Here is a 51,727-nt window from a genome sequence, read left to right as displayed (position 1 = left end):
AAGGCAAGACTGAACGATAAATGAAACAGGAAAGAGGGATATAGAAAGGAAGAAGGAAAGAAAGATTGAAAGAAAGGAGTGTGGAGTATGTAAATGATGAGACAAGAGACGGAGATGGGTCGAGTCAGCTTTACTCTCCACTTCCAAACAAACGAGTGATACTCGCACATGAGTTCAAATCGAAACTGACGTAAACCGGAACTGTTTATCTTAAAGGTACAGTCCCTTGAATGTGAATGTCTCACACAGTAATTGTGGGTCACCACACAGGCCCCCCCAGAATTCACCCAAACGAACAGGGCCAGACCGAACAGGTAACACACAGAGAACATCGGACACCCACTAGCGTTAAACAGAATACACTAGTACAAAACAGTCCCTAGAAAAATCAACGCCTAGGGGGGCGGACCAGGCGGCCAGAACGGCTGCGCCTAACAGGAGAAGGGCAAGAGGCAGGAGCAGGTGTCGAGGCCGCCGCAGGATCAGGGGTAGAGGCTGCCGCAGGCGGGCGCCCCCGCCGCGGGGGCTGAGCCAGCTGGAGCGGTTCGCCAACATCCACATGAGCAGGCTTGAGCCGGTCTATAGCCACCCGCTCAGGCCTGCCCCCCATATCCACAACAAAGTTCTTAGGCCCACCCTCCAAGACACGGAAGGGCCCATCGTAGGGGGGCCGCAGCGGGGTACGGTGGCCATCGTGGCGGATGAAGACGTACTTGGCCGACGGTAAATCCCTGGGAACGTAGGACCGGGGGAGGCCATGGCGAGACGTCGGAACGGGAATGAAAGCGTCCGCAATGTCCCGGGACGCAGCACGATGGGAGGCAGCCGACCACGGGGCCGTGGCGTCCGGAAGAAACTCCCCAGGGACGCGCAGGGGCTGGCCGTACACCAGCTCTGCCGACGAGGCCTGAAGATCGTCCTTGGGGGCGGAGCGAAGGCCCAGCATAACCCACGGGAGGCGGTCAGCCCAGTCGCCGCCCGTAAGGCTGGCCCTGAGCGCGGCCTTCATGTCCCGATGAAACCGCTCGCAAAGCCCGTTGCTCTGTGGGTTATAGGCTGTGGTGCGGTGGACCTTCACCCCCAGGACCCCGGCGACCGCAGTCCAAAGCTCCGACGTGAACTGCGGCCCCCGGTCTGAGGAAATGTCTGACGGTGTGCCGAAACGGGCCACCCAAGCCATAACGAACGCCCGGGCCACCTCAGCTGCTGTAGTGGAGGACAGGGGAACCACTTCTGGCCACCTGGTGGTCCGGTCCACCATGGTGAGGAGGTAGGTGTAACCACGGGAGGGTGAAAGCGGGCCCACCAGGTCCACATTCACGTGGTCGAAACGCCTCTCCGGCACTTTGAAGAGTGCCAAGGGGGCTTTGGTATGCCGAGTCACCTTCGCACGCTGGCACGCCACACAGACAGCAGCCCAGGCCCTGACGTCCTTCCGCAGGCCCGGCCAGACGAACTTGGCCCCCACGAGCTTGGCAGAGGCCTTCACCCCAGGGTGGGAAAGGCTGTGGATCGTGTCGAACACCTTACGCCTCCAGCCAGCAGGCACCATGGGGCGCGGTTGGCCAGTAGAGACGTCGCAGAGGAGCGCAGTGTTGGCCGTGCCAAACACCACATCCTCCATTAGGAGTGCCGTGGGGGCTGTCCTGTAGGCCTGCACCTCAGAGTCAATAGCCTGATCCCCAGCCATAGCTGCGTAGTCGAGGCCCAAGTGGACGGAACCAACAACCACCCGAGAGAGGCAGTCGGCTACAAAATTGTCTTTGCCGGCCACATGCTGAACGTCGGTGGTGTACTCCGAGATGGCGGAGAGCTGATGCTGCTGTCGACCAGACCATGGCTCCGAAGATTTCGCCATGGCGAACGTCAGCGGCTTGTGGTCAACAAAAGCCGTGAACCGACGGCCCTCCAGCAGGAAGCGGAAATGACGGGTGGCGAGGAAAAGAGCCAGGAGCTCCCTGTCGAAAGCGCTGTATTTCCTCTCGTTGTCGCGGAGCTTCCTGCTGAAAAAGGCTAGCGGTTGCCAGGCTCCGCTCACCCACTGCTCACACACAGCCCCCACGGCGTAATCAGAGGCGTCCGTAGTAAGGGCAACAGGGGCGGTCGGAGACGGGTGCGCCAGCAGAGCAGCGTTGGCCAACGCGGTTTTGGCAGCATCGAAGGCAGCCGTCATTTCCGTGGACCAATCCAACACGTCTGCAGGCTCCCTGCCCCGCAAGGCGTTGTACAAGGGGCGCATGAGCTGGGCCGCATGGGGAAGGAAACGGTTATAGAAGTTCACCATGCCCAGGAACTCCTGCAGGGACTTCACAGTGCACGGACGTGGGAAACTGGCGATGGCATCCACCTTGGCCGGGAGGGGAACCGCCCCCTGCGGAGTGACGTGGTGGCCGAGGAAGGTAATGGATGACCGGCCAAACTCGCACTTGGCCGGGTTGACAATGAGACCATGCTCACTGAGCCGACCGAACAGCTGCCGTAGATGCGTCAGGTGGTCGTCCGCGGACGCACTGGCAACAAGGATGTCATCCAGATAGACGAACAGGAACGGCATGTCCCGCAGCACAGAATCCATGAGGCGCTGGAACGTCTGCGCTGCACCCTTGAGGCCGAAAGGCATTCTCAGGAATTCAAAAAGTCCAAAGGGCGTGATGACCGCCGTCTTGGGGACATCCTGCGGGCGGACGGGCACCTGATGGTAACCGCGCACCAGGTCCACCTTTGAAAAGACGGCGGCGCCAGCCAGGTGGGCGGTGAAATCGTGAATGTGCGGTACCGGGTACCGGTCGGGGGTGGTGGCGTTATTCAAGCGACGGAAATCACCACACGGACGCCAACCGCCATCAGCCTTGGTCACCATGTGCAGGGGGGAGGCCCACGGACTTTTAGAACGGCGTACGATGCCGAGGCACTCCATGGTGGCAAACTCCTCCCTGGCGATCGCGAGCTTGGCAGAGTCCAGGCGGCGGGCCCGTGCATAGACCGGGGGGCCAACCGTGGTGATGTAGTGCTCCACACCATGCTTAGCCACAGCCGATGAAAACGTTGGCGTGGTGATGTCAGGAAACTCAGCCAGCAGGCGTTGATACAGGTCCCCGGTGGCAAACGTGTTCGCAAGACAAAGCCCCCCCACCCCCCCCAGCGTGCAGGGGAACGAAGCAAAGGAGAGGGCGTCGATCAGGCGGCAGTTCGTAACATCCACCAGCAGTCTGTATGCGCAGAGGACATCCGCCCCCAGGAGTGGCGTAGACATGGCAGCCATGACGAAATCCCAACCAAAACGCCGGCCGCCAAAACACACATCCACATACCTCGTGCCGTAGGTACGAATGGGTGTGCCGTTGGCGGCGTCCATCGGGGGGCCATGGCCGCCAGCCATAGTGTCCACAGGCGTTGCCGGCAGGATGCTGCGCTGAGCCCCAGAATCAACCAGCAGCCGCCGGCCGGACAAGGTGTCAGTGACGAACAACAGCCTGCAGTCCCGACCAGCGCTCACAGCTGTTAATGAGCGCTGGCCCGGGCTTTTCCCGGGGCCCCAAAACTGCAAGGCTGGCGACACTGCTTGGCTTTGGCCCCGAACCTGGCGTGGTAGCAACAACACCCGTCGTCATTCTGTCGGCGGGCGGTCACAGCGGCTGCGGTGTCCGGGTCGTATCCCTGCGGCGGAAACGGGGCCGATGTGTGCTGGGGGGGCAACAGCGCATGAACAAACTGCTGCCTGTTGGCGAGGAAAATCCTGTCGGCCTCTACAGCCACCGCCCGGTAGTCCTTGGAGGCAAAGAGGGGTGAGCTGGCCAGTGCGGTGCGCACGGGTGCTGGAAGCTGCCGCAGGAAGATGTGGGCGAAAAGGAAGGAGGGATCCGCCGAGCCCAGCACAGCCAGCATCCTCTCCATCAACTCGGACGGCTTGCCGTCGCCCAGGCCGTTCAGGGAAAGCAGGCGGTCCGCCTTCTCCAGCTCCGACAGTTCAAAAAGGTTCACGAGGAACGCCTTGAGCGCGTCGTACTTGCCGACAGCTGGAGGAGCCTCCAACCGCGCCATACACCTGGCCGTCGTCGAGGCATCTAAGGCTGCTACCACGTGGAAATACTTAGTCACGTCCTGTGTTATTCCTCTCAGCTGGAACTGGGCTTCGATATGCTGGAACCACGACCGTGGGTTGTTCTGCCAGAAGTCCGGTAACTTGACGGTGGCAGCATAGATAGCGCCGACGTTCGCCGCGTCGATAGCCGCACCGCCAGCGGCGGCCGGCGCCGCGGCGGGCGCGTTGTTATCACCGTCGATGTGAAACATTTTACAGTCGTATCCAACTCGCGTCGGGGGTCACCAATTGTGGAGTATGTAAATGATGAGACAAGAGACGGAGATGGGTCGAGTCAGCTTTACTCTCCACTTCCAAACAAACGAGTGATACTCGCACATGAGTTCAAATCGAAACTGACGTAAACCGGAACTGTTTATCTTAAAGGTACAGTCCCTTGAATGTGAATGTCTCACACAGTAATTGTGGGTCACCACAGGAGGAAAGAAAGGAAGAATGAACGAAAGAAGGTAAGAAACAAACAACCAAAGAAAGAAAGATAGAGGAGGTAAGAAATAAAGAAAGAAGGAACAAAAGAGAGAATAAAAGGAGAGAAAGCAGCAACAAAACGAAATAAAAAAAGCAGGAAAGAATAAGGAGAGAAACCGAGAAAGAAACAACAAATGAAAGCCAAACGACATAAAGAGAGTGGAATTTATTGTTAAATATACTGTTTGGTTGTGGGATGTGCGTCACAAAAACGAAAAGAAGGGGATAAGAGGATCCGTGGCATTGAACTGTTAACTGTTACTGTGTGTTGCGGGTTTGAAAAGCAGGGTAGGTAATACAGCCACCATCTCTGCTGACCTAGTACCCAGGAGTGCTGGCTTACAACGCTTGCTCTCGATAGACCAAGACCTTGACAACAGCAATTGCATCCCATGGGAAAACGATGCGCTCAAAACAACCAGCTCTGTCTTTGCCAGCCAGCAGGCATACGTTTGCCATGTCAATGTGTCAGCTGTAGTAGCTGGTTATATCTAATACTTGAGAGCTGACCTTTCATAAACAGATGCATGCGTTATTGTCTGGCTTTATTCAGATCGGTTTCATTCTTTTCGGGTTTTAACACTGAGTGTCAGTAAACTTGTTTAACTTTTATTTAAATTGTATTCATTTACATTTAGGGCATTTAGCAGATGCTTTTATCAAAAAGCGACTTACAATAAGTACATTTGTCATAAGAAGTGCATCAATATATCGCTGTCGGTACAGAAAGGATGTTCATAGAACCAAGTGAAAGTACCACAATCGCTAGGCTAATCAATTCCCCGTGTTACAGCCATGATAGCAGATACTGCAGTTGCTACACAGATTAAGTACTATAATACAACACAATACAGTGTACAATCCCAGCTAGCATGTATATAGCGGACCACTGGTGGCGTTAGGACGGCAAGCCACCGGTGGTATGCCAACTGTGGCTCGACATCGGACCACTGACAGTTACAAAACACACATCGGGCCATCGGCGGATTTTGGTAGGTAATCCGCGATGGTGTGCGAGTACAGCTGCACTGTCAAGGCGGTGGCATGTCACCTTCGGACCGCTGGAGGCCCGCTACTGTTACCACTGAGTTAGTTCGCGCATTCAATACGGCGGCTTGCCACCCTCGGACCGCTGGAGGACCGCTAGACTCTACCCGTTTAATAACGGAAAATATATTTTCCGTTATATAACGGACGCCAGCATCAAGACTCGATCCAGACATAGAATGACTAGGTAAGTAAAACATCTCTTCTCCATATCTCCACTGTTTTAATTAAATATACCATCATTTTCACCCATATAAAAAAAATAAAAATGTAGCCTATTTAGACCGTGTCTAAATAGTCTGTTTCCTAAATGGACCGCTGGAGGCCCGCTACTGTTACCACTGAGTTAGTATCAACCCTCGCGCATTCAATATGCGCGAGGGTGGCGGCTTGCCACCCTCGGACCGCTGGAGGACCACTAGACTCTATATAACGGAAAATATATTTTCCGTTATATAACGGACGCCAGAATCAAGACTCGATGCAGACATAGAATGACTAGGTAAGTAAAACATCTCTTCTCCATATCTCCACTGTTTTAATTAAATATACCATCATTTTCATATATATATATTAGAGCTGTCAAGCGATTAAAATATTTAATCATGATTAATCGCATTAATGTCATAGTTAACTCTAATTAATCGCAAATTATTTTTCTATGCTAAATATCCCTTGATTTTTTTGTCCCATAATTCTTCTCATTTTAATTCTCTTATCAACATGGTGCATCGGCTTGCCTTGTGCAAATGATTTTTTTATTGATAACAACATTGGCATATACACTGATCAAAACAGGACGATACAAAAAAAGAGCCTATAGTGCAATTAAACGACTGCTTTGAACAAATGTCATTTGAACATAGCAGTCAGGCTACTGCTTCTTTGTTTTGAGCCAAAAAAAATATATATATTATTTTTTTTTTTTTATAAAAGAATTGCGTTAATCGCGCGATAAAAAATTTAACGCCGTTAAATTTGGTTTGCGTTAACGCGGTTAATAACGCGTTTAACTGACAGCTCTAATATATATATATATATATATATAAAAAAAAATGTAGCCTATTTAGACCGTTAGTCTGTTTCCAAAATGTTGCCTTTTTGTTGTGTGGCATCAAACACATACCGGTAGGGTAGGCCTACTGGCTTGTAGAGTTACCGTTACCTCAATCGTTTGACTAATAAATTAGGCCAGTAGGATAAACAAAGATCGTCTCGTATATAAGTGGCTGCGCTGGAATATTTTACTCACACATGATAAATGTAAACAAACAAACAAAACCAATTTGTTTTTTTTTGTTTGTAACGGTTAGTAACGATGCTATCGCGAAATGGGGTATTGATCGACAAGCAGTTTTAGATGTCGTGGGTTGATGGGGCAAAGACAAATCACAGTATGACTTTTTCGAAATTAAGACTACTGGGGCCGGTGTTGTGTCGAGATCTGTTTCCCCGTCGAGATGTGTTGCACCAACTGGGCGTAAGCCTGGTCGTAACTACGCGTTCTAAGTCCAACCTAACCGTTACGCCGGTTGCACCAACTGGGCTTAGCGTTCTTTTCACTAAGACCAGGCGTAAATCCTGCGCCTGGTCTATTAGTCCGTTCTCAACTTATAATCAGTTGTGAATGTTGTTTTAACTATGTTTATATGTTTTATATAGGCCGACACATTAAACAAATCTCTCCTACAGAACCATTCCCGTCTACATGCCTGCTCGTCGTAAACCAGACATTACAAATACATATTTTAATTATATTCGTTTGCAGTGTTTTATTGTTAGGCATTAACACAATTAATGAATGACAATGAGTGAACGAATGAATTATTTATTTCGGTGTCCAACAGCATGTCAAGTAAAATAGTAAACAGCTGTTGTCACGAGGTATCCTAGCAACGCGTTGATATGCGCATACCATGGAACATTCACATGGCCGCGCATGGCTAAAACCGGGCGTAGTTAAGACCAGGCGTAAGTCCCGTTGGTGCAACCGGCGTTAGTTCCATTCTAACGCCAGGTCGTAACTAAGACCTACTTAGCAGTTACGACCAGGCTTAGTTACGCCCAGTTGGTGCAACCGGCCCCTGGGGTTTATGGATGGCGTATGAGGTTTAACACAGGTCCTGTCACCAAAAAATGGTTAATTACAGCTCCGTTTTAGTTTCACCAATTCTGGTAGGCCACCCTCTCTCGAACAAGCCTCGGCTGTTATCATACCCATAGTGCTAGCCCCACACGTTTCTGTTTTGTGTGTGTGTGTGTGTGTGTGTGTGTGTGTGTGTGTGTGTGTGTGTGTGTGTGTGTGTGTGTGTGTGTGTGTGTGTGTGTGTGTGTGTGTGTGTGTGTGTGTGTGTGTGTGTGTGTGTGTGTGAGAGAGTGAGTTGATGCAGCCGTCTCTTGTGAAGAACAGATAGTGATGTGTTTTTTCTCTCTCTCTTTATAGGTGACCAACAACAGTCTGTAGGCATACACTGTAAGGTAATTTAGGAATTTAATTGAATAGGCAACACTCGTGGCACAATGTCCAGTTACTGGAGCAAACGTAGAAGAATAGCTAGAGGGGTGGAAATGGATTTACAGAGCCTCGCTTCCTCTTCAGCAAAGTGTGGGGGGGAAGGGGTATATGAAGTGACAAAGGGTAGTGGGGACTATGTCCTACCAGGACAAAGCAGGACAACAGTGTGTGAGCTGGCCCTTTCAGGACAGAGTAGCACTACAGTGTGTGAGCAGGCCCATGACAATGATGATGATAGTGATGGTGGATTGAGTGATGACGATGATGATGATGATGATGATGATGATGATGATGATGATAATGATAATGATGATCATCATCATGACAGAGACGACACACAAAGTCAGTTAGCACAGTGGGCAGTTAGGAGAAGGATCAGCCATGCTGCGTTAGGGGATCTACTATCCATTCTGTCTGGCAAATTTCATGGGTTGCCAAAAGACCCAAGAACATTACTGAAAACAAAAACCACTCATGATGTTAAAAGTGTTTCAGGTGGTACTTACTCTCATTTCGGTTTTAATGACGCCATTTCGTCTCATCTTTCCAAAAACAACAATCCTTTGCCTTTAACAATACAAGTGAACATTGATGGCCTGCCCCTCTACAAAAGTTCAAATGCCCAGTTCTGGCCAATTTTAGGACTAATTGAGTGTTTCAAAAATCAGGTACAAACAAATAAGGATCCTTTTGTTATAGGAATTTACTTTGGAAATCACAAACCGACAACCCTTGACTTTCTGACAGACTTTGTTAGTGACGTACGTCTTCTGGAGAGAGATGGTTTCTGTTACCAGGGTGCCTCTGTTTCAGTCGCCCTGTCTGCAGTAGTTTGTGGTGCACCTGCACGCGCGTTTGTCAGAAGTTCAAAGGGTCAAACTGGATTTTTTTGCTGTCACAAATGCCATCTAAAGGGAGTAACCTATCAGGGTAGGATGACATTTCCACAATTTGATGCACCTGCTCGACTAGACAGTGATAATTTGGAGGAATTAAATGATGATCAGCATTTCACTGGATTTAGTCCATTCAGCCTTCTGTCCGTAGGAATGGTCACACAGTTTCCCCATGACTACATGCATGTGGTTTGCTTAGGGGTAGTGCGGAAACTGTTGTACTTCTGGATGAAAAAACCATTACACACTCGCATAGGTACACCTGCTGTAAAAGAGGTGTCAACTGAACTCTTGCACTATCGTTCCCATCTTCCAAGCGAGTTCAACCGTAAGCCCCGACCTCTGTCCGAATTTGAGAGATGGAAAGCTACTGAGTTTCGCTCATTCCTACTATATACTGGGCCAGCATGCTTAAAGGGTAGAGTGCCGACACCAATTTATGACAACTTTATGTTGCTGTCTGTGGCCATGACCATCTTACTTAGTGTCACCTTAGTGGGAGATAAGGCAGACTATGCCCACACCCTACTCTTGGCATTTGTAAAGCACTGCAGCGAAGTCTATGGTAGGGAGTACGTTGGGTACAACATGCATGCATTAGTTCACCTTAGTGCACAAACAGAGAAGTATGGAGTGTTAGACAACGTATCATGCTTGCCATTTGAGAACTTCCTTGGGCAACTAAAACACATGATCAGAAAGCCAAACAAGCCCCTAGAACAGGTCATCCGCCGCTTGTCTGAGAGGAGCTTTAAGTCCAGCGAGTGTGTTACTAGTGTGACGTCCAGTCTATCCATCGAGCATTTCAGTGGCCCTGTACCACCTCACATTAGTGCAATCAAGCAGTTCAAAAAAATGACTGTTCAGGGGGCCGTCATCCAGGTTTCAGCCAGTGACCGTTGTGTGGAGCTAGCTGGGGGAAGGATAGTGGTAATTGACAACATCGTAGTTGACAACAAGGCAGACGTCCACATAGTGTTTAGGCCATTCACAAAGCTCTGCAACCTCTTCCACTGTCCCCTTGAATCCTATGAAGTTGGCATCTATCATCTATCTGCCCTGACACCCCAACTGCACCACACTCTAGCTGCCCACATAAAGAGGAAATATGTCCTCCTTCCAGTTAAGGATGGTTTTGCTGGGCTACCAATGGTACACCAGTAGGACTGCTGTTTTTGTATGTTTGCGTAAGTGTGACAGTTTTGTTCAGTTTTAACAGCTGATATGTTGTATCTGCCCATATCCTAAATCTGATGAATGGATTGAATGTTTTAGAAATTATAGTAGATCATTTTGTGTGTCCCAACTCATATGGAATTGCTGTAGCAATTGTTATTATATTATTATATAGGTATTGAGCATTAACATGTCACTATTTCTCCCTTCAACAGACATACAAGATACATCATACAAGAAAATATATTTTTATTTATTTTATTTTATTTTATTTATTTTTATTTATTAAGAAATGTATTTAGTTGTGTCCTTCCCCGAGGAGGGGTTCATTTTTACTGTTCCCAACACATGGATTGCTTCCAATAATAAATGCTACTGGCCACCTTACACATCCAAAGAAAAAGTCAAGAAGGCTGCCTTAGCAAATGAATCCCCTGACCCCCAGACATGGACCTTGTATCCAGTGGTCATACTTAAAGTTAAAGGTAGGATTTGTGTATATTTACACATCATAATGTAGTGTTTTGCTTTGGGAGAAAATGTTTCAGGTTAACTATTGGAATGTTGTTTGTTTGATTTTGTTGTTGTTTGATATAGAAACGTATAAAAAGGCCCACAATTTTTATATGAAGGCAAAAAAAGGAGAGTCATTGGATGCCACCGATGATGATGTGAAAAGAAAAAGAAAGTAAGATCATCATAATTTTTCACAATGATGTGCAATATTATATTAAAAGGGAAGAAAATCTGGTACCACACGGATGTCTTTTTTAAATAATAATAATACTTCTTATTCGGTTGGTTATTTATAGAAAGGCGGAGTATGTGTTAACATGTGTAACATTATGGCATTTATAACTAATCATCAATTCACCAATGATAATACCCTTAACTTTTTGTAATTTGTTTCATCTCAAGGCCAAATATGAAATTTTCCCTGCCGCACTACTCCAGTGAAGACGATGACAATCGGAATCTCCCCCCGCCTCCAAAAATCCCAAGAGCACCAGCAAAAAAAAAATATATTCCAAATTCAGGTTAGTGATCTCTCTGAAAAGAAATTCCATTTTCTTTATATTTATGCTTTGTCATGGTCTCTATCTCCTCTCTCTATCATGGTCTCTTTGACTTTTTGTGCACACACATTTGCCACCATGCCCTCTGCATAGCATTGCTTTGTTCATTTTATAAGTTGCTTTAAAAGTGCCAGTTAAGTGTAATTTAACACACTTTTACTTTTCCAATCTGTTCAACAGAGTTGACCACCGTTACTGCTCTGCCAGTAGCACCACTGCTCTTCCGCTCCAGCCATGCCGGTAAATACATAATACAGTGCACAACAGTTGACAGTCCACACCCCTCTCCCTCTCCAAATGCCAGCTGCTTTGTTCATTGTGGAATGAGGTGTACTTAAATGTGTTTGTGTTTTGGAAAGGTATTGCATTACCTTACTCTCCACCTTTTGCTTTGGTAGTATAAAACATCTTGTTGGTAGTAAAAAGGGAACAAATGTAGCACAAGCCATGCGGATAAATACATAATTTGCTTTATGAACTCTGGGACTTTGTCCATGCTGAAATCCGTGTCGCGTTGGAAACCATTTTTACCATAATCTTAATCTCTTTCAAACAGCATACAGTGAGCCTGGCAGAAGACATTGTGGAGGTACAATCAATTAAATCTTCACCTCTTTTTTACCTTTGGTTATCATTTGGTCATTTCACTCAACACGCCTTTACTTTTCCAATCTGTTCTACAGAATTGACAGGTCCGACCTTTATTTTGCCACCTCCACCACAGCACCCAGCAACATTTTTCAACTCCATCGATGCCGGTAAATACTCTTCAATTGCCAATTGCTTTGTTCATTGTTTTGGACAAAAGTGCCAGTTAAATGTAATGTCATACCATTGCAGTTATCATTTCACTAAACATGCCTTTACTTTTCCAATCTGTTCAACAGAGTTGACCACCGTTACTGCTCTGCCAGTAGCACCACCGCTCTTCCGCTCCAGCCATGCCGGTAAATACATAATACAGTGCACAACAGTTGACAGTCCATACCCCTCTCCCTCTCCAAATGCCAGCTGCTTTGTTCATTGTGGAATGAGGTGTAGTTAAATGTGTTTGTGTTTTGGAAAGGTATTGCATTACCTTACTCTCCACCTTTTGCTTTGGTAATCAGTAATCAGTAATTCAGTAATCATCTCACTAAGTATGCCTTTTCATTTCCAATCTGTTCAACAGAGTTAACAAGTCAGACCACCACTCCTCCGTCAACTTCGCCCACATCTCTGCCAGTACCACCCCAGCAAGGTAGAACTGCTGGGGTGGAACATTAATCTGGCGCCAATATTAAGGGAGAAACAAGCCATGAAGGCCTCATTATGTGGGAAGGACATTCATCCCTGATTAAGTCAGGCAATTTCAGTCTCAACTTCTTTACATTACATACACTTTTTGTGTCAGACCAATTCTAATATATATTTTTTTATTCAAAGATTTTTACAGACTTGTTCTGCAGCACCTCCGCACAATTGAGGAGGAGCTGAAGGAGGTGAAGCAGCAGGTGGCGGTCAACACAGCCATGATACAGAGACTAGGTGGTGGTGGTGTGGCAGATCTCGGCCTTGTGGAAGACACCAACATGCCATTGAGCAATGCCGAGGACCTGGACGAGCTGGAGAGGCGGCTTATATCTGATGTGGACCTAAAAAATCAACTGGTATGTCTTTTTAAATGTTTTGCAATATGATTATTGTAGCTATACAATTCCTAGCCTGGCTCTCGTAATGAATGTGGCTCTGCCTTGCTTTAATGTTGACTACTCAATGATTCAAAAATGCCATTCAAATACACAACATCTCACTTGCTCTTTGTTTTACTACAGGAGCCGTTCGGAGAGTGGTAACCACAGCCACTGAAGAGGAGCTTCAAAAAGAAGTCTCCCTGTATTTGAAGGGGGCGGCTGACAGGGAGGGAGGGAGAAAAGACAGGCAGAAAAGGGTGGTGAATGGGGATGGGGAGTGTTGAGCCCATGTTGGCCATATGCTTATGAAATAAACAAAATGTATTGAACCTAATAGCCTATGTGTGGTGAGTCTGTGTAATAGTTGCTGAGGATATATCTTTTTGTACTGGATTACTAAATTATAGAACACATTAAAAGGTTTCTCATCAGCAGGCTGTCTTTACCTTGGTAAATTTTGGTAACTTTGGTAAGCCCAGTAAATAATTGTAATTTTTTTGATTGAGGGCAAATGGAAAGTGTTGTAATGTATTAAATTACTATTTTAGTACATCATTTGAATTATTATGGCCATAAATAAGACCATAAAGGCCATAAATAAGGCCAATTCGAAGCTGGTGGCCCACCATCGGTTCTCTGGTGGTTCGCCGGCGGCTCAAAAGCGGCACAAGGGCGGCCCTTTATCTGCAGCCGCCTTTGAGCCGCCGACGGACCACCAGAGAACCGATGAGCAAAACTCCAGCGGGCCACCGGTGGGTACCGCCGTTGGACCGCCAACTCTGCCGCTGGTGGGCCGCCAGTGGGCCGCTAACCTAATGCTATCTGGGATGGTGGCCAGAGGGAGGTGGGTGGCTATGCAGTGTCGAGGTGGACTCTCAACAGGTGAGTCTTGAGTCTTTTTCGGAAGATAGTGAGCGACTCTGCGGTCCTGAGAGCGGCAGGGAGCTCGTTCCACCACTGAGGTCTCAAAACCGAGAAAAGTTGTGACTTTGCTGAACGGCCTTTGCTAGCTCTTAGCGATGGCGGTTCCAGACGTCCAGCTGAGGTAGTTGAGCGGAGGGCTCGAGCTGGGGTGTGTGGCTTTAGCAATGCTTGGAGGTAGGCAGGGGCAGTTCCATCGACTGCCTTGTATGCCAGTACCATCGTCTTAAATTTGATGCAAGCTACTACAGGGAGCCAGTGGAGGTTCCGGAAGAGGGGGGTCACATGGGAGAACTTCGGTAGGTTGAATACGAAGCGCGCTGCCGCATTCTGGATGCGCTGCAAAGGCTTAATCGCAGAGGCAGGAAGTCCAGCCAGGAGTGAGTTGCAGTAGTCGAAGGTGGGAGATGACCAGTGATTGGACTAGAAGCTGAGCTGCTTCCCTTGTGAGGGAATTTTGAGTGCACCAGGACAGATATCCGGTGTTTTTTTTAGAGGCAGCCTTTCTAAGATGCTCTGCCAGTGTAACATCATACCGTGCTATAAGAGATCAAGGATACCCAGAAAATTTCCATTTCTAGGATTTCCTATCTGTGCATTTTCTCCCTGAGAAAAATAGTTTCCTCGACGCACAATGTTGTTGGTAAAAACATATTTTTACTTAAAAACAGTCGAGTCACTTGCACAACTCAAGCCGCCCTCCAGTCTCGAACTCTGGCCCTCTTAAGGAGCACCAGAAAGGGTGTGGCTCAATTAATCTATGAGCCACAGCTGCAGACTATTACAGGGCTAACAGCCAGACAGGAACACGTGAATCTTTTAAAACATGTTAACACAGTGAAGATGCCATTCACATCTTCACAGTCCCCCTCAGTGGCAGGTTTCTTTCTGCAAGGAAGAGTATGCAGTCGATCACTCGAGTCAACAGGCTCTCTGCAATTCGCTATCAATAGTTTTACCTAGGCATAAGCGGGGTGCCAATTCTTTCCACATCAGATAAGCATTTATGTGGTAACCACTTGTTTCATGGTGCTTCAGTATCTTTGAAAGACACTGCCAGTTATTATACCCCACCACTCTAGTTTCACCAAAAAGCTTACATGCAAAACAATAGACTCTGTTAGAACTGTTGGAGTACAGTAACCAATAGGGGTGGGAAAAATAATCGATTCTTCGATGCATCGTAATACTGTGTAGAACGATTCAGTCTCGATTCAGATACGATAATAATCTTCTTCTTTTTTTTTGGGATTATTAATTTATTAAATTTTGGATTATTAACGGAGTTATAAAGTATAAACTTTATAACTCCGTTTTTACTGGGTCTATTGACATAAAACAAAGACTTGCATAGAGATTGAAGTAAAACAAAATAACCACAAACAAGTTCCTTTATTTTTCTTGTTATGATCCGTTATATTGTAGGCTCCATTCTGATCAGTACACAGTTGCAAGACAACAGTAACCTGTTGTTTTACTAGTAGTAGATTTAGCTAACCTGTATATTTACAAGCCTCCTCTTGATACACTGACATAAAAACGACCTTCCCAATCTTTCTTTTTCTATGTTGTGACCCCGAGGGCTTTCTTCTCTGCCTCTCCATATTGAGGTACGTGTCATCAGATGACAATACGGTTCAAATGAAGACACTCTGGCGCTCACCTCCAGGGCATAGTCGAGGGGGCGGCCACTGGAGCGCCGTGTGGGGAGGAGGGGGGGAGGGAGGCGAAGGAGCGGGGGGGCGCCTTATCAGTGACGTTCGTCTGTTACTGATCATCATATCATGTACACAAACGCTGTTAAATACAGAAAATGCCGACTGAAATAATTTTACTTCCATCGCTTCGGCGCCCCTATGCGCTGCATATAGTGCATACCCACTTTTTGCGCCACTGGGCGAGGACCATAGACACTAAAGGCCGCCTCCCCGAAGGGCCCTGTCCTCAACCGGGGAACAACTAAGAGGGCAGAGCCAGGGGAGTGGACTGATCTAGAGGGAGCACACATCAGGAGCATGTCTGACAAGTATTCGGGCACTGATCCATTGTTTTGAACACCAAAAAGAGGATTTTAAATTCGATTCTAGAACTGACAGACAACTGATGAAGGGTCCATAGGACAGGTGGAATTGATGCTCTCCTTCTGGTCTTGGTCAGTACACGTAAATGGACTGTATTTATAAAGCACTTTACAGTATTGCCTGTCGTTCACCCATTCATGCACACACCGACTGCGGAGTCAACCATGCAAGGCGTCAGCCAGCTCGCCTGGAGCAGTTAGGGTTAGGTTGGTGCCTTCCTCAGGGACACTGCAACAATTAGCTAGGAGGAGCCGGGGATTGAACTAGCAACCTTATGGTTACCAGTCAACCCACTCTACCTCCTGAGCTAATACAGTTATACGTGCTGCTGGAGGACTTGATCAACCAAGGCTCAAAGCTTTACAGTTGGGATTTGTCTTTGTTTGATTGGTCTGCTGTCGGTTTTGCACCCCTGGCCGTCATATTCTACTGACGTGCAAACAACTGCTAGTGTGATGATGCGATTATTCGTCAGGAAGATGTCAAATAAGCTAAGCTAGCTGTTTATATTTTTTCTCAACGCGGAAGGGGTGGTCAGAGGGCCAAGGTTCAAGAGTCAAAAGTGACATATTATACCAGCAGGTGTGAGTGTGATTAGCCGTTACAAGCCGTTTTCAAAATCTGCCTCTTCTGAAATCACAAGTGATTGTGTCCAACTAGATGTATATGGTATGTCTATCAGACAACCAGCCAAACCGGTGGACTGTAGCAAACATTGCTCATCTATCCTTCATACCTCTAGGTGGAAGGCCCACTTGTGATGTCAGAAGAGGCAGATTTTCAAAGCAACGGCTAATCACACTCAGACCTGGTGGTATAATATGTCACCTTAAATGCAGACCAAATCCTGTGTTGCAGAGTTCAGCGCAGACTGCTGCGGTTTGGTGGGAGTGTCACTTCCATGGCCCATTTGTGTGATGTCATGTTACGCATTATCAACACACAACGCCAAGTGGCTGCACAGCAATTCACTTCTTTTAACTTTGAGGTTGACCACTTCTTTGAAAATGTCAGAATGCTACAATGCTGACTCGAGATCCAATATTCAGCAGTCTTGTTTGTCACATACATATACAAGAAAGGCAGTTAAATGAAAAATGGCAGTGCCTGCAGAAATTGTGCAAAGAATTTTTTTTTTTTGCAAAAAACAACAAATAGAGGTATTCTGTACAGTAAAATGAATAATGCTATCTCTAAATGGAAACAAGGTTGTCCTTCCCACGGGCTCCTGCGGGATTGACCCCAGCAGCGTGATGTCGGCTTAAGTTTCTCCAAAAGTGGATTGTGTTTCTAATTCTATCTACACACCGCTGCACTTTTTGTGCCCCCCCCACGCTGCCCCCCATTGCGTAGCTTACCACGCACTACCCCCATTGAAATGAACGGTTGTACAAGGTTGCGACGCAACGCCTGATTCAGACTGACAAACAATTCAGGCATTGCATTGATAGCCACAGACTGCTGCAGTGATGGAGGGGTGTCACTTCATGGCCCATTTGTGTGACGTCATGTTAACTATTGAAGGCCATTAGGGCAAATTACGTCTTAGAAATGTCCGAGACCAAATTTTGTGTGTCCAAGGTGACATATTATACCGCCAGGTGTGAGTGTGATTAGCCGTTACAACCCTTATCACACTCACACCTTGTTGTGCAATATGTCACCTTTAACACGTAGTTTGGTCTTGTTAACAAATCATATGTTGATGTGATAATGCAACAAAAAGCTGACATGTTAGGTCTCATTTTGGCATGTTAACACACAAATGGTCTGTTTCAGCCAACGGGTTGTTCCATTCTTCCATTCTTGTTCCATTCATGTATTACTTTATATGGATGTTCAGAACACTACAGCATAAAACTAGCGCTGTATCTCACCTTGCCATGGCTACTTGGATTGCTTCCTCATCATCCGATTTTGCTAGTGTAATGCATTCCATAAATGTGCGGTTTCATAAGACAAATTGTGCAGTGACTCAGCAAAAACATCTCCTTTTAACGTGCTTTGCGTGTCAGGGTTCCTTTAGTATCATGAAGACACTCATTACTGCATAAATCTAACACCTACACCGTAAGGACCTTAGTCCTTTACATGTTACAAGGTACAAACTATTTTTTTGTCATTCTACAACGTAGCAAGATGCAGTCCCATTGGCTACTTTGTTACCCATTCGATTATGGAGGATGAATTTAAAGGTGACTATTCAGATAACGGCAAAAGTCACTAAAAATATGAAGGCATACATACTGTAAATGTATTGATAGGCAGTATGCAACTTTATGTATACTATTTCCTGTGCTTCTATGGACATAATTACTTATTGCCTAATGTCATCTTATGTTACGACGCACACATAAACATGCACACAAAGTTAACAGGGAAATGCAGAGTAACAGCTCGAGGTATTATTCAATGTACACACTATATCTAGGTTCAGTGATTGTTTAGGATGTTTCGTTAGTTAGTCAAACTGCTATGGGCATTTTTCATGCTCACTTGCGCTTTTGAGGGATTACAATCGATTTGGCTATATTCTGTTTGAGGAATAACCAAAATGATTAATTGAATACAATCCGTATTCCAAACAAGTGGAGCATGAGCTACATTTTTGTCTAAATCACTTCAGTCATTTACTTGTTTAAAAGTAAATGATTTAGCCTGCTGCCTGCCTTTACTCCAGACAATAGTGCACTTGATGACATAACAACGTTACATGTTGCAGCTGAGCTGCCCTAACCCCCCCCCCCCCCCCCCCCCCCCCATGTGTGATGCAATGAGTAGGTGACTTAGGGGTCAAGGCGACTAACAAGTGAGCTATAGACCTGGGGTCTCTTTTATATCAAAGAGGATCTCAAAGGACATATGCGATAATCAATTTGGGGGCTCCAGCCCTACAAGAAGTGACTCAGCAAATGCTCCAATGCTCGCTTGCGAGATTGTAAGCTTAAGTTCTTCCCAGACCTAACCACTATCATGTGTGCATATCATATGCACATCTGACATCAGACCTCTATTACATAACCAAAAAAACATGTGGGCAAAATGCACATTCACATCTTTTAATACAATAAGGGGCATGGTGTGGGCTCCTTTTAACCTTTGACACCAGACTTCAAAAACATGTTCACAGATGTGATTACACGCCTTAGGGCAAGGACATTTGATGGTGCTTTGTGAACCTTACCCGTAACACTAGAGCCCCCAAATGCGTATTCTAGTAGACCTTAATGAATTGATTCATATTAAAGAGAGGTCTCTATCTTATTAACAAATTTGTGTTTTTTGACATCTTAGGGAGTAATACCTCTCAGGGAGGTATTACTTATTATTATTATCACTCCCGGTTGTGCCTGGAACCACCAAATTGATAATCCTTTCATATCCAAAAGACCCCATGCCTTTAGCTCATTCCCAAGTGAACTAGACACCTGGATCCCCCATCAATTCCGTCACTTCCAGTTGGGGTAGAGCTTCTAAATCTAAACATATCATTTTAGTTTGAGTTCTAGGTTGAATCCCTCATTCATATCAAAGTTGTCAATGGGTGTACAACGCTAGGCTATAATTTGCGACCATAAAGGGGGGCCTGGCTGTCACCTGTTACCTTAGGTAACTTTAGGTTCTCTTCTGATCAATGGCTCTAGTTGCCACTATGATCAGATCTACATCTTACTGGCTGTTTGCTGGTACTTATGTTTTGGGAGTTGTCTATGTCACTCTTAAAGTACTAGAGAACTTGTTCATTTTTCCAGCATGTAACCAGTTTGTTCTTGAAACAATTGACACTTTGTGCGTTCACCACTTCTGAGGGTAGGTTGTTCCATATGTTGGTCACTCTCACACACACACTCAAGTTTTTCCTTATTGAGTTTTGGGTCTTTGGGTTGTTAGTTTGTACTGGTACCCCCTTCATCTTATGCAGTGGGTCACAGGTCTGCTACTCTCGGATAGTGGGCCACGGTAACTTGTCCTTTTGACATACACAACACATTAATGGAGTATACACACACAATTTAGGAGCTTACTAGAGACTCCCACACTCCCACACATAATAATGTGGCCTTTCATATTTCTAAGACGTTATTTCCACTTATGGCCTTCCATAGGAGAGGAAAACACAGAGGCTATCAGTCTCTCTGCCATCTTCACAGTAGCTCTGCAAACAGTGGAACGCTATAATGCTGACATTGCATGTTGAACAAGTCTGATGTAAGAACTCTTCTTCCCTTGGCCATTGTCTGTTCTGATCGCCGGCTCACGTGATTGGCCACCACTGTTTGAGGTCAGGTTATGGTTCTCCAAAGTTGATTCTGTTCCAACCTGTCACCCTAGATCACATTAACGCATATACTAGGTTACTTTTGGACTTCAGCTGAAAGACATCTCTGCTGTACCTGTTCACTGATTTGTACTGTGATGTTGTACCAATAACTTAGTATTGCAAAACAGCTCTAATACATCTCTGTACCTGTTCACTCTTCACTGTATATTACACTGTATTGTTGTTGTGATACTAAATTAATGCTGAACTCTAAGTTGCCCATACAACTTGCATAATAACTTGATTTGTATTTTCGATGTTTAACCTTTTCAGAGTATTGAAGATACGATTTTGCTACTTGGTTTTCCTTTGTTTCATTTAACTACTTTGGCAATCTAAATGTTTATTTTACAACCTTCACATATTATTCAAACGTTAACATTGGACGGGTTATCGAAGGAGGTAGAGCGGGGTGATTCTAAATCTGAAGGCTTCAAGTTTGTTCCTTTTGAATAAAAGTGTCTCAACCCTAAATGTAAATGCATCCTGGGGTAAAATAAAAAAGACGAAGTATCCTGAAGGGAGGAGCAACTGGTAGCGACCCTGCCCTCGCTATCCTCACCCAATCATGTTACTCCTTGTGTGCACGTGACCCGAGGACCAGCGCTGCTGGTCCTCGGGCGGTGTTTGAGTGTCTGATGTACATACACAGCCCGGCGTCCAGAGCGGACATGCGGCGGCTCCAAGGGGAGAAGGACTCACGCATCTCTCGGTGGGCTTTAATTGGAAGCGTCACCTCCCACACCGCGTACTGATATCGGTCCCGAATGAGTTGCAGCCATGGAGCAAGTTCAGGTGAAAGAGATAGAGAAGCTCAACCCAGCGGCGACGGCCAACTGGTTCTCAAAGATTTTCTTCTGGTGAGTCGGAAACAATGTTTCAAATTAAAACGTGCCTGGTTACATAACCACATCTTAGCGATAAGAACTGTGGCGCGGTGTCTGTTTAAGTGTGTAGACACACAGGACTTGGAAGAAATAAACCGTATACATACTGAACTTGGACTGCTTGGACCATAGAGATACAGGACGTGGTCCGCGTGGACTACTCAAACCATAGACATACAAGAATTGGACTACTTAGACTTGGACTACGAGATACACATAAACAGGACTTAGACTAAGTTACTTAGACCAGATACAGATACACAGGACTTGGACTAAGGTACTGAGACCATAGACATACAGGACTCAGGACTATCTATATGAAGAGTTACTTTCAAGTGGCTCAGCATGTCTGAGTCCTACAACTAGTTATAATAATGTATCGCCTACACGCAAATAGCATGCACACTGTCACAGTGTTAGGTGAGGTCGTGTTTAACCAGACTCTATAATAGCGGTTTCCTGGAGGTCTGACGTCACTCCTCTTCGCAACCACCTGAGCGGTGCAGTCCCAGTCAAAAGCCAAATAGTTGTTTTGATAAAGCCGTTTAAACATTTAATAGACGTAATGTATATTGCACGAAGTCTGAAATCTAATTTCTTCGAAGTAAAAAATAACTTTCAGATATCCACATACATAACTTCTCAGCTACATCCTCAACGTCCGAGCTCAAACCACGCCCCTTTTACCATGCATGTGTATTGGGTTCCAGATATCCGCAGTTGCACTAATGATATCCAGAAAGAACATTCTGGTTATCTGCAAAATAGGAAAAACTCCCCTTTCAGATATCTGACTATAATCCAAATGTTAATAGTTAGTTTCAATTTTTTATTTCAGATATCCAAAGACGGTGTTTTTTGATTGGTGATAAATACAACGTGTATAATAGCAGTATATACATTAATACATTTTTTAAATGTGAAGTTTACTAGATAGCACACTCACTGTATTGACTACTTATACTCTGCAGGCTTTGAACATTATGTCTATTTGCTCCTTAATTTCTATCTGTGGATCCCAATTTTTAATAGTGTAGAATACCCATATAATGTTGTTCTTTGCAAAAAACCAACGAGAAGATAGAAATAATTTAGAATTGCACTGCAGTAGTGGGCAGGTCTATCTCTGAGCTCACCTGCTATTTACCAGGTTCTTGAAACGATGCCCTAGGCTTGACAAACAAACACATTTAGGATGTTATTTTAATGATCACACAATTCAGTGTTTCCCCCAGGAATGTGTGTGTGTATGTGGGGGGGGGGGGTTTATCTGTTGTCTTCTGTGAGGTTTTCAGTTCGCAATAATATATACAACCACCAATTGCCGCCGTTTCAATTCCATTCGAAAAGCATTATCAGTATTACCAATGCAATGCATTATTTATCTTTCTTTTTTTTGCCCGTTGGAAAATATGTTTTCTTTCCCTACGTGTTTTGTACTTTTTAATTTTTTTTTTTAAAATGCAGAATCATTTCCAAAAAAAAAGATTATATAGCCTATATATTTTTTCAATACATTGGTAGTCATTGGTAGTCAAGGCTATTGTTGTTAAGTCAGCCACCTTAACCATACAGTGCGGCAGTCGCCTTAACCATACAGTGCTGGGGGAAACACTGCACAATTGATTAGCCCTAAACACACACACATGCACACGCACACACGTGCTAATCAATATCACACCCCCAAACGATTGCTTGTTTCAGGTGATATCATGGGTGGCACACTTTCTACAGAAGAAAGTCACCTCAAGGAAGTGTAATTTACATACTTTCGTTATGAATGCCCGTGTGCAACTGGTTTTTAACCTGTTTATGTTTACTCGCTGCTTAAGTGGTTTCCCTGACGTGTCAAACTTTTTTATTCTTTTTTAACGATTTTATTTACCCTATTTTTTATGAATACTTTTTCTTTATGATTCCCAAAGCATTTAGTGCACTGTTGTAGCCAATAGTCTACTATGATTTTAGTCACTCTAAATTCTCTTCTGTCACCAGCTGGCTGAACCCCTTGTTTCGTATCGGTTACAAACGGTCCCTGGAAGAAGAAGACTTGTACAACGTGCTGCCGGAGTTCCGCTCAAAAACACTGGGGTTGACCTTGCAAAGGTCTGTCTGTCTGTCTGTCTGTCTGTCTGTCTGTCTGTCTGTCTGTCTGTCTGTCTGTCTGTCTGTCTGTCTGTCTGTCTGTCTGTCTGTCTGTCTGTCTGTCTGTCTGTCTGTCTGTCTGTCTGTCTGTCTGTCTGTCTGTCTGTCTGTCTGTCTGTCTGTCTGTCTGTCTGTCTGTCTGTGTGTGTGTGTGTGTGTGTGTGTGTGTGTGTTTTAAATGCCTAATAATCTTCTACTCATGTTATGTTATATTTGGCACCCAACGTACAGTGACAATATATGAAAACAAAGAAGAAGTAACATTGGAAGTAGGCTTATAGCTTTTTAGCCAACAAAAGCAGTTTGTAATCGCACAAGTGAATAAGGCCCATCTAACCCCATTTAACAGCTACTGGGATGAAGAGTGCCTGAAGAGTGCCAAAGAGCTGAAGAAACCAAGCTTCTGCAAAGCCGTCATCCGTTGCTACTGGAAATCCTATTCACTACTTGGCATCTTCACATTCATTGAGGTAATTTACACATTGCAGGCTGACTCATCAGCTATTTAATCCTAATTTTGTTTAGGTTTTATTTCACCTTGAGAAACTTTTATTTCTTGTTGATGCTATCAAGTCTAGTACTTCTGACTTGCTACTTCTGCAAATTTTCCAGACGTCAGATATTTACGTTATACCCACCTTCTAACACTCATAAACACATAAATATTCAAGCGCATGTTGGGCGTCTCAAAATAGATACCAGTACTTGGACTCGGGCCCGATACTGCGCTCATGTACTCATAATTTGTGAGTCTTTTTTTTTTTTCGCTTTATCACGATTTTGGACGCGGTAAAGCGTGGGGATAATCTTCAGATGGCTTGCGTGGGGGTGGGGGGTTGCTGCGCATCGAAGGGGTGGGAGACAAAAGTCTATCCGAACTTCAGTTCCCTTTCTGTAAATTGAACATTCAGTGAGAACTCGAAGATTCGTGTTGAAAGTAACTTAACGGATCGTCTGAAAGTAACCACTCTCTGCTCTCAGGAGGCGACCAAGATTGTCCAGCCGGTGCTGCTGGGGTACCTGTTGCGCTACTTTGAGACTTATGACCCCAATGATTACCATGGTCTGGAGCTGGCCTGCTACTACGCCCTCGGCATGTCCCTGTGCCTCCTTCTGCTGGCGGTGATGCATCACATATTATTCTTCAATACCCAAAAGGCGGGCATGAAGATACGGGTGGCCATGTGTAACATGATCTTCAGGAAGGTGAGCCTATTTGATGGGCCTTGGGCTGAGTGGGTGGGGCTTGAAACGGGCTGTAGTTTACCTGCAGTTGGCTAGGGAGTGAGCTAAAGCTGCAGGGGACTTGAACGAAGGTGAGCTGTTTCGTGAGATTAATTATTATTTATTAGTATATCATGTTTTTTTATAATTTTGCGACCGGGGTTCGATTCCTGCCCGTGGTCCTTGGCTGCATGTCTTCCCCTCTATCTCCCCCATACCTCCCTGTCTTACTCTATAATATGAAGTATAAAGCCTTTACAATTTTTAAAAGTATTTGAAGAAAGAGAGCGAGTGAGAGAATTCGGGAACCACTGTGAACTGGGTGGGGAGACAGAGATACTTTATTTTCTTGTAAATGTTTCTACAGGATAAGATCTGTGTTCACAACTGGTCAGGGTCGTGGTTTGGTAACTTATTCAAGGTAAGACCCCGGAATGTGTTAAGCATTAATGCTGTTCTTCCCTCCTTCCAGGCCTTATGTCTCAGCAACTCGGCCAGAGGGAAAACGACCACGGGTCAGATTGTCAACCTCCTCTCAAACGACGTCAGCAAGTTTGACGATGTATGTGAAATCTCCACCGACCAGGATGGTTAGGCCAAGATGTTAGCCTAAAGTATAGCATTTCGATTTCTGTCTAGCTACAATAACTACTTCTATACAGTAAAACCCATCCCCCACAGCTTGAGCAATTAGGTATTTTTTAGGGGGATCAGGAAAGGGCTGGTTAAATCTTGAATCCTTCTAGCGAAATCACCCGTTTAAACCCATGGTCCCCTGTTTATTTCTTGACTAATAACTATTTCATGATGATTGACTACAATTGGTCTAATTAGTAATTTTTTTAACCAAGCTAACTTGCAGGGAATGTTGACGCACGACATTAGGAGCTGTTGGGGGTTAGGGCCTTTTGCTCAAGGTTGCCTATAGGTAGACTGGACCCTATTCACCCATAGCTCATTAAAGGTGACCTATTATAACACCAGGTGCGAGTGTGATTAGCCATCACAAGTTGTTTTGAAAATCTGCCTCTTCTGACAGAAGTTGGCGTGTCCACCTAGACGTGTGCTGGATAGATCAGTCTACCAGCCTACCCAGTGGAATGTGGCAAACGTTGCTCATCTATCAGTCTTCTAGGTTGTGGTTTCAGAAGAGGCAGATTTTCAAAATGGCTAGTAATGGCTAATCGCACTCACACCTGGTGGCATAATATGTCACCTTTTAAATCCAGGGAAAGGTTCTCTTATTCTTGATTTTTTTTTTTTTTATAAATTCTGCTTCAATCATGACGGTTGCATTCATTTTCTGGTAGACCATTCTGGCCATCAGGGGATCGAACCCAGTACTTGGCTTGGGAGTTGAGCTGAACGCCAACGGCCCACCAGTAGACTACCCCCTGAGTCTTTCACACTTGACAACACTTCCAGATATCTCTCCTCTAGGCATCGGCGTATTAATCATAATAGTTTGGAAAGTACCTAGCAAGTACCTGGCAACCACACCGTCCCACTTATTCACGTCCCGGTTTACATTATAATTAGTGAGCTTGGAAACTAGTGGAGTATTTTGGTGGCCTTTGTTCCTTTTTGATGCACGGCGGTCCTCCATCATCACAAGATGGCTGCTCCTGATTTTGTTTTTTTTACTTTTCTCTCCAGCTTACTATTTTCCTGCACTACCTGTGGGTGGGGCCTATCCAGGTAGCGGTGGTGCTCGCCCTTCTGTGGGGAGAAATCGGCCCCTCGTGTTTGGTGGGAATAGCACTCCTCATCTTTCTGATGCCCCTGCAAACCCAGTTTGGGAGGATGTTCTCAGTTTACAGGTAACTTGTATGCTCTTCACCCAGCGACGGCTCATTCAAATTAACACCGGCAAACGTGCAGTGTCGACTTGTTTGTTATGTCTTGTGTTATGACGGCATTTCGCTTCACTTCACTCTCTCAAACAGTACCCACTGTGAGGGCTGAGCAAAGCTTTGGTTTTTTATTCCTTTTTTGGTCAAAACGATTACCAACCCATGTATATTTTTGTTTGTAATATCGACATGCAATTTGTGAATGTTCACACTAGTGACTCTGTTTAGCCACAGTTAGTCAACCGCGTCTTGTAAACGATTGCCTGGCCTCACTGATGATATGCAAAAAGTTGAACTTACATTGCAACTTTTTTTCGCAGTGTTATTGACCGTTTCAATGGTGTCAAATGTTACATCACATACATTGTAACATTAGCCCAGGTGATGCTGACTCATTACATAAATAAAAGAAATCTCCCCGATTCTTTTTTTTCTCCTTTTGTAAGTGATATCGGTGTTTCTCTAAGTCTAAACATATAGAAATGGACAGAAAACTGTGGGTTCAACTTCATACCTTGAGCTTTTTATTTCATTCAATTAAGGGTATTTCATCTGCACACTAATACACATAACGTTAACGTTTTCATAACGTTTTTACCCATGATGCATTGCAGGAGCAGGACGGCGGTGCTCACAGACCAAAGGATTCGCACCATGAACGAAGTGGTTACCGGCATGCGCATCATCAAGATGTACGCCTGGGAGAAGCCCTTCGCGGCCCTTGTTTCAGAGTACAGAACGTAAGGTTTTAATGGTGTGTGTGTGTGTGTCCCAGATGCATGATGGGTGGATGTAAACTTCAACAGGGCACTATACCAACTCTAGTAAGCTCCGTCATACACTTAGCCCAACGTATAGTGTGTGCTCATACGGTCTACAGTGGAGATCAAATGAGATGCTGTCTCTACCCCCCCTGTCCCCACCATAGGGAGGAGATCGTCAACTTGATGAAGAGCTCCATGCTGCGAGCCGCAAACATGGCCACCTTCTTCTCGGCCAGCAAAATCATCGTTCTCCTCACCTTCGCTGTGTACGTGATGCTGGGCAACACCATCACGGCCAGCCGCGTGTTCGTCACCGTGTCGCTGTATGGCGCCATCCGACTCACCGTCACGCTCTTCTTCTCCAGTGCCCTCGAGAGGCTCTTTGAGAGTCTCGTGAGCATTGAACGGATCCAGGTGAGGGGGAGCCCCCATTTTTTTTTCTCAACCAGGTGTGAGGTTGATCGGCTATCAGGAGCCTGATGGGTCTAAACACCTCTGGGGGATTTTTGGGGTGCTTAAAGCATGCTCCCATGTAATCAAGAGGGGTGGCAGTGGCTAAGGAAGTTGGCTGGTAACCAGTTTTCAGTTTATCTCTATCTATCTATAAAATAGCTATCTATCTTCAAAAAAGAAAAGTTACCACAGCCAGTCTTATTTATTCTCAGTGAATCAGAAAAGACTGTCATCGTCTGTGTAACAGGTTAGGCTTACCAATAATGTTTAATGATAGAATGTCTATGGCTTGCTCGACCCACTTGCTATAAAGGAAACCGTGCGAGTGCATTTTAGGGCTTGGGTCATAAGCTGGGACCAAGGTTCTCTTCATAAAATAACCAAAAAGCTGAGCAAAGGGGAAGATTAACTTAAGTTTGTTTGGAGGCAGGCCTCTCCTAAACCGCAGATTCACTTGTGTAGGCGACTGTTTTTAAACCACTATTAGTTGTAGTGTATAAAACGAGTGCAATTTCAATGGAGGAGCAGAAAAGTAAATATAATTACATCATTCATTTTTCAACAGAGATCAAAGTCTGCGTTCAAAGTCTGTGATCAAAGTCTGCTGGTCTGTGTTCGTTTGGTGAATTACATTGGATGTGATGCTCTGTAATTATGTATGAATGAACACAGAGAGGCATGTCCACTTAAACCCGACCCCAGACACGCACATTTGTGAAGGCAAACAAACTGCGTGGCCATGAGTGACGCTACACCTCCCTGTAGCTGCATATCTCCCTAACTCTCTTGCCCTCTCCCCCATGCATCCCTTTGTTGTGATACTATTTGTTGAGTCATCTAAACTCAAGTATATTTGAGTTTTTAAAGAAGGCCATGATTAGGGAATGGCATCTTGGTCGCTGGCTAGGATAGAGGCTCTGCTCAGCTGGAAAAACAAAGTGAATTGGAATGAACCAGAGTCGCCGGCTAGTGGTAGCTCCAGAGCAATACATATTGTAGGAGCTAATATGATTTATATTTGAAATCGTAATATTTAGACGGCAGAAGAAAATTGCTGTTTGTTGGCAGCAGAAAACAAATATTCCTGAATTAACCAAAATTTCACCTCACCTATAATTATTTTCCAATAGTTTTGCTCTCTGACATATCATCACAGTTTGGCTTGTATATGAGGGGGTGGGGGGGGGGGGGGGAGTCATGTTGCATTACAGAAGTCAGGATGTGTGATGTTTTTTTAGACTTATGCTTTAAGTGAGTAAATGATTTGTCCATTGTGCATATTATGTACGTCTGTGTCTATGAATGGTTCTAAGTCGCTTTCAATAAAAGTCAACTAAATGTACATTTATTTGTAATGTACACACAATACATTTATTCATCAATTTAATATTTAATAATTTGACTGTGTTCCTTTGTTTTTTGTCTGTTTTATTTTGGTGAATTGCAGACCTTCCTGAATCTAGAGGAATTGCCCAAGAACACCAATGTGTTCTGCCAGCCAAAGGATGCCTCTGTGATCATCCAGGAACTCGTCTGCTACTGGGACAAGGTCAGCAAAACCTCTTGTTCCCTGGTGTTGGCCTAGAGGGAAGGGTTAAAGGTGCTGTAAGTAAGATGCCAGACGTAAAGAGAGCGAGGGAGCAGAAGAGGGCAGGCTTTTGAAACCAAACTGCCTAAACGTCCCCTCCCTCTCTGCTCTCTACTTTTCTATAGAGTGGAACCTTGTTGTTTAGTATTTGGTGGTTAGTGAGGTCCCCCCTTCACCGTAAAGCTTCTTTGAGTGTCTAGAAAAGCGCTATATCAATTCAATCCATTATTATTATTATTATTAATTCAAACTCATGTGATGGACTGACAAGACCGACCCCGCAAACCAATCAGGGAAAAGATGCCCTGATTAGTCAGAAATGAGCCACGAGCTCAGAGGCGGGCGCGGCTAGGAACAGATATTCTCACAGGAAATGTCACTCACTAATGGGTGGAGAGACGGATGGAGAGGACATTTCTAACAAATTACACTCAAATTATAGCTCCAGCTTATAGCTTTTAAAAATGCTGTAACACGCATTTTAGTTTAAATACGCTATTTATTTATTGCTTTGTTGATAATGGGTAAACAGTGAATGAAATGATTACAATTTAATGAATGAGAGAATTTTTTTGTGAGAACCAGTTTGTCACTGTTCACTCAAAACGAATAGACTTTAGAAGTTTGCGTGCCATGAAGGTATTGTCAGGGTTCCCACGTGTCCTGGAGAAACAGTATTGCATTTTTTTATTTTATTTTATTAAACCTTTATTTGATATGATCTTTTTTATGAGGGAGCCTTGGCCAAGATAGCAGCAATACGGTTAAACATTAGAACTACATAAAACAAAGCATTTAGAAGTAGGTCAGAATCATATGCCTAATGCTTCAGACCAAAATAATAATTTGTCGCCTTTTCGCGTTGTCTGCCAACAAATCACACTCCGATTTAACCTCCGGGTCCGGCCCGGGGGCCGCCAATTGAATAGCCCTGCTCTAGGGTATATCATATAACCGCGTTGTCTGATTACAAATTATTTATTTTTTAGAATTTACCAGCTCTCGTTTTGAAGAATAATCACCACGCCATTCGTTTCAATGGGAATAGCGACGGTCTATACTTCCAACATAAAGTGTACATATTTATAATTTGAAATTCGTCCCAGCCTTTATACCACAGATACTATAGGGTCTATAGCATATAACTGCATTTTCTGATTCCAGTTTAATGAAACGGTAAGCTGACAACATCCTAATTAACAACATCCTATCAAAAAAAAACAACCTTTTTGCGATCATACTGCTCGCGCATCCGCCGTGTTGATAAACAAATAATCTCCCTATAGCACGACTGCGGTCCACTTTAAAAAAAAAAAAAAGAAATCATTAATTAAACGGTTAACCCTGTACACGAAACAAATGGGGTTGTGTAACCGTTTACAATTTTTTTTAACTGTTCACACCCCTATTAGGCACTTCTTTCTCCTGCAGCGGGCAGCGCCGAGGCGGTGGTCCCTCGGCAGCGGGAAGCGGGGCTAAAGCGGGAGACATTCGCGGGCAACAATCCCTTTCTTCTCCATGTCGTGGTTCATGTACTTAGTAGTAACCCCCACAACGAGTCTCGTTGTGGAAATACCAGAGACAAGAGTCTCTGGTATGTGTTATGCGCAATAACACCAACAGCAGATAACAAAGAAGTGTACAACACTTGCAAACTCATATTAATGTTAGAAAATCTCAAAGTGAAATTTTTATTTTCATCTTTAATGATAGTTCCAGCATTGTCTTGTGTCCCTCAACCATTATTACTTCTTTTTTTTACAAAAGTACATCCAATGGCCATCAAGTTATCTAGGGGTTTCAGGGCATTGTGCTCTGGGAGCGATTCAAATCCCCTTATAAATTAATGAAGCTGTTGACGTCTGTGTGTGTGTGTGTGTGTGTGTGTGTGTGTGTGTGTTAACTCCCCTGTGCAGAACCAAGACGCACCCTCCCTCCAGAACATCTCGTTGAGTGTCGGCTCGAGGCAGCTGGTGGCGGTGATTGGACCTGTGGGCGCCGGAAAGGTCAGGGCTCCTTTCCTTCATTATTACGGATTTTTTAATTTGCCCTCCTCAATCCCAAAGCTGTAGGAACAGGGTCCAAAATCAGTACCTGCCACCAGCTAATGATCGATTTTGAGTACCTGCCAATTGTTTAAATCGATGAGAACTAAGTATTAGAACAATTGTTTTTTAGGTACATTATTCCATTGTGGCTGGCGAAGGATAACATTTATAAAGTATTTTTTTAACTGTTTAAGAATGCTATTACCACCAAAACAGTCATTTGGCCAAGCAGGTTAGAGCATATTTTAAAAAGTTGTCAAGGAAGCAGTGCAACCATTCCAACTGAAACAGCTGTCCTCCCTCCCTTCCCTCAGTCCTCCCTGCTGAGTGCCATCCTGGGAGAGCTGCCCCTTGACAAGGGGGTGGTCAAGGTGAAGGGGCAGCTGACCTACGCCTGCCAACAGCCCTGGGTGTTCCCCGGGACCATCCGCGACAACATCCTGTTCGGCAAAGAGCTAGACCCCGCCAAGTACGAGAAGGTGCTGCGGGCCTGCGCCCTGAAGAGGGTGAGTGGTCCGGCCTGCACCCTGACAACCTGGCTCGATCTCCTGGACTTGATGACAACCCCTCTAGGATATTTAGATTCAAATCATTGCAAGACTAATTATCATGTTCATACAGTGCTATGATGATGATGGTCTCATTGCTCATCACTACGGCCTAAGGATCCTTCACAATCGGTATGTTTACATGCAAAGGGGCAACCAATATCCAAACTGCCATGTGAGCCCAAACCAGGTTTTGTTCAGGATTACCCAGCCTAGGTAATACCCGATCCTAACACTGAATAAATTCAATGTATTCTTTGACTAAATTTCAGGCACTTTAATGCAGATTAACATAGGGGTGGGAAAAATAATGGATTCTTCGATGCATCGCGATTCTCGCTAGAACGATTCTGTCTCGATGCAGATAAATTAATAATCGGAATGTTGCCTGATGCAGCATTCTGTTCGCCAAAGAGGGATAATTTTTGTAATTTTAAAATTATTGAATTTATCTTCAGTGTGTATTGGCCAATCTGATTTGTCTTGACACGATTGCGATTCAGCCTACGCATAGCATGCGCGCAACCTCACAGCCAGACACAAGAACTCCTTCTAATTCAAGAGCAGCTTTTCCTTTAATGACATAGAAAAGAAAGATTAGAAATAAAATAAAACTGAAACCTATTTTTTGCATGCTTCCATATTGTGTTGTAATGCAAGCTGCATTGATTATTGCATTATTCATAGAAAGTCATATTTGTGAAAAAAAGCTATCTTATCTAATTATGAAATATTAGATAAGATAATTCATCTGTTGATGTCTTTAATGATCATCACAAAAGTAGGAAGTGATTAGCAAACTTTTTTGCTAATCAAAATTTTTGATCGATAATCGCTTCAGAATCGAATCGTTGACCTCATAATTGGAATTGAATCGTGAGGTGCCAAGAGATTCCCACCCCTAGATTAACACCAGGACGTAAATCAAAATGACATTGACCATTAGTCTCGATGCAATCAGTGCTACAAGCCATGTTTCCGTGCAATGCGGGACACAAATATAGGTTTATTTTGATAACGTGACAGTGTGCAATTTTGTCGCAATTGTGTCCTTATACAACATCTTACAGCCGTGAGATCTAATGCTGAAGTTCTTTTCCACTTGCTCCAGGACATGGAGTTGCTGCCAGACGGGGACCTGACTCTGATCGGGGACCGGGGAGCCACACTCAGTGGGGGGCAGAAGGCTCGCGTCAACCTGGCCAGGTGAGTCTGATGCTCACCTCAGCTGAACCCTGGAGAGGTGAACCCAGGGGGCGGAGCTTAAAGGACGATACCATCCTGACTGTTCAAACCAATGTAACCGACTCCCCTGGCCTCACTAAATGACTATCTTGTCCTTATTCGGCAGTTTCTTTATGACCGTTTTTGTGACAAAAAAACATTTCCAAACCACAGGGTTGACTGATCTAGTACTGTAGTACAACATCTTTAACTGCTATAGTACTGTAGTACTACAGTATCTATTTTGAATTCACTGTATATCGTCTTTGATTAAAGCATCAGCTAAATCGTATATATATATATATATATATATATATATATATATTGTGTGTGTGTTTCAGAGCTGTGTACCAGGATGCTGACATCTATCTCCTTGACGACCCTCTCAGTGCTGTGGATGGCGAGGTCGGGAGGCACCTGTTTGAAAAGTAAAAAAAACTCTTGTATGGTTAATAATAATCCTACACATTTTTGCACTAGCATGCTTCTACTAGTATATCTTGAGTAGTGGCTTTTTTTTTTACCTTGAAAGACAACATCTCTGGCCCATCCTCTTGTGTGAGGAGATGGCTGAGGGAGGTCCATGAATTGTAGTGTGTGACTTGAATTGACATATCTGCGGTAGAAGCAAAAAACTCTGGCTGGAAGTTTTGAATAGCTCCGGTAGGGCAGCCTGTGCGGGATGGCGTATTCACTCTGCCTGGTAGCCTAATATCCCGCACGTTCTGTGTAGAGGAAGTTTTTGGATCAACTCTTGTTTAGAGACTTTCGCAGAGCGCATTGCCAGACCAATCCACCAACCGTCCAGACGGTGTCAGCCCTATATTTCATTTTCTTTTGGACACAATTTAAACAAATTCAGGCACTCAACGTGTGTGTGTGTGTGTGTGTGTGTGTGTGTGTGTGTGTGTGTGTGTGTGTGTGTGTGTGTGTGTGTGTGTGTGTGTGTGTGTGTGTGTGTGTGTGTGTGTGTGTGTGTGTGTATGTGTGTGTGTCCCTCCAGGTGTATCTGTGGTATTCTGAAGGACAAGCCCAGGATCCTGGTCACCCATCAGCTGCAGTACCTGAAAGTCGCCGACCAGATCCTGGTTCTCAAGGAGGTCTGTCGACCCCTCCTCCCCTGTCCAATCACAGAGCAGTCCACACGTCATTTTTGCTCATGCATGGCAAAACCAGACCAAACACACACACAGCTCTTAACTTACTCTAAACGTCTGTTATGGCTAGGTACCGAACCTTAACCCTTTTGAGAAGGGAACAAAACAAAAAAACAACTAAGACAGGACACATCAATGTAATATTAATGAATAAAATATTTTGATTATTGTGGATTCACATAAACTATGGTGTATTTCGTTCAGCCACTCATTAAAAAACAATTGCAAACATGATTTGGGTGGTTGAGATGTTTATGACGTGTTTTGCACATCATTTTCAGGCACTAGCTCCTAGTTAAGACCAACGCAGATAATGATTTACAAACAGATAAGTTATGGTGGTGAACCAGCGCTTCATGCACCAATACCCAACACTGCCACGCCACACCAAGTCCATGATTCTCCATCATCAACATGAGTACATACCATATTCTGGTTTGGCTAGTTTTCTATGCACAAATCCAGTTAATACAAATCCAATCAGTGATCCGAGTTTCTCTCTCTGTTCAGCCATGTATTGCTTGTTATTAAAAGTTTTTCAAATTTAAATTTAACTGATCTAGGCTGAATAGCATATAGGTTTCGGGTTTCCTTGGAAAGTAAGAGAAGACAAAAAAATAGATTTTGTTATGGGAACTGAGAGCCAGATGATGTTATTGTTGATGTTAATGTGAAACGTTGGTCAACCCCTGCGGTGCCTCCATCACAGGGTAACGTGGTGGCCCAGGGGGGGTATACAGACCTGCAGAGGTCTGGACTGGACTTCACCTCTCTGCTGAAACACGAGGAGGAAGGGGAGGGGAAGTTGGAGGATTTGGCACGCAGCCGAACAGTCTCCTCCAACTCCTCGCCCAATGAAGAAGCAGACCAGCTGCCGGTGGGACTTTCAATTCATTTCAAAATACTTTGTTTGTCCCCAGGGAGCAATTGAAGGCACATAGAGCAGCAACAAAGGATAAAGGTTAGGTGAAAACATAGGAACAAAAACAAAGTGTTGTTAGTTAACAGATAGTATACACATACATAAAACTCTCTTAAAAATGTAAAAAGTGCGACACATGACGGGAATATAGAGTGATTCTAACTAAGTCCCAACATTTTCTGATGCTTAGTCAGTCTCTTTGATGCTTAGCATTTATATCTTGACACTAACGGTGTTTGCTTGTGATGCTAACACTGTTTGGGGCCATCCCTATGTTCCCCAGGTCCTATGTTCCCCGGTTGCAAAGGGTTAGGGTGAGGGTGAGGGTGAGGGTGAGGGTCAACCCTAAACCTAACCCCAACCATAATCAATCGGAGGAGAGGCATTCTAACCATTCACAGGCGAATCAGAGGCGATAAAGGCGGTACTTGCCCCTACTATCCTACGGAAAAAATATTTGCTCACAGGGTCCTATGTTCCCCGGTCACATACAAAGCGGGGAGCCGGGGAACATAGGACCCAGGGAACATAGGACCCGGGGAACATAGGACCCGGGGAACATAGGACCCGGGGAACATAGATACGCTCCCCACTGTTCTTACGCTAACACTGTCTATTGATGGGAACACTGTGCCTCAAATGTTACCACTGCTTAGAGAAGGTAGATTCGCTGCTACATTAGGGCCACTATCTAAGCCGCTGCACTAGTAACAGTGTTATTAATTCATCTCTAAAGGCAGAACATACCCAAACAGCTGTGGAGGAGGGCCGATCGCAGGGGACTATCAGCACGGACATGTACTACAAGTACTTGCGTGCTGGAGCGAACATCTTTGTTCTGGTAGTGCTCTTTGTGGTCAACATAGTCGCTCAGGTAAGCTAAATGCTTACTGCTAGCCTTTGCCAAGCACATGCATTTTGTATTCCATCTCTTGAGCCCATCCAAAATCTAAAGAAGTCTTGAAACAAGGAGTGTTTTATGTGCCGAAAGCACATTCAGAATTCTTTCATATTCTTGTGCTAAATTTCTGAATACATCATGAGCAGAATCTAGCAAATGGTATCTGGTAGGTGAATTGTCAATAAAAAAAGTTTTTTTGTAATGATAACTTTTTTTTCTTCCATGTAGGTGGCCTACATCCTTCAGGACTGGTGGTTGTCTGAATGGTATATATAAGCATTAATTTGTTTCTTTAGATTTAACAGCCAACTTGAATTAATGATTAAAAACCTTAAAGATGAATCAATATCAATAGAAACTAGGATTGTAAATAGGCATCTTGTTTGGCTCTAGTCTCGACGGTCAGCATTAAAAGAGGCATAACACTGGGTTTGTGACCTTATTTTCATCAGGTCCGATAGGCAAGGCAGCCTGACGGCCGACATAAATAACAACATCATCAATGCCACCGAGGTGTTGGATATACCCTTTTACCTGGGAATATACGGAGGTGAGGAAAAAAAACAACGATTTTGTTTTTCACAGCGCAAACATAGCTAGCACACAGATGGCAAACACAGCTCGCCTTAATGAGATGGATCCAATTTGCTGTGATCCATCCAATTCACTAGTCTGTCTAGTCACTTTGCAGAAACTTAGATTGGTGACCCTGAATTAAGAGGGAAACGCTCTTTTCACTAGGTAAAGTAGGTAAAAACACAGGTGTAGCTCATGCCATAAATAATGGTTCAGTTTAATTAAAGTACAGCAGTGCACTTCTATAGACACAAGCAGTCATTTAAATATACATTGACTATGCTGATTCTGCGACAGACATAAATATAAACCAACCCAATGCTAAGAGTAACAGGAAGATACTTTATCCTTCAAATGACTCGTTGGGAAATATGTTCACAGCGAGTGTCCAGAAAGTGTGTGTAGTGTTTCACATACAAAATAAAATGTTTTGTTTTTTCATTTGTATGTTTTGAAGTTCAGAGGGACACTGATGAAACATACTGTATAAATAAATAAAACATATTCTGTGTATATATTTGTGGCTCAGGGTCAATGCAAAACACTGTGCTGATGTGTTTTCAGGTCTGACTGCAGCCACGCTACTTTTTGGGCTCGTCAGGGCAATGCTCTTCTTCTATGTGCTGGTGAAGAGCACGGAGACCCTGCACAAACGCATGTTCGACACCATATTGCGAGCGCCCGTGCACTTCTTCGACGTGAACCCCATCGGTAGGAGAAGCAGAGTGTGTACCCCGCTGCTTACACCGCAGAAGTTTGTTATTATTGAAATCTGGATGGAGTGATTCATGTCAAGATGTAAATCCAAAATTTGTGATTGTTTGGTTTAATAAGGGAAAACTAATGTTGATTAAAATGAAATGGTTATATCTAAATATTGGTAAATATACATTTTCTAAAGTGTGTGTGTGTGTGTGTATGTGTGTGTGTGTGTGTTTGTGTGTAAAACGTGTATTTTTTTTTTACTAAATTCATACACATTGTGGCGACCCAGGAATGTCTCTATTTACCAAACGCCCAGGTCCGTTCAAAGCCAACAAGAGGCATTTATTCAATGTATAACAGAAAAACCCGGGGGTCGGTGCCCAACGCGGGATAAACGGACATAATACAAATGGCTCCGAGAGCCATGGAGAAGTCACTGCTAATTGTCTCTCCGGCCGAAACTTTCACGGCTCCGACTGGTGGATATCGGCGGTATACACCATCCACCACCTCTCCCTCGGGCCGCCTGGCCAGGAGGTTTGGGACCGGGGTTGCCACAACATGTGCTTCAGTGAATTGAAAGAAAAAATTAATCGATGAAGAATAATGAACATGGCTGCAGGAATGATATTAATTCTGTGTGTTTGAGTCTCGTCCTGACGTGGTTTTCTGCATTTGTTCTGTGTGGTTCAGGCAGGGTTCTGAACCGGTTCTCCAAGGACATCGGCCAGATGGACGTGTTGCTACCCATCACCTTTGTGGACGCCTGCCAGGTACTGTTCTCAAACATTGCCTTGTACACCTTGAGGTTATCGGCCCCTTGGTCATTGAAACCTGTAGGAATAATGTTATTAAATTATGCTGGTCAATTATTATACTCTACGGCCCTTTTGAGGATATTTTTTTTGGTGGATTTGGTGGAAGATGTTTAACCGATGCTGTTAATGTTATTTCTAGTGCACCAATCAGAATCTAGTTTAACGTCACTTTTGGGATAAAGATACAGATGAAAAGATGAGGTTCAATGCAGTAAATGTTTTTTTCTGTGTTGTCTCGGGCAGGTCATTCTGCAGACGATCGGTGTGATTGTGGTTTCGGCGATGGTCGTTCCCTGGATCTTAATCCTGGTCGTACCGTTCCTCATAATCTTTTTGTTCCTCCGCCGCTACTTCCTGCAAACCTCCAGGGACATAAAGCGACTCGAGGGGACCAGTAAGTCTCCCCCATGCTTGCTTTGGCTCCATGTCTGTTAAAGCGAAGAACTTTGCAGTAGTCCATCATGTTTACCAGTCTATCTTGTCAAACATTAAGTTAAAACCCAAATGTCTTGACGACCTAGTGCTACGTGGTTTACCATACAAGTATCACATGATATGATCTTCTAAAAGGGGGTTTACCTCCCTGCCCTATGTGAGGTCAACTTCCTGCTCCTTGTGCTCCTTCCTGCAGCTCGAAGTCCCGTGTTCTCCCACCTGTCCTCCTCGCTACAGGGCCTGTGGACCATCAGGGCCTTCAGAGCCGAGCAGCGCTTCCAGAACGTCTTTGACGCCCACCAGGACCTGCACTCAGGTGCCCCGCCCCTTTTCTCTGATGCCATGGAATCACTGTACTATAGCACGATTTTCTGCGATAGATGTGTATTGGACACATTGGAAATCAAACAAAAGCATCATGTGACTGTTTTAGGTCACGACCGAATTCTAAAATGAATTCTTACTTTTCTCTTGGCTGCCATTTAAACGTAGACAAATCAAGATCAAGATCAGATCAAATCGGCCTAAGTGAACCCCCGTGACTGATTTGGTGTGTTCTGTCTGCTATAATACGAAGTTTAACTTTTGCATTCAGAGACCTGGTACCTGTTCCTGACCTCTTCCCGTTGGTTCGCCATGCGCCTGGACCTGTTGTGCGCCGTCTTTGTCATCATCCTCATATATGCCTGCGTGCTGCTCCGAGATAGTAAGAAAGCTCTGTTCGAACCCCCTCCTGTGTTCCAGGTCAAATTCCCCTTCTGCACTTCCATGGTTCTGGGTTCATATCCCTTCTCAACCAATAAGGTTCTGGGTTTAAGAAGATCCTTTTGGGATTGAGGTGCCTCAACCCAAAAGCTATCAAAGCCCATCAAATGACTGGCCTGAGCTCTCTCAATGCATGTTTGTTGGTGGCATAACATGTCATGCTTTTGTTCCTCTGTTAGACCTAGGTGCAGGGGATGTGGGGCTGGCTTTGTCCTACGCAATCACCCTCATGGGGATGTTCCAGTGGGGAGTCCGGCAGTCAGCGGAAGTGGAGAACTTGGTAAGTCTGTGGGTAGATTCACTGCGGTTATTCTTAAGTCTGATGGCCAACAAGCTCATATCTGGGTATACTTTCGGATCGTATTTGTTTCGACCAATCATTGTGCTGGTGGTTGGGATCTGCAAGCACGTTCAATGGTTTTTAAATCAATACCGTGTGGAATGGCCACTGAAGTGCTACATTCAAAGTCCCCCTTTGATACTTCATTCAAAAAAAAAAGAGGTAGGTACTGACAAAAGAGGAAACAAGGCATAACTCCGCCCCTTTCAGTTTCTTTCCCAGGCTCTGTGCCGTCCCCCCTAGAAGTTCTGCTGTGACATACAAGGACTGGTGGATCAATTTAGTGTCACAATCACAAAGATGAACCGGAACGCTATAAGTGCTCCCAGACCGGAAATGACGTCACAATTGCAACCGGAAGGCTGGTGTCCGAGGCATCTGGATCACACCATTAGTCTTTGGTCAACCAATGCGACGATGCGTTTGCGTTGTTGTCCTGTATTGTAAAGTTAATTTAGAGTGACCATCCAGGTGTATGATGGATTGTTCCAACTCAAGCCGACACTCCCTACTTGTGATGTAAATTTAAGTATATATAAAATTGGGGCCCTTTTTAAGTTTAAAACATAACTCTCTCTCTTAAGATGACCTCAGTGGAGCGAGTGATGGAGTACACAGAGCTGGAGAGCGAAGCACCATGGGAAACCGAGAAGCGTCCCCCGCTTGACTGGCCGAGCCAAGGCCTGGTGACCTTCGACGGGGTCAACTTCTCCTACAGCGCAGACGGGCCGGTGGTCCTCCGTAACATGAACGCCACGTTCCTACCCAGGGAGAAGGTGGGACATCTTGGTTTGACTGCCGGCCACAACTCTGCAACATCCAGGGATGACCCGTTCTGATCTGTAGTGTGATTGGTTGTGCCCTCCGTGTGTCCTTCAGGTGGGCGTGGTGGGGAGAACCGGTGCTGGGAAGAGCTCCCTGGTGTCGGCCCTGTTCCGCCTGGCAGAACCCCAGGGGAAGATCTACGTGGACGGAATACTGACCTCTGAGCTCGGCCTCCACGACCTGCGCCAGAAGATGTCCATTATTCCTCAGGTAGTCCTCCTACTCCTGCTTCTGGGAGGAGACGGCTGGCTCATAACATGATTCTGGAGGGTCTGTTGCTGAGCTCTCCTCTGATTGGTTCCCCAGGATCCTGTGCTCTTCACTGACACCATGAGGAAGAACCTGGACCCTTTCAACCAGCACTCTGATGAAGAGCTCTGGAACTCTCTGCAGGAGGTCAGTAGCCCTTCTACCCTTCCTCACATACCAGTTACATTATAAACACACACACTGAAGGAAGTGTTTATGTGTTCTGTAGGAAGTGGTTCTATGTGTTGAGGGAATGGGTTCCGTGTGTTGAAGGAAGTGGTTCCGTGTGTTGGTTCTCTGTTTTCCCCGGGTGCAGGTTCAGCTGAAGTCTGTGGTGGAGGAGCTTCCCGCCAAGATGGAGACGCTACTGGCCGAGTCGGGCTCCAACTTCAGCGTGGGCCAGAGGCAGCTGGTATGTCTGGCCAGAGCCATCCTGAGGAAGAACCGCATTCTCATCATCGATGAGGCCACGGCAAACGTCGACCCCAGGTACAAGTCTGCGCTTGTAGTAGAGTGTGTTTGACCACCGGGGGTGCTGCTGTTGCTCCACCTTAGTTTCTGTTGCTCTTCAAGTCTGAGTTTTGTATTTCGCCGTCCATAGGACGGACGAGCTGATCCAGAGGACGATCCGGGAAAAGTTCAGAGATTGCACGGTGCTCACCATCGCTCACAGGCTCAACACCATCATAGACAGCGACCGCATCATGGTGAGTGACCCTCTTCTCCTCTAGTAACCACACCGTTCTACCCCTCCTCCCTGCCACCTGGAGCCTTTACTAACTCCTACCCTCGCCTTCTCCTCTCCCTCAAAACACTGCTCCTCCTTCCTTCCTAACTCTGCCACCTTCCTCCCAACTGTATCTTTCAATTCCCTGTCCCCCTAGTTCCTCCTCACTTTCTTCACCCCTCCTCCAGCCTCTCCTTACACCTTCTCGTTCCTAACTACTCTTCCCAACCTAAGTCTACTGTGCTCCCAACCTAAGTCTGCTGAGCACCCATGCTGGCTCTTGACCAGTTACCATTAGTACTAACCGTGCGGTATTGATTGGTGAACCGCAAACTTCTTTGGAAATCTGTTGATCAGAGATAACTAACTCAAGAATGCCTTGTGTCAAAAGTCCGAGCTGGGTCAACAGGAGACAAAAAATAATGGCAGCTCTGCTTTAGTGTTCCTTACTTGTCGTTACGGAGCATCTTTTGACCTGAGAGGCCACTGTGTGTCCAGGTGCTCGACGCGGGGGAGATCCAGGCCTACGACGCGCCCTACACCCTCCTGCAAGACCCCGAGGGCATCTTCTATAAGATGGTGCAGCAGACCGGCCAGCAGGAGGCAGAGGACCTCTTGGCCTCCGCGAAGCAGGTGAGTGCTGCTGGTCCTCATTGAGACACTTATTAGACACTTCATCTCAAGACACCTGCAACTTAGGAAAATCCAAGCACACAATATAAAAAGTGCAATAACTTACCATATGTAAAGACACATTACCAACTTTATGAAAAAATAAACAAAGTAATGCCCTGAATACTAACTGTTTCGGACATACAAGGACAGCTCAACAGTAACGATTGGACTTTAATGTATTTTTGCTAAGTTATAGTTGCCAAAGTGCTATATGCAGGACACACTGAGTGACATCTTGATCGGGCTTCATTGGGAATTTTGAGGTTGAGCTTTTTAGTTAAAAGAAGAAAAAGTTTTTTCTGTTTAGTTAACAGAAAAAAAGGACTCAGCTCCGTGCCTCACGAGTCTTCCTTCAATGTTATAATTGGTCTGGTAATTGCTACCGTAACAGTTAAAGGAAGGTGCTCCACACGCTGACGGCTAACGTCATTCTTTGCACATAAATTGTTCCAATGTTTTCATTGTACAAAGGAACATTTCAACATAAGGGCCAGTCAACGTGGCACTAGTAAAATTAAAATAACTTCATTTTTCCGTTAGGAATTATGTTCGCATGGTGCGAACTACCGCGCATTAGGGCACTGAAACCGAGACAGAAAACGTACAAGACAACAAACAAGCACACGTAAAAAGCAGCCTGTAGTGTCAAAATCTGATCTATAATATTATACAAGGTCTACTAAGAGGTTAAAAACCGACAAAAATAACTGCAGAGTTGAGTGCTCTGATGGGGTTTCGTCACACATATTGATGACAACAAGGGATTCCTTTTTACACTAGTGTAAAATAAAGTAATGCTTACATTTCAAAATCTTCCCCCCTCTTGCTCCCAGGCCTACGAGAACAAGAGTCAGCCCAGCAGCAAGCACGGCAGCACCACCAACGTCAACCTGGTGATCCACGAGACGCCCATGTAAAACCACTCAGCCAATCTCTGCCTTCATACAAGAGTGGCGGTGCTACACTATAACAGTGCTTGCGGTAATGACGGAAGAGTTGGGCTTTGAGAACATGCGGCTCTTCTAAGCCACAAGTGGAATCAGGATGTTCTCGGGTATGGGAGTTCTTTCAAACCAAGTGTTAATAGACACTGGTGTAAGAAATGAAACAAAAACCAACTACACAACCTCAAATTATTATTTACCTTATCAAGGTGTTGTTGTTATGCAAAATGGCTTCATAGCTGGCTGCTGCTTTGTTAAGTGCCTTTACCACGTTTCAAGATCAGTGAAAACTTTACTTTTCACTTAAATCTTTTCAAGGACAATTGTGCGTTTTCAGTGCCTTGCTATGGTTCTGATCTCAATCTCAGGTGAGGAAAACCTTTCATAATTTTTGGTTCAGGTTCCTAAAATAATCCTGATGAATGTATTAAATGCTAAGCCATGTCACGGTCAACTAGAACAAGCTGTACCTACCCATAAGTTGGGTGTAAATGCAAGTTTAACAGCACCTCCTGTTGGCCATGATGTTGCCTGCATGTCCTTAGAGTTGGTGAGGCCTGTGTTGTCTTATTGTAAAAGCCTTTAAGCAAGCACAGCCAAAAAGTGAGATTTTCCAAGACACAATTATCGTCCTACATGCATTTCTGCAATTTGAGTTTCCGTTTGGATTGTAATTGTTATTGTACTTTTAACAAAGAGATTGAGCGAGAGAGTTACCCTTGAATTCTCAACAATCTATATGTAAATGTTTTTCAGTAGCATTTTATTGTGATGTTAAGAGTTATTTAGTTCTTATTCTTGCATCAGGGAAAAACATTTTTTTTTAAGTTTATGTAAATGGAAGAATGCTGAGACAAATGTTGAATGTAATTGAGTAATGCTCTGTTCACAACTGGTTGCAGTGTTGCCTTTCAATACATTTATTTCAATGGAAGATGGATGATTGACAGTAACGGATCCATTGGAAATCGGCGGATATGTTTGAAAATGTCAATACTATATTTGTGGTTGGGACTGAAATCAACCATAAAAGTCATCTAACACAATTTGTTGCTTGTTTTCCTTTACTAAATTATGGATTTTTACTTCTTGATGAATTAAGCCTCAAACCTGGACTATTATGACTGTTGCTATTTATTTAAGTATCGGACCTAGAAAGTTTCTCAAGAGAAAAAACACTTCCATCTGAGTCAATCCATCCAGGGTATTTTAAGTCTTATAAGTACTGTTCCACTTCTGCAGGCAAAAGCAACTGTCTACAACTGTAAGGCCACTAGAGGCTACCTAATGAAAAAATGTACTCCCTAGTGAACAAACTACCATTGGCAAACGTTTATATAAGATCAAAATGTGTCCATCTCATGACAAAAATGACGAGGATTTAATTCTTATCAGCTATATATTTTTATAGATATGAAATGATATAAATATTAATTAGGTGAAAGCTGTGTGAAGCGCTAGTTATTCGTAATTTAAACAGATTTTCTGTGTAATTTTATTTTGTTTCTTTTTACCCTCTTAGTATAGGCCTACTTAGAGTTGGTCTCCTTGACTTCCTCTGGTCCCTGGGTGAAGATGTGACCCGCCAAAGGTGATGTCTTCATCACAAAAGCTAGATATTTCAGACGTCGCGGAGGAATACAAAGTATTGAATTGAATTGAAAAAGGTTTTATTTCAAACAAGTAAATAATAATTAAAAAATAATAATAATAAACAATCAAATAAATGAAACAAGTGGACAGTTACAATAAAGTAATGTTTACACACAATGAAAACCACAAAAGAAGAAACTGTCTTACACTTGCTTTACCTGTTCGAAAAGGGGTGAGAAGAAGAAAACTTATTTAATCGCACCCCTTCTTCCTAATTTATTTATCTATAATGATTAGCTTCCTTATATAATAATCATCAAAAAATAATTGTATATTAATATACATTAGTTTACAATATGATACAATTCATTACTACCTGCATATTTATCTAATAATATTGTCAATTTATCTTTTAATATCTAATTAAACATTCAATATTCTAAAGTGATTGTCCAATATATACATGCATGAAAACATATACACTATGTTAGACACCTTCTTCATCCCTGTACCTTGTAAAAATCAATTCTTTGTATTTTATTTTAAACTGATTAATGTTTGAACATTCCTTGATCTCCCCACTCAAACTGTTCCACAGTCTTACACCACATATTGAAATACAAAACATTTTCCTGGTCGTACGGACGCTGTTCACTTTGAAATTTAATTTTCCCCTTAAATTATAACCCCCCTCACGATCACTGAATAATTTTTGTATGTTTAAGGGTAATATGTTGATTTTAGCCTTAAACATTATCTGTGTGGTTTGAAATTCCACCAGACCTGTGAATTTTAATAATTTTGACCGTATGAATAGTGGGTTAGTGTGATCCAGATATCTCACATTGTGAATAATGCGAATGGCTTTTTTTTTGGAGAATAGTAAGTGAATGTAATGAAGTTTTGTACGTGTTGCCCCAGACTTCCGTACAGTAATTGAGGTATGGTAAGACTAGTGAGCAGTAGAGAATACGGAGTGATTTTTGATCTAGAACCAATTTTACTTTGTTTAATACATAAATGCTTCTTGATAGTTTTGATTGTACGTGTGCAATGTGTGATTTCCAACTGAATCGTTCGTCGATTATAATCCCAAGAAATGTATTTTCGTAAACTCTTTCAATTTCAACTCCATTTATATTTATATGTATTTCTGTGTTCTTTCTGCAGTTACCAAATAACATTAATTTTGTTTTGCTTAAGTTTAATGATAGTTTGTTTGTATCAAACCATGTTTTTATTTTGCTCATTTCCTTAGTGATGATTTTTTCTAGTTTTAAATTCTCCCCAGAACAGAAAATATTAGTGTCATCAGCAAACAAAACCAACCTCAAGACATTTGAAACATTACAAATATCATTAATATACAATATGAACAGTTTAGGACCCAACACTGACCCCTGAGGGACGCCACATGCAATGTCCAAACATGTTGAAGAACAATTCCCCAACTTCACAAACTGCTGTCTTTTGCTCAAATAGCTTTAACCCAATCCAATACTATCCCCCTTATTCCATACCTTTCCAATTTATCAAATAAAATGTCATGATTGATTGTATCGAAAGCTTTTCTGATATCAATAAATACCCCTACTGCATATTTTTTCTGTTCAATGGCGTTTGTTATTTCCTCAACTGATTCTATTACTGCAAGTGATGTTGATCTGTTGGTTCTGAATCTATATTGACTGTCATTAATTAATTTGTGCTTTTCTAAGAATGTATCTAGCCTATTGTTGAAGATTTTTTCTAATATTTTTGAGAACTGTGGAAGTAGCGAGACTGGTCTGTAGTTTGTGAAGTGATGCTTGTTCCCAGTTTTGTACAGTGGTATAACTTTTGCTGTTTTCATTTTGTTTGGAAATTTACCAGTTTGAAATGATAAATTACAGATAAACGTCAATGGTTTTGAAATCCCCTCAATGACTTTCTTGACCAATGTCATGTCGAGGTCATTAAGATCAGTAGACTTTTTGTATTTAAATTTTGTAACAATATCCAATATTTCTTTCTCCTCTACTGCTTTGAGAAACATTGAGTAGGGATTTCTCTCCAATAATGTACTATAATCTTCACCAGATGTCCCTGGATCAGGAATTTTTTCTGCCAGTTCAGGTCCAACATTTACAAAGAATTGATTAAAACTGTTAGCTACGTCATCCATATTATAATTTGCATTATCCTTATCAATAAAATACTTAGGATAACTTATTTGCCTAGGGCTATTTCTTATAATACTGTTTAGTATATTCCTTTAATATTGTTCTTGTCATCATTTAATATTTTCTTATAGTATTCTTTCTTGCTTGTTCTTATAATATTAATTAATTTATTTTTATATATTTTATATTTATTCTCTGCATCTTTAGTTCTGTGTCTTAGGAAATCTCTGTAAAGTGTGTTTTTCTTTTTACAGGCATTTCGTAATCCCTTTGTGATCCATGGACATTTGGTATATTTTAGTTGTATAATGTATTCTTGAATTGGACAGTTTTTATCATATAATGACCTAAATATTCGTAGAAAATTTTCGTATGCACAGTCAATGTCATTTGCTTGGTGTATTATTTCCCAGTTCTGAGCCACTAAGTCGTTTTTTAGGGCGTTGATGGATTCTTCTGACTTCACTCGTTTGTAATCTGTTTGTTTATCTAGCTTATTCTTGTAATTGCAGTCATAGATTGTAAAGACTGGCAAGTGGTCACTGATATCATTAATCAATAATCCACTTATTGTGTTGTTTTCGATTTCATTTGTGAATATATTATCAATCAAAGTGGCACAGTGGGATGTAATTCTACTGGGTCTGATGATTTTCGGAATTAGGCTCAGAACGAGTTGTCTGGTTTGAGGCTCCTGCATGCAGTGTTGACAGATTGGGCGGGACCGCTTAATTGGGCTACTTTTGATCACTTTAGGCAGGAAGAATGTGGGCGAGAACATACAATTTGGGCAGGTTTTGAATTATTACAATTATTTTTTACAAACAACAATCAATACCAATGGACAAGAGGTTGAGTTGACGTTTGGAGTCACCACAATAACATTAGTATTAAGGGGTGGGGGACGGGCGCCTGTCCAACAGTGGACTGTACATAGTTCTTCTCAGGTTGATATACTTTAAGTTCTTGATAGTTTTACCTGAGTGTAAGCTAAAGCTCATGTACCAAACATTGTGTGCGTGTGTGCGAGCGAATGGGTGAATGTGAGGCACTAATTGTAAAGTTCTTTGAGCAGTCGCAGGTAAGAAATGCATACAGTCTAAATACACTCTAGCATTTACTATTTCCTAGAAGTAAATACCCCAGGATATACAAAATGTGGTTTACTCAAACTATTTGTTTTGCACTGAAACTACTAGTCATCAAATATTGTAATTTGGACGACTTTAAAAAACACACACATACACACACACACGCACACACGTACACGTACACACGTGCAGTCCCAAACCTTCATCATAGCGATTGTCACTGCATAATCTATTTTCCTAAACAAACCAACAAACCAAAACCAAAAAATGTAGAAAAATCTGATTGTTGTTTGATGCATCCATAAATAGAGGTGGCAGTTATGCATCCCGCCCCCCTTCTGAAGTTGAAATTGATTGAAATGCATTGAATTTCAATGTTCTTCTCTGTAGCACGAAAAAGTCAGAGAAATGCTCCAATTCCAAATGCATGGGTTTATGGGTCCGTAGTGCGCTGTGTGTGCAAAAAACATACCTTCAACCAACTGTCAACAATACCAACATATGTGGCTGTGGAATTCACTCATGAAACAGGCAATGTTTTAACTTTGACTGTAACATTAACTATATCCTTAACATATAAGGGAGTATAGAGACTGAAGGGGGTTTTGTGGCTGTCATAAAGCAGGGGTGAGCAAGATAAAGAGTTTCCCAGATTTAAAAGCAAAAGAAGATAATCTCAGTGCACAGAAGATGTAGATGAGTAATACGTGTGGATGTCACTCAGAATGTAGTCCATACTTATTTCATTCATGTAGGAAAGATAATGCTTTTACTTCCTTTATACTTACTGTAAATGTATCCCATAATAACAGCATGTTTGCAAGCAGCAACGCAAATGCATATAGGTTAACTCCAAAGCAGTGTTATTAACACTAAAAGCATTGTTTGATAATGGCATACGCATGTTACATGTCTAAAAATATATACTAAACACGTTTACATTAGATATGAGCTTTTAGAGCCAATGCATATGTGGTGATATGCTGAGCAAAGTAGTTCCCTTGTTTGGCAATACAAAATTATGATTTGTTATAGTTTCTTAGTAGGAAGGTGAGAGAGTATCAAGATAAAAAATCGGTTGAATCTGGAAGTGCCATCGAAGTTGCAAAATTTAACCCTAACCCTATTTATGTTGCGTGAATAGATTTTGTTTGTCTTCCATTTATCGTCTTACCTTGACCTGACTGAATATTTAGTGGTGCCTTTATTTGATCTGAAACAGGTATCGTCCACAAAACCAAGGTATATTGATTAACGATTGAACATACTGTCAAATTTCTGTTGAAAATATGGGTTGCGTCTTTTTGACGTGATGTCGCCCAGACAGCTGTCCTGAGACTAGTATTTGAAATGTTTGTTGGTCATTAATTGAACAATGCTTGTATATAATTTACACTTAATCTATTTTGATTTATTTAACAATTTCATCTTTTTTTAAACATGTTTCCCGGCTGCTTAAGATATTTCCCTGACTGTTTCTTTTTCTCTTTTTTTTTTAAGATGCAAAAATGGGAGTACAGTTGTTACCTTGTAACATGTGTATGCCCTCATAAAATACTACTCTAAGACTATACTGAATTGTATAAATTGGAAGCCAATAGGCTACTATGATTTTAGTCGTTCTAAACTGTCTTCCACGCAAGCTGGCTGAACCCCTTCTTCGGTATTGGTAACAAATTTTCTGTTGAAGGAGAGGACTTGGACGATATTCTGCCGGAATACCACTCAAAAATACTGGGGGAGACCTTGCAAAGGTGCGTGTGTGTGTGCAAAACTTATATATATTTTAAATTAAGAATTTACGACTCACATTATTGTTATTTACGCATTGAGGCCGAGTCATCACATCTCATTCCCTCCCCCCACACATAAAACAGTCAGACACCATTACAACCTTCAAGTCACAACTCAAAGCTCACCTGTTCAAACTCGCACACAACGTCTAACTGATCACTGTTTTGATTGTTTTTTTTTTTTGTTTTTTTTATTATTATTATTATTATTATTATTATTTTTTTTATTTTTTTGTCTTGTTTTTTTATTTTTTATTTCTTATTGCTTATGTTTATTTATTTATTTATTTATTTTTTCCACAATGTCTTGTTTTTTAAAAAATGTATGATGACTATATGCTCTGTAAGGTGACCTTGGGTGTCTTGAAAGGCGCCTCTAAATTAAATGTATTATTATTATTATTATTATTATTACGCATGCAGGCCGACTCATACATTATATAATCCTAATTTTGTCTACAAAACAATTGGCTTGTTCATGGTTTATTTTACCCTGATAAACTTTTCCTTTTGGTTAATGCTCTCGAGTCTATAATTGATATAAAAAGGCTTATAGACTATGAACATAAAAAATGTGTTAGGGCGGAGAGTTCCAGGAAGGAAGGTTATCCCCATGGTTATGACCTACGGTAACTCTCTGTTCCTTTTTCATGAGCATTATAATGAACAATGTTGGTTATGAAATGTGCCACACACCAGTGATACCATCTCTTGGACCCTGCAGTCAACCACTGCCAACCGTTTTGCGGAGACAGTTAGGGTCCTATTTCAGTAACAGTGATAAAATGGCAGATTACTATATTGACAATCATATAAGAGATATTACCATGTTCAAATCAAAACAAAAATGTTTTTGAGTTCACTGGCTCTGTAAGTCTTTAGTGAAGTTCAACTGATTCACTTGAAACAGCTTTCATTGATATAGATGGCTAGCAATGAATCCAAAAACATCCTAGTGTTTTTTTTCCCTCCTAAATGTGTGCTTTTCTCCCGACTCTAAGCTTTACGTCACCATAATTCCGTTACATAATCGTCTCAAGCCATGGGCCGTTACATAGTCAACGCGAGCAACGCACGTAAACGACGCGAGTGACGCGAGCAACGTGCTGTGTGTTCACACCAAACGCGACGGGGTGACAGGATCCCATACAAAGTGAACGTATAGACGCGTTTCGGGCGAATTTTTCGCAAGAGAAAACAGGCGACAATTTTTGATTTGTCGCGCCACACTTTTGCCGTGCAGAGGCGGGCGCGTTCACGAGAATTTGTCGCGCGAAAAATTCCCTCGAGTTCAAATATTTGAACTTTGACGCAAATTTCGCATGATGACAGCCAATCAGCGTTCAACAGCGTAGCCACTGAGTCACATGTATAACGTAACAGCCAATCAGCGTTCAACCATCAAACTCAGTGCAGCGCAGTCCGGGGTGAACTGCAGCATGGAGGAGAAAGTCAATGTTGCCGTTTTGACTCCCGGAGCTCTATATATAATATAATATTTGTATGCATAATATCAATGCCAAAAGCTCTGTGCGCCTCCGGATGGCCGTAGCGCGGGGAGCTCTCATAGGGATTGGGCTTCTCGGGGTTTGTTTACCGGCGTTGCTATGTTTCCGGTCTTGTGTGTTCCAACGATTTATTAGGTAGGCCTATCTAATAAATCTCTTTCTATTCAATACTTCATTCACTGCCTCTTCCGTGGTCATTATAATATTATGAACATACTGCTTTAGGTCCTCCAACGTCTCTCCCTCTTCCACAAAAGGTAAAGACATGCAATGGTGGTTACCTTGTTGTGGCGCGACAAATTCAACAAAACTTGCAAAGCGACAGATTATGATGTGTGGCGCAACAAAACTTCGGCGACAACGCGAACGGGCGAAAAATTTCGCATTTGCTGCGAACACACATAGTCTACACAGCATACGCGAACGTCGCAGGCAATGCATGACATGCAATACACCACTCACGCCACGGGTGGCAGCAGAGTCACCGGTGTTTTCGCTGGTTATATTGCGGGTGACATTCCGAGTGCCATT

At 43.4% G+C, this 51,727-nt stretch overlaps 1 protein-coding gene across 1 annotated transcript; it reads left to right on the top strand.

Moving 5' to 3' along the window:
* The first annotated feature begins 20,897 nt into the window (after nt 1-20,897).
* On the top strand, nt 20,898-46,240 carry LOC115541984 (multidrug resistance-associated protein 4). The gene is made up of 31 exons (XM_030353983.1): nt 20,898-21,136; nt 23,159-23,269; nt 23,658-23,778; nt 24,290-24,514; nt 25,005-25,094; nt 26,189-26,352; nt 27,000-27,125; nt 27,314-27,563; nt 29,050-29,151; nt 31,107-31,196; nt 31,553-31,744; nt 32,898-32,992; nt 33,352-33,438; nt 34,014-34,110; nt 34,877-35,044; nt 35,826-35,963; nt 36,219-36,256; nt 36,443-36,540; nt 37,131-37,277; nt 37,965-38,044; nt 38,333-38,483; nt 38,721-38,840; nt 39,120-39,230; nt 39,469-39,569; nt 40,214-40,405; nt 40,509-40,664; nt 40,761-40,850; nt 41,020-41,192; nt 41,305-41,410; nt 41,929-42,063; nt 42,939-46,240. The coding sequence occupies exons 1-31, from the start codon at nt 21,057-21,059 to the stop codon at nt 43,020-43,022; spliced, it is 3,918 nt and encodes a 1,305-aa protein (XP_030209843.1). The 5' UTR covers nt 20,898-21,056; the 3' UTR covers nt 43,023-46,240.
* The last annotated feature ends 5,487 nt before the right edge of the window (nt 46,241-51,727 follow it).

This window comes from Gadus morhua, chromosome 4, assembly GCF_902167405.1.
Source record: "Gadus morhua chromosome 4, gadMor3.0, whole genome shotgun sequence".
Lineage (NCBI taxonomy): Eukaryota > Metazoa > Chordata > Actinopteri > Gadiformes > Gadidae > Gadus > Gadus morhua.
The sequence above is the reverse complement of the archived record's forward strand: the minus strand, read 5'-3'. Positions and strand labels throughout refer to the sequence as shown.

Excerpts from the sequence above, each read along its gene's own strand:
- LOC115541984 (XM_030353983.1), top strand. The coding sequence starts at position 21,057 with ATGGAGCAAGTTCAGGTGAAAGAGATAGAGAAGCTCAACCCAGCGGCG. Across the intron at positions 25,095-26,188 it reads ACGTCAGCAAGTTTGACGAT|CTTACTATTTTCCTGCACTA; the intron begins GTATGTGAAATC and ends TTTTCTCTCCAG. Across the intron at positions 41,193-41,304 it reads ACGGCAAACGTCGACCCCAG|GACGGACGAGCTGATCCAGA; the intron begins GTACAAGTCTGC and ends CGCCGTCCATAG.